The sequence below is a fragment of the Populus trichocarpa genome, chromosome 6, assembly GCF_000002775.5.
Source record: "Populus trichocarpa isolate Nisqually-1 chromosome 6, P.trichocarpa_v4.1, whole genome shotgun sequence".
NCBI lineage: Eukaryota > Viridiplantae > Streptophyta > Magnoliopsida > Malpighiales > Salicaceae > Populus > Populus trichocarpa.
The window spans coordinates 11,139,835-11,201,616 of NC_037290.2; the positions used below are offsets into that span (position 1 = coordinate 11,139,835).

The following is a 61,782-nucleotide window of genomic DNA, read 5'->3' on the forward strand; positions in this document are numbered from 1 at the left end:
TGAATGATGAAATTGAAAACAAATAAAACTTCTATAAAAAGACTAAGAACAAAAATTAGAAATCAAAATAATAAGGGCTAAAGTTGAAATACCAACAACAAAAAGGGTCAAGCTGTAATTTTCAAGGGTGGAGAGAGAGAAAAATAAAAATATAAAAAACAGCCCACCGAAAACAAATCGGACCACCAACATCGACATGCGCCACTCCACATGAAAGAGAACACAGTGATGCTTTCAATGACATGATGAAAAGGTATTTTTTGGTGATAGGAGACGCAACACGTGCCGCCCGAATCTACCAATAAATCTTGTTTCTTTTCATTTTAAATAAAATAATTAGAAAAATCAATATGTTTTTACTAGATTGGGTTAATTGAATCAACTGGGTTAATTAAATTTTGATTGGATTAATGACTTGTCTGGTTTAATTACAAACTCAAGCCATCCTAATATTCGAGTTATCAAGTTTTTTCAATCAATTGGCCAACCATGTTGAATTTGACAATTATGGTTACAAATAGCAAACTACAAAAATGGCGCTGATTAATAAAAAAGTCCATCATTATGTACACATGGTAGAATTTATGCATAAAGATGTACTATGATGGGGGCAGTGGCAATTTAGGGTATCACCTGTTCCATCACTGACTCCATATTATTATTATTATTACTTTTCCACAATACGTATATAAATTTTATGTATGGATTTGAATTTTAAACTTCATTTTATGATTTTTAGGGTTTTATGTGGGGATTTTATGAAAATTATAAATTTTAATAATAATTGTTTTTAAAAAAAACACCCAGTGAGTGAAAAAAACCCTTCCCCTAAGTCAAATTTAATTGAATATGTGTTGACGATGATAGATGTGAGTATTTTACTGCCCTCCAAGATAAACATAAATGGAAAGTTACGTAGTGTTTAATATTATAGTAATGATTATTTTTTATAGTGTTTTTTTGTTTAAAAATATATAAAAATAATTTTATTTTTTTAAAATTTATTTTTAATATTAACACATCAAACAATCCAAAAATATCTAAAACAATTAATTTCAAGCAAAAATTCCCTCAATCAAGTCATTAGATATTCTACTGCATTCCTAGATAAGCACAGATGAAAAGTTAGATAGTGTTTAATATTGTGATATCAATTATTTTTTATAATATTTTTCACTTAAAAATACATGAAAATAATATTTTTATTTTTAAAAAAAAATTATTTTTGATATTAACACACTAAACAATCCAAAAATAACTAAAACAAATAATTTCATGCAAAAATACTTTTGTAAAATATGGTTTTTATCACAAAAACAAACACTAAAACACTAAGCTTATGGTAATTGTAGAGACCCAAAAGAAGCTTGATCCAATCTATATGGGCTTCGTTCGTTGTGAAGTCTGTTTACTTCTCTTCTACTATAAACTAGAAAAAGAGGACCAAGTTGTAAGCCCAATAGATCACAGGGGAAGCTCAAGACTTCCAACACAAGCTTTGTCTCCATCTTTTATTTTGGCGCCCCCTGTGCTCTTTTGAACTTAACATTTTCCCTCCCATCAAACTTTCTTCTTTCCCTCTCCTCTCTCTCTAAATTCTCTCCCTCTGAGCTCAGTAGATCTCTGGAAATGGAGCAACAAAGAAACCAAAAGGCTGTTAATCAACAACAACATGAGGATCATGAAGAGGTGCAACATGGGCCTTTCCCTGTTGAACAGCTTCAGGTAACTAAATGTCTCCAAGACTCAATCTTTTCTTTCACTATCAATCATCTCTTCAATTCTACTAATGGATTAGGAAAAATTAAGGGGTTTAACCAAATGGGTTCCTTCCTTTTTAAAAAAAATTGCATAAAAATGGTTTATTTTTCGCTTTTCTTAATAACCTTGCCAAGGTTCCATTGTGTGCCAAATGGGGTCTTATTGCCCAAGATTCTGTAGTTTAGTTGAGTTTAGCATCTTAGTTTGCTTTTAGCTTCTGTACATTGTTGCTCCAGCGTGGGTTATCTTGATTATGGGTATTTCAATCTTGAGTTGGTTCTTGACCTAAATTAGACAAAACTAGGGGTTTGCCCATATGGGTTTCCCTTAAATTTTCTCAAGGAGGGTTCTTTGTCAGTTTTCTTGATTTGATTGGTTTGTTTTCATTGTATATCGAAATTGGTTTGTTTGGTTTTATGCATAAATTTAACAGGCAATAATGTATTTTCATCCTTTCAAAATGTGGACTCTTGTATGATGTCCAACTTTGGGTTTTCAGATGTTGATTGTTGATTTTGTAACTGAACTTGGTTTCACTTCTAAGCATGGCTTTCAAGTGTGGGCCTTTTCTTTTTCTGATGGCAATAAATTCTAGAGGAGTAATGTTGTTTTGAATCAAATTTCCTATTCTTAAAGGTGGTTTTGTCTTGGATTTTTTTTTTTACTTCAATTCCAAGAATACTGCATTTTTTCAGATGATAGTCTTGAGATGTTATGTTAATCATTTACAGTATGAAGGTTAAGTTTTAGTTGTATTCTGACATATATAACCCTTAACTCAAGGCGTCAGGCATAGCTTCCCTTGACGTAAAGAAGCTTAAAGATGCGGGTCTCTGCACAGTTGAATCTGTTGCCTTTTCTCCCAGGAAAGAGCTTCTGCAAATTAAAGGAATCAGTGAAGCTAAAGTTGACAAAATCATCGAAGCAGGCATGTCATTGCTTAGCTTGTTTTTGTTTCTTCAAGATTTTTTGTCGTTGTATTTTTCTTAGTTTAGATAGAGACTCGTATCTTTACTTTGGCTTATATGTACAGCTTCCAAACTGGTGCCCCTGGGTTTTACTAGTGCTAGCCAACTCCATGCTCAGAGGCAAGAGATAATTCAGATAACATCTGGGTCAAGAGAGCTTGACAAAATTTTGGAAGGCAAGTATCAAAGATTTCTTTCAACTCTTAACAATGATCCTATCACATTAGACTCTGTGTTTTTGTAGCCATACTTCTTAAGAACATTAGCACTTTCCATGTCCTGTAGTGTTGTAACCTCACACAGCTAACTTTTGACAGGAGGGGTTGAGACAGGATCTATTACTGAAATGTATGGTGAGTTCCGCTCTGGAAAAACTCAGCTGTGCCACACGCTTTGCGTCACTTGCCAAGTAAGAGCATTTTTTTATTCCTGAATAGCTTTGCAATAAGTAGAGACTAGTTTAATTCCATTATGTAGTTTTGCATGTTCTGTTGCTTTAAAAGTCACTTGTGATCTCTAATGGACAATCGGACAAGAATATCAAGAAAGAGAATGAAAAACTGGCTGGCTCTGGCTACCTTGTGGAGCAAGCAAAAGAGAATATATACAGACTGAATAAAAATAACCATACAAATCAGCGCGTAGCAATATGCCTTTTAAAGGTGCCTTGCCTACTTGTCTCGTTTCACGTTCATCTAACGGGGTCCCTTATCTTGCCATGCACGCCAGCTTACTATATAGGCAATGCTTTCAATCTTTATATTAACAATATTGTCAACCTAGTGATGCAATCTATCGAAGCCCTGCATCTAATTCACTCTTTTATTTCAGCTTCCATTAGATCAAGGAGGAGGTGAGGGAAAAGCAATGTACATAGATGCAGAGGGCACATTCAGGCCACAAAGACTCTTACAGATAGCTGATAGGTGTCATACAGCTACCTAGAGAAGAACCTCTGCTCTAGCCTTCTTGTTGTCAAATGGGTAATGGTTTTAAACCTTGCAGGTTTGGGCTGAATGGCGCTGATGTTTTGGAGAATGTGGCTTATGCTCGGGCATATAACACCGATCATCAATCAAGGCTTTTGCTCGAAGCAGCTTCAATGATGGTGGAAACAAGGTACACATTGTCGTCGTTGTCTAATGTATGGATGACTCTACATAGCCACTGTTACTCAGGATCAAGAAATCTTGGTGGGCCCTGAGATTATGCGCACAATTGGCTCTTCTACTGCTGATATGAATTCCTGAGAAGTTTTATCAGGAGGGTTGATTAAAATTAAGTAATGGAACCTATTTCACATACATGTATATGAATAACGTTTTGTAGCTTTGAAAATCCGTATAGCAGGGATTCCATAGAAAGTAAAAGTTCTTACAGTGTGACTTTAATAATCAAAGAACCTCTACTTTGCATTTTTTTTATTTTTATTCTTTGTTCTTGATTTGCAGTTAAATCTAATTATGTCAATGGATTGTGGTTCTATAGGTTTGCTCTTATGATAGTAGACAGTGCTACTGCTCTATACAGAACAGATTTTTCTGGAAGGGGAGAGCTTTCAGCTCGGCAGATGCATCTAGCAAAGTTCCTTAGGAGCCTTCAGAAGTTAGCAGATGAGGTAGACTGCCACCTTTATCTTTATTAACATTCTGCCTTCTTTACTAGCATTCATCATTTATACCTGTTTACATAATTGAATAATTGGACGCACAATTCTTTTAGGCCACATGACTTCCTGGATTTACCCTCTCTTGTTATGCCAGCATTTGTGAATGCTATGCACATGCTCCAAATAGACTTTTCAATTAGAAATGTAAATTTTCCTGCTCATTTTGTTGGTGTAGTTCGGTGTGGCTGTTGTCATTACAAACCAAGTAGTTGCACAAGTTGATGGTTCTGCTATTTTTGCTGGACCTCAAATCAAGCCTATTGGTGGTAACATCATGGCTCATGCTTCTACAACAAGGTTGGTAATTCCCTGCAATTCTCCTCTCGAGTGTGAAGGTTTCTTACTTGAAAATTCTGAACTAGTTATTGTACACTTGCCACAGGCTTGCTCTTCGGAAGGGAAGAGGGGAGGAGCGCATCTGTAAAGTAATAAGTTCTCCTTGTTTAGCTGAAGCTGAAGCACGGTTCCAGATCTCTGCTGAAGGCGTCACTGATGTCAAGGACTGATCTATTTTAGTTATCATCTCCTGGGAACTTTTTGAGGGGCTGGTTGACAGGACGGTTTTGTACTTCACATATCGGTAGAACTGCAAGAAGGAATGTCATGTCACGTCAAAGTAATTTTTTGGTTTCCAATAGGAACGTTCAAATTTTAAGAGCTGTAATGAAGACATGCAGGTCTTTTGATGTTTGCTAACCGTTCTCTTTCACTGGTCTCATGTTTTCTGTAATTGTAGTGTATTCTATTGTATCACATCAATTTCTTCAACATTTCAAGTGATATTTACATTCAATCAGAGTGCTTTTCATTGTAATGTTGAGTCTGCCTTCTTGCTCAACTTCTGTGTGGAGGAATGTGTAAAAAAAATGTTGTTTGTGGGAGAGATAGTATGTAGTTGTCAATTTGGGAAGAGAGAACGTAGCAAAATTAGCCAAGGATTGAGTTTTCATTTCCTCCATTTGCTTCGTTGGCAGTAAACGAGAACAAGGTCGAACACAATCACTTCACAGTTCATATCTACCCGAGTTTGTCATCAACGTTTGCCGTAGCCAAGGAGACTTCGAAAACAAAGAAAGCCCTTCGCCTGAGAGAAAAAGGAAAGATTTCAAGATAAGAAGGCACAGGATTTTATTTATTTATTTATTTAGTAATAAATAGCGACTCCCATGTGTGATGGCAAATATCAAAACTTAAAGAGGAAAAACACCCCAACCTGCCCCCCTTGGCCTGCATCAATTTGGCAACGTAAGCCCATATGAAAAAGATGTGGTCGAGTTTTACCCATCAATTTAACCCAAGACTAAGTTTCATTAAATTGAAGATAAATAACACATTATGAGTAAAATCAAAAAATAATTTTTTATTGAAAATGTTTAAGGAATAAAAAATTAATTATTTTATACTAATACAAAGATTTTTAAAATCAGTTTATTTTCTTACAATAACCAATCATTAATTGTTCTAGAAAATTAAGAAGTATAATTTTTAAAAACAATTTAATAAATAAAAAATAATTTATCAGCCAAAAGATTTTCAAGACACAAGAAAATGTTTTTCTTATTTCTTAAACATTTTCAAAAAAATTATTGGCTGAGCATTTTGAAAAACTTTTATATGAAAGTTTTATATTTTTATTTGCTTAAATATCTTCAAGTTTTTATTTTTTTAATATATTTATTTTATATTCGGATTTTTTTTATTTCTTACACATTCTTAAAACGTTTTTTTTTTTTGTTGCTTAAGATTTTCTAAAAAAAATTATATTAGCTATCCATTTATTTAGGTCAATTTAGTTAATTTCCTAAGTTTTGTAAAGATAAAATAAAAAACATATTTTTCGGATTTTCTAAAAACATTATATTAGCTATCCATTTATTTAGTTCAATTGACTAAGTTTTGCAAAGATAAAATTAAAAACATATTTTTCGGATTGATATGAACACATTAAAAATTTTGGAGATTTTTTTTTAAAAGGGGGTGTCGATTACATGTTTGATATTAATTAATAATACCCTTCATGCACTCCTTCAACTACCTTTATATATAAAAATAAAAATAATCCACTGAAATTTAAGTTGCTAAAGAATTTGAAATTATTTATTTTCTTAGATCATAGCTAGATCAATGTAGGCACTTAAAAATTGAGAAGTATCAAATTTAATTATGTAATTTGAAACGAACACTGCTCTGCACCGTTCCAAACCTGACAGATAGAGCCCAAATCAAGCCCAATCACAAATGCAAACCACCACGCCCAAAACGCCATTGGAACCGAGCCAGAGCTTTAATGGCGGTTTATTCAGTGGGCGACATTCTCTGTCCCCTTTCTTTTCCGAACAACAACACCCAACACTGCAATGCCATTGACACATCACAGTCATGACAGCGCTTTATGATCAAAGGGCGTCGTGGTTTGAGCAATTTCAATTAAAAATTAATCATCAGTCTTAAGTAAGTGCTTGAGCAAACACTCCATACTTGTACTCAATCAACTTGGCCGGTGAAATCAATGGGCGTGATAATGCCTCTCTCTCTCTCTCTCTCTCTCTCTCTCTATATATATATATATATATATATATATATATATATAGACTCAGCCCGGTGCAGAATTGTCAATGCTAGCAATCCCTCCCACCTTTGCGAATGCGCTTCCTAAAATAGTTGCCTCTGCACCAACATCCTATGTTGAAACCAGGGGTATTGATACATTTCTTTCTCAGGATGGCTAATTGAAGAAGGTGTTGGTTAGAGTAGTAGATTAAACACTGGTTTTCTGATACAATAATTCTTCAGAAAAATCATTCCTTAGGAATATCTATTGAGTATCTTTAAATCTATGCTCACTATATAATGCAATCAGGATCATAGTTAGCTGAGAAACCCGTGACCCGGAATTAATCCACACTAGATTTCTCAACTTGAACTAGAAAACACATTAATATGTTAAAACTTACTTAATCTAGCCAGGTTAGTTGACCTATCCAAACTCATGTAGGTCAATTCTAAAAATAAAATCATTCAAAACAAACAATACCATTTCATTAAAAACTTTGGAACTCTTTGAAATCGTTCATCGTCCTCGTAGCTACTTGAGGAACCTTTCTTGAGCTATTGTGAGGATACAGCATGGTACAAAGATATTTTCCCCAACACAATAGTGTCCTGCCAGGGGGAAATTTCAACATCTCGTTGAGAAATTACGATGGATGAAAGCAGCAATTCATCACTAGGGAATGCTGATTGTAACCCTTATCCATCATTCTTTGTGCTGCACTTAACACCAAGTAGGATTTACAAGAGCCAAGTCGTTGCAACAAATATTGTGGAACAAAAATCCAAGTAATTGAATAAATAATGTGGAGCAAGACCCTCAAATGCAGGAACAATAAAATGAAAAATAAGCAAAAATCTGCTACACTATGTTGCAAGAATTCATATTCTGTCATTTATTTCTTGTGATTACTCTGAGTAAACGCCCTCCGTGATTTTCTTACTTCTACGCTATGTTGCAAGAATTCATATTCTGTCATTTATTTCTTGTGATTACTCTTTGAGTAAGATCAACTAGCGCCCTCCGTGATTTTCTTACTTCTTCGTCATCAGTTTCAGGTAAAGAATCAATAGCTGCTGCAGCAAGATTAGCATGCTTTGCAGCTAGCTCCCTTGTTCTCTGTATTCCACGGCTCTTCCCAAGGTACTCAAGGGCCTGAATCCAAAGACAGAGCAGCTCGGATAAATTAACATTAATTTCTACAGGGGAAAAAAAAAACAAACAGATGATACAAACAGTAGAAACGATCAGGGCATCATCATTTTACCTATGCTTTAAATGAAAATCAGTTTTACAGATGGGTTGGAATCAACACTCCATGTAAAACATGAACAAAGGAGTGAAAGGAATCGGGATTAGATGGAAGCAAGTTCCGCGGTTCAAAGTAAAGAAAACATCAGAAAGCAAAGAATGGGGATTAGATGGAATGAAAGGAATGCGGAGTGAGCATATCGTGCTCTGTAGAAAAGCAGAATTCCAATAGCAAACACCTCCCAAAGGGCCAAATCATACATCTGGTACTTCACCTCTTGCGTATAGAAAACTACTGTCCATTTTTTTCAAATTTGTCATGCCAAGAGGAGTTCCAAATCATTTAAAATATTTTGAATAGGTGAAAATACTAAGCATTCTCCAACATTCCATATTGGAATGCCAGAGCTAAAGTCCACAAAAATTCATAGCCCCCACGTCAGAATCATTAAGTCTCAGCATCAATCACTGATTGACGGCAGAAATGCAAGTAATATATGCTTTTTTGTTGCTGGATGACATTAAGCATGAATGTTAGGCACATCATAGAATTGATGAATGTTAGGCACCATCAGAGAATTGATGCACATAAAAACCAGAAAAAAATGTAGTGTTTTGCAATTCTCTGAGGTAGCTTCAGCTTTATGGTAGATTATTATCGTCACACATCAGCATTTTTTGAGATCAGTAAATGAAGATGAACTTACTGCATCAATGTTTTCAGGCTTGTCAAAGCCCCGGTCAATAACTGAACACAACTGAGGGAACTCCTCCATGGCAAACAATATTGGAGCTGTTACAATTCCCTACAATAAAATTTCACATTGTTGAACCGGAAATTATGAAAATGAGCTCTGATGTGCAACTGAAAATGTAACAGAATCAGAAAGAATGTTGAGAGTTGTCGTCATGTCACAAATGAAATGACACTGACCAATGTAGGGACTTTAAAATGTAAAAGCAGTTCACTGAGATCAAATACTATACACTATTCTACATCATGCCAGTGAAAAAACCCCAAATCAATCCAGTGCAAGATACAACTAAGCATGCCTTTCGTGTCATAGCTAATAAAGACAGCTAAGAATTTTTGAACCAAGTGACAACCAAAATTTTTGGCCACCATTATGTCATATTGTCCCAAGGACAGTGCCATAAGCCAAGAAGTTGGCAGGTGGAACATTTGGAGCCCTGATTATGAACTTTCCAAAAGAGTCAACATTTAGCCAACTTCATGATAGTTAAGACTGAATGATATCAAACAAAATGCTTCAGCTTTTACATTTTCCTGTTGTTATAGAATGAGGATTGCGACAAAAAAGAGAAATTAGTCATTTCTTGTTTGCAGTTACATAAGAAGATAATTGAATCAAGATTGCCTGTTCTCAATCTTATTTGAGAACAAAGTCTAACCTAATTCAAATTTTGACCTAAACCATAAAACATTGTTGCAAAAGAAAAAATATACTATGATTGATTAAGAAGCAAAGCTCCCTGTAAGACAATTGGCAAAATATATATTTCTTTCAGGTGACATATCAACATAACAAATGAATATATATATATATATAATAAAACCTTGTTAACTATTTAATGTGGTTGTGCAATCACAACCAGTTCAAGCTTACAACCATTATCATCTCCAGCCAGTAGATATCATAACAAGGATAGAAGAATTACATGGCGAATGTCAGATAATGAACCCTTTCCAAGGGAAGCAGAAGTTCCCGTGAAATCAAGAACATCATCAATCAATTGATATGCCAATCCCTGGAAAAGAAATCGGTTAGAATATAGGAAAAGGAACAACCATAGACAGAAGGGTATCAGCCAGGAAAATGATAGCCAGAAACTGAAGATTTAACCAGAAATCATGAAATCCATCAATCTGTCCACACCAGCAAAAACACAACTTGGAACAAATAAAAGAGTTCCCCAAAAAAAAACAAAAAAGAAAAGAAAAGAAAGAAAGAAAGAATGAAATCACAAACCAGATTTTTGCCATACTCAAAAGCCAACATTGCAACTTCTGTTGTTTGCCCAGCAAGAAGGGCAATTGCCTTGCAGCTATTTGAAATCAAAGATGCAGTCTTGTAGTACGTCTTTTGCATATAATACTCCATGCTGCAATAGCAACACCTTTTAAGTCAAATAAACCGAAAAATGGAACATCATTGAGGTGTTATTGCAAATCTTTTGCACGCCATCGCTTAGATAGGTGTAATCATATACAGACAAGGAAAAAGAAGTGGCTCATAGCCTCCCAGTCATCCAGCTGATTCACATGCATAACCTTATGCAAGTGCATCTTTTTAGACCATTTTATGCCAATTAAATAAAAGCATTCATGGTCATTAGACTACACGGGACCATTCCATTTTGTCTAACGCCATAAAGGGTGTCCAGGTTGAATAGGCCAAAACAAGAACTTCTATCTGGTGATACTATGTAGGACATTGCATAATGAGGTGCTTCAACACACAATAGGTTTCATATAGTTTGCAATTCCAGGTAGAATCCAAACCACTTATAGTGAAAGGGAGATGCATGGAGAAAGCACTAGATTATAATAAACTATCAGAAACAACTGATATTAGAAATTGAAACTACTTCGTGAAAAGAACTGATTCAAGGGGGAACAAAAAAAATCTATCAAGCTGCTGTGGCCTGCCTTACCCCTTCCATTAAAAAGTAATTGAGAGCAATAAACAGTCAGTATGTACAAGCGCTTGGATCATTGTTTTCAAAGGAAAATTACCGCCACCCGTCCATGATTAGGCAAGCCAGATAAAAGTTTTCTACAGACACCCAGAAAAGTGAAAGCAAAGCAGCATACCTACAACGTTGCTCAGATGTCGAAGTCATCTGCATAGTTTCACCATTAACAAGATGCTCTACAGCTGTCGCTAGTAATGTAACAACCTACAGGCACATAGCAGTAGTCAGAGAAAATATGAAGTCTCCCCGACCCCCCAATACACACACACACCAAAAAAGAAATACCATTGTCCTTAACATGGCGCTTACTAATACTAACTCATCTCATTAATCATGGGAAATGGAAATGCACCGACCAATGAACTGATGTATGATAAATTTGACACCAAATAAGTTATTCAGTTAAATCTATATGCAAAAGCAGTAAAAGTAAGGGATTGGAAGACAGGCTAAAACTTGACAATCCATTATGCTACTCAACCCCAAGGTTTTTTCACCACCATTTTTTACCACTAGGAACAAGTTTGAAGAATAAAGGATTACTTTTGAGGTGCTTATGAGCCTGCGACTAAAGTTGAAAGATACCAAGCATTATAGAAAGACTCGGTATCATTGCTTAAATAGAGAAGAGATTATTGCTAAATATTAGGTTTTCATGCTTAGATGAACAACATTAATGTATTCTTACTTCTGTGTTTTTCAAAGAAGCAAGGGCTACACAAGCTCGTGAAAGTAGAAAATCTCCAGCAAGTACTGCCACCTGCAATACAAATGAAATGGAGTAAATTAAAAACAAGAAAACCTTAGGCTACAGTCCTCTACAATTTTATTAGTCTAAGCAATGCATAAAAGTGACGTAGAACTCAATTTCAAAGTACAAATTGAAATGATAAAAAAAAAACCTGCCCAATAATATATGGGAAAGTTTTGTGATGCTATTGTTCATTAGCAGATTCACTACCAGTAGGGTACCACCTGCATGGGGAATTACATAACTTATGATTTGATAGGATATACTATGAAAACCAGGAAAAGTCAATGTTATCACCATAATCAGTATCTTCGAGAAGGTTTCGAATATTACTAAAGACAAATATAAATACAGCCAGAGCACGCAAACAGTTCAATGTGTAAGTAAACCACTTGAGCATCCCCAAAACATATAGCTATGGGAACTCATAAGCACAAAATTTTATAACCCTCCAAAAACATATAGCTAGAGATTTATTTGTGTTTTCCTTGATACAATTTACCTTAACAATTCAAGCAATTAGTGATTCTCTATATTTACCATTAATACCCTACATTATTAAAACCAAACTTCTGCACCTAGAGTAATGTCCCATCAATATCTCTATAGTATGGGAACTCACTGCAATGCTCAATATCAACATTTTATTCCAGAATCAAATTTCACCAACAACCTGCAACCTCTTAAGTTCCTAAAATTGCACAGGAAAATGGCCTCCAAGGACTTGTGAACACACAAATCTAAATGCAAAGCCCTCTAAATGAGAGAGGCGGCAATGCGATCATCACAGTGGATAGAGATCTACTATGGATGTGTTTATTACGAGGGAATGAAACTTACAAGGGTAATTTAATTTTTCACCTCCTTGTGTTTGGTACAGTTTTGGAGAGGGGTGAAATCTCAAGGAGGTTAAAAATATAGTTATAAGAAAAAGGAGGTTAAGAATATAGAAGGCAGGTTAGGCTTCACCCTGATGAGGGGGGAGGTAAAAATATTCAGGGGGGTGTCGTCTTATATGCATGTTCTCTTTCTTGAATTTTGTATCCATTTTTTTCTCTTTTCCTTCCACCACACATTTGAGAAACAAATATATATTATTGAATGTTTTTATACTTGCATTCAACTTCAAATTTGATTTGACTAGCATGGGGACCACAAATACCCATGATCTTTTACAATCCTACCAAAAACCATTAACTCTTCCACATAATTTTTAACACCCTTAACACTTCACTCTTAAATGTTACATCCTTTACATTTCACCTCCAAATTTTTAACCCCATAACAAACATAACCCAAGTACCAAGCAGGGATCAACTATTTATTCACAACACCATTACATATAATGTTCCAAAATAATGTTGCCTCTCCTTGCAACAAATGTTTCTGCTTTTTATATGGAGACTGAAGCCTGCCAGTGCTGGAAGGTCAGACAGAATTAACAATTTGGATAATATATTGAATTCCTCCTACAGTGCTGAACACGAACAATTGAAATTCCAAATACGACAATAATGAAACTCATAACTGCTAAGAAACCTAGATTGAGAAAGCACAGATTGAAAAGCAACTCCACATTTCAAAAGAAAATCAGGATAAGGTTCAAAAAAAAAAAAACTAGAGCAGAAATTATAGAAAATTAAAATGACGAGTGGAACTTAAATAAAAAAGAACAATATATTGCAGCACCTTATTGCCCATAACAAGATTTAATGAACCAATACCACGTCTCGTATCTGCATCATCCAATACATCATCATGCAGAAGACTTGCCACCTAACACGTGGAACAACTGCATTAGTACTGAAGCAATAACAAACATGTTTCTTTACTTGATACAAAAGCATGAGTGAATGAAGTTAGAGCAAAAGGGCATTTGGCAAAAGAAAAATACTGAACTATGAGAAACTGACATGGATCATCTCGGTAATTTCAGCTATAGATTGCTGTCTTTTACGTAGTTCTGTTGTCAAAGCATCTCCTTCACTGCCAGTTTCCGTTTCAAGTATACGCACATTCAAAGCTGTCGCCATCAGCAACAAAACCTACACAAAACTTAAAGAGATATATGATGTATCTGAAACATGAAAAAAACATAATTTTATTTGATAACAGTAATAACATTAAGAGTTTAGAAAACTTCAACAAGAAATAATCAAGAGCTTGTAGCTTCAGACTAAAGTTCAAATGATCTAGGCTAGGCATGATACCTTACAAAACATTTCATAAGCAATGTTAGTTGATCATGTGTTCTTCCTAAGCATTTTTTTACAAATTATTTATTCATATATTTTCAGAGTTTCAGAGACAGAAATTAGTAAAAGTAATACCATTGGATATTGGATTAAAATTGACTAGCTAACGAGCAGATTTTCCGGATGTGAGTCGAGTTTCAAGTGTACAACAAGGTGAATCAATAATAGACTTCGCAGACCTTAATGTGAGCTTAAGTCACAAAGCCTCAAGTTTGAACTTTGAGACATTTTCCTAGTCCCAAAGCACAAGTAATAATGTCTTTGGTCATTGCTGCAATAATATTATTGCATACTTATTACTACCAAAAAGTAAAAGTATGCACAACACACTTAAATGTTTCAAACAAGCAATGAAGTATATGGACAACTTCCTTCCCGGAAAATAGCCACCAAAATCACACTCAACATAGATTAGATAAACTCATTAGACACTAGCTGAACACAATCTTGAAGCAAACCCAAATAATGAGCACATAAGCATCATTGTAGTTACCGTGGGACGGAACCTCTTTCCTTGTACTCCCATTTTAAAAAAGTACTCGGCAGCTGAGGCAAGCTTAGGAACCTGTGAATGAAATTTGAATCCAATTTTTATCACATCATATCAAATCAGCACAATTAAAACAGAAAAGAAAAGTCATATCTATTATTTCTACCAACCATATTTGACATATGCAAAAAGACATAATAAATACCTCAGCAATTACCATTGACCGCAATCTATTAGCGAGAAGTGATAGCTCATCAGCAACAAGTGAAAATGGGTCAAGCTGTTCCTGGAAAACAAAGTATCGAATCATAGGAGTGAGCAACGTAGCACACAAGAAAATGTGTGATGGATCAGATGCAGTATCAAGTAACAGAAAACCAAGTGTTTGACAATCAAGGCACCAATAACATGGCCTCTCATACACTGGAAGTATACCAAGGAAGTCAAGAACTATAAAGCTACCTAGTTCAAAGGATTGAGTATCTCAAAACCCCATAAAACCTTTGTTTATTCAATGAATAAATAGATAAAAGGGAATGGACCTTGTGTTATATCTACCCTAATTCCCTACGCCATAAAACCTTAAGAGATCTCTAAATTCAAAACTTGCAGTTTCAACTTTAAAGAGGAAAGGATTTAAAATCTGTAAATGAATTTGAAATACGACTATATCAAGGTACAACCTAGCTCAACTACCCACATGCTATTCCATTCCAAACAAATGGTCCACAATCAAATTTATCACTAAGCTTACAATACTGTATAGTACCTTTTTTTAATGAAACTTCTCACCAAGTCTACAACACATCATTAAAGAGTATTGGATAATAATTGAAGTGTTCTTTTTGCTTCTTTGGATACATATCACACACTAAAAGGTTCCAACAGGAGAAGGGACAAGAGGTGAACCCTAATATCCTTTAAGAATGGCAAATATCCCACAATCATGAACTCCCACATTCCCATGCCTCATTTACATGTTATAAGTGAATAAATTTTTACATACCCAAAATATATAGTGGAATATATATGTATACATATGTATAAATACATTATGAAAAACAGAACATGGAGAGAAATGAAAAGAGAGTGCTACATCTAACCTCCACTAAGGAACTGCTCTGGTGATGAATCTGATGTTTGAAAACATGAAAGGAAGGTACAGTCCAAGAATAAGTTTCTCTGCAATTGAAAACCTACTAATAACCAGAAACAAAAACAAGTGGAATATAAATGGTTACAGCATATGTAAGACAACTGTAAGTCAATCAATTGTAGAAAACTTAAAAAGAGATAAAAGATTGAGCTCCTAAAGCATCACGTATAAAGCTTAATGCAAACATTAAATTGTAATCCAAGTATAAGACTTTCTAATTAAAACACAGATCTAAACCTTGTTGATCCTTTAAAGAAATTGATACCAAACAAAATTATAAATAACATCCAATCTTCTCAAATCTAACCATGTATAATGAGACTAAAACCTTTTGGGAAAAAATTCTTATCACAGATGTTTACTTTTAGACTTTAAATATCCTGTTGTTATCTCTTCCCTCAACTCCATTATATTAGCTTACTCCCGATCATTTCATTCCAAATCATAAAGCAGGCCTATGCATCACTAGCAAATGATCATTTATAAGTCCTTTGCAGTTGAATCACTCCATCACAATTTAGAAGCTTTTCAGATATTTAAGTCATTTTCCCTGTCATCTATTGAATATGATTGGGTTAGCACACCCTGATCCTCATCAAGAAAGCTCTATTTGGCACAAATTACTAGGAAAATCTTGCACTCAAAACATACCAACAATTCAAACAAAGATTAAAAAAAACTTAGTATTTTAATTAAGTTCATTCCAAGCCTGAAAGGCCCTCTAAACACTGGCTTTGATTGCAGCAAAAACATGTCACTGAATTGGCAGTTTATTACCCCCGACATTGACAATGATCTAAACTAAATCTATCATTTCATTTCCTCATTTTTAAGCTCACCCAACAGCTCATTTTTGTTTCCTTTCCAATTCCACACCCCACACACTTGAAAAACCAATGAAACAAACCAAGATGAGAAGGGATAAAAGAATGAAGAGCCCCATTTGAGAATGAGCTTGCTAATGTCATAGAATATACGAAATCAATAAAGGAGATTTGTTAGTATTACCTTTCGAGTAGAAGAGTGGGAATTGTTGGAGAGCAAGAGTCCATAAGATGAGGGTCGATGAGAGACAAACCAATGGCTGCCATTTCTTGTGATCCTCAAAATCCAAGACAATGACATCTTTCTTATTGTCTGTCTTGCTGCCTATTAAAGAGAAGCAAAGCTATGAAAAACAGCTTGGTATGTTTTCTTTTTTCTTTCATAATTAAGTGTGCTAGCCAGAGGCATCTAACCCCAGTGAGCAAGGACCTAGCAAGCCAGGCCCAAGCAATGGCTAGCCCAGGCTTGCCTTTTCCTTTTTTCAAAGAAAATTATTTCTCTATTTACTCATTTAATTTACATTTTTTTTCGAGTTAATCTTGTCTCTTCTTTTGATGATAGATCATATAAAATTATGCATGACATTTCAGCCATTTGACTAAAGCATGTCATGTAACTTATGAAAAAGAACGAAAAAAAAAAGTGATTAATGTTGCAACCTAAAATTATGGAGAGGACATGGGAAAAATTAACACTGGCAAGGAACAAAAACAAAAGTAAAAGCTCAGTAGGTTCAACTTCACCATTTACTGTAACAGTTTGATCAAAGAGTGCAAACTCTTATTGTTTGATCACTTTATAGTAACACAAAAGAAAAATACATATCAATGATCAAGCTTTTATGCACAAATGTTGTTTCTCTAAAATAAAAAAATACTTGCACAAATGAAACCAGCACACAAGACCTCCATTCAACCAATCAAACAACAAAGTACAGACAAATGGAATGAAAGCAAATATATATATATATATGTATATAAGACTAAGCAAACCACCACATTCATGTATTGGGTATTTGTTTACGCATATAATCAAACAATTATTGATAGAAATAGTCAAAAGACCTGAGAGAGGGAGGGGATTTAGGGGCCGCTACAGTGGTCAAGAAAGAGAAAGTTGCTGGATTTAGGGGTAGCTGCTCTATATTCCTCCAGGAGAGATTTGGTTAGTACTAAGAAATAGATCTATGAAAATCCTTTTGCAATATAACTTCTAAAGTGAAGGCAATAGCCCTGCCAAATTTATGGCTACCTAGTCGTGCTATTGCCGTTGCCACTAGCTTGAGTGAGAGAGTCAGCTTGTTAAGTTTAGAGAAAAGAGTAGCGGGTAGGATATGATATGCGGATGATTGTTGAGTTTTTTTTTTAATAGGGCTTTGTAAATTGTTATTATAACAATGAAAATAAACCAATTGGTTAGTTTGGTTTCTTACCAAAGTGACTACACACCCTATCAATTTGGTTTAAATCGAAAGTTGCTCGCCACTTCATATAAAACCAGCATCCTTTTAGTTTGTCTATCTATTATACCCATCTTCTACATGGAGCTTTAAGTTTCGTTCCTTATCAGGGACTCTCACTTGTCCATCAAACCGTTGGTGAGTCCAGTCAGTTACACGGACGATAATAGACCTCTCTCCCTAAAGTTTCGTAAACTGAATTGAGAAACATGGCAAACAAGCAAGTCCTCCAAATCTCCACAAATCAATTGCCATCTCTAAAGGACACAACTTCACTTCTACTTCTTCTTTCAATCTTTTGCACTTAAATCATTGGAACTGGTGTTACTAATCTCACTAACTCACTCTCTCATATCTACAACTCGGTCTTTGACTTGATTCACATTCCTATGCTAGTTAGCAGCTGATATCTATTCTTTTATTTGACAATTGCTGCTTCATTTTTGTTATAAATAGAATGTGCCTTTAACGGAACAACAAGAAGCATAAATTGTGTCATCTCTCATGACCTAACCCTAACAAATGGTGAGATTTCTATTTATTTTTCTTTTTTAGTTTTAGAAATGTAAGTTTTGTGGTTTTTTAGGTGCAAGATCATGCTTCTGTGAAGGAGAATGGTGGCTTGACAATTTCTACCAAGGACAGCAGTTTTGGTGAATCTCAAGGCATTGATGCAGTTTTAGTCAATACAAATCAAGTAAATCACGCGCACTTTTGCTTATATTCGCGTGATAGGTGACTTTGATTAATGGTATAAGTCAATGCTTATAGTGCAGCTTGATAATGATTTGAAATTTATATGATGCAGTTTTATAAATGGCTTCCTGATCCTAAATCGGCAACAAAATCACAGGTTAGTTGTCATGATGATTATTCTTCTGCAAATGTGTTCTGTCGTGAATATTATTATCATTATTATTCATTTCTTAGGGTATTTATATTGTTAATAAATTCATAATTCTTTGGAATTATTATTTTTATTTAAGATTATCTGAATGCAGGCGGATGAAACTCTTGACTACTTTAGTGAGCTGCAGCTGCAGCACCAAGCGTTTCTACAAAGACTAATACTCGTCATATAAAAGATTACTAAAAAACATATTTAATTTTATTTCCTCAACAAGAAAAAAAAAAAAAAAAGAGGCCTCTTTCAACTATTAAAAAAAAAACAATAGCAAAAAATGAGCTTTTCCAATAAAAACGAAAAAAATATCAAAATCCAATAATGGCAGAAAGTACAAGCAATAGAAATTGAGAATCTCCATTTCAATCGATTTTTTGCAACCAAAAAGATCAATTGAAATACCTGATCGTCAATGAATCGTAGAGTAAAGCTAAAAAACGTTGCAAAATCAAAGCTTAGAAAAAGAACTCACCGGTGATTTGAAAGCCGTAGAATTCTCCGGCGATTTTTGTCACTGTTGTATTCCTCTCCGTCTTCCTTGATTTATCTTGCAGAGAAGATGATGGAAAAGTCAATAGAGGAGCAGTAGGGGAATTGCAGAGGAGAAATAAAAGAAAAGATGGCCCATATGGTTTGGGCCCCTTTTTTGGCGATTAAAGGGGTTTAACTATAATGGGCCGTCTTTCCTGGTCCATTAGGCCCGCTCTATCATTATACTATAATGTTAATGCTGAGTCTGTTTGTTTACGCATGCCTCGTCCCGTAGGTTTCTTCTCCAGTGCAAACTGCATGGCAGAAAGAGAGGCTTTGTACTTTAGTTTAGGCACTTAATTTGTGGGTACAGACTACCCGTAGGCCCGAATATTTTTTTTATTGGATAAAAAAAGAAACTAGGACAATACAAGCGTGTTTTTAAAAAGTAAATAAAAAAATAATCCAATGTATTACCCGATTGAACAGAAGAAAAAAAAAAAGAGTCGGTAAAATTTAATTAGATAAAAAAAAAATAACAACGTAAATAGACAAATTTAAACAAAAATGAAATAAGGGAATTTGAAAATAAAAGATTATCGAAATGAAAAAAGTGACCAACTTAGGATCTTAGTCAATAAAAAAAAATAACCTAAAAAGGAAATTAAAAAAATAATTTGACTCAACCTAAATGAGCATGTCAAATATACAAGAAAGGTGATAAGATTGAGATAAGCCTAAAAACAAATTGTTGAAGTCAAATTCTAAATAAATCCACTATAGCATGATAAAGTTGAAAAAAAAATAAAAAAAAAACCTAAAAAACAAACAACAAACTAGGCAACTAAACCAAACTTTATGACCCAGATCATATGAATGAGATAACTCAATAGAAAACACACGAGAAAATATTACGAAGCTCAATTCTAAAACAATCCAATAATAAAGAACACGTCGTAAAAAATATTAAATTTTAAAAAAAATCATCTTAAAAAAGCTTGATCCAACTTAGGCTAATCCGTCAAACTAGCAATATAGGTGATGTGACTGAGATAAATGAATATAAAGGAAATCGAAGAAAATCACGAAGCTCGATATAAAAAAAAAACTTCAACCTTGAAGAATGGAACTGAAAAGGAAAATTAATTTCGAACTAATTTAATGTTGAAGGATAAAATCGAGAAAAAATATCAATTTAAAAAAAATTGTCAAAGTAAAAAAAAAAAGAAGCAATAAAAAGAACGGAGATCAAATTTGATAGGAAAAAAACCTTAAGGATGATGAAATTGTAAATAAAAAAAACTTAAAAATGATAAAATTATAAGAAGAATCAATTTAAAAGGTATCACAAATAAAACAAATAACAATAAAAAAAAGGATCAAATTTGAAAGAAGAAAAATTAAAATGAGATTGATTGAAAAAAATACCCTAATTTTATAAATTATCCCAAATAAAATAGATATTAATAAAAAGAATATAAACCAAATCCGAAGGGAAAAAAATTGAATAACTACTTTGAAATTTTAAAGGGGCGGGTGTTGAAATCGATGAGAAGAGAAAAAAGAAAAAAAAGTTTGTTGAGCTTAACCGAAGGGCCATTTATCACATGCGTCGCCTCACTATGAAGAGGACGCCAAGACTATTCAAATGTCATCATAAAAAGTGATGTTTGATTACCAGACAACCTTGCATGCATTGCCCTAAAGGATCAAATGTCGAGCTATCTAGGTGTGTGTGTGATACATGCGCCAACAAGTTTTTTTTAATAATATTCAATATTTATTAAAATACAAAAATACTCCCGAGTCAACCTAATATTAACAAAAAAAAAAAACAAGATGAATGGACAAACAAACCCATCAAAAATAATATAATAGATTTTTCTTTTAAAGGCAATCAAGTCATTTTATTGTGCTAAAAAATTTAAAAAGACTAAAAAGCTCATAAATGTAAGTTTAGATTTTTTTTTAATTAAATGGAAATTAAGTAATTTTACTGTGTAAAAAATAGTAAAAAGACAATTTTATCCTCATATAATTTGAAAATGACAATTGTATCCTAATAAAAATATCTAATTACCTGAATGCATAGTTCAATAGTTTAAGAAATGAATAGTAAATTTATCATTACAGTATTCTAATAAATTGTATTTTGTGTCTAGGTGTACATTAATTTCCTAAGCAATTTTTACTTTCTTATAATGGATTTGAAGGAAATTTATGAATTTATTAAGGTTTTCCTTAATAAAACAATTGATTGAAAGCTACTTTAGAGAGAGAAAGAGAAAATACAAAAACTATAAAAATGTCTTTTTTTAATTTCTTGACTTCCATGTTTTTGTACTATGGCTTTATATACAAATATTTGAAGCTAACTAACTTGATTAACTTATTTTCTAACTAACAACTAACTGTGATAACTAACTCTTAATTGATTCAACTGACTTCTTTCATGTGCAATTTTCTTGTCCTTTTTGTTATGATAGTTGTGAGAAATTGTTACTACAATAACTTCTTCTTCTTCTTTTTATGTTGTGATATATAGCTAAACTTTCCTCATATGCTACTCATCTTTTTTCTTACTTGATTAACAATCAATCAATTAATTTTATATTTAAACATGTAATATAGCTCCCTTTTAAAAGAATTTTGTCCTCGAGAATCAATGTAGAAATCAGAAAATTGTCTTAAAAGTTTTTTTAAGTCTTTCTATATGGCATCCTCTTTGGGATCATTGGATGAGTCCCGTTACAATTATTTGGTTATTCTTCTTCATGAATTTTATATCCAAAATGACTATTAGACTAATTTTGAATTTTCTAAATTAATCCATCATTAGTAGTGAAGAAGAAGTAACTACATTGTTTCCTACCTTTTTCTTAAGTAATGACACATGAAAAACTTAATGAATGGTAACTCTCTCTGGTGACTGTAATTTATAAGCCACATATCCTACCTTTTGAATGATTTTGTAAGGGCCATAAAATATAGGATTCAACTTCATGCTCTTTATAGATGTCACATTAATTTATAGGTGCCACACTTACCTGCTTGGAAGGTTAGAGCTTTAGATATACTAAATCACCAACTTGAATATTTTTTTGTTATACCTTTATTAGCAATTTGCTTTATTAAGTGCCTAGTTTTTTCCAACTTTAGTAGAAACAAATGATTGATGTTCACTTTTTTTAATAACATTTTTGACTATTACTATTGATGTAGTTTTATGTGTTACAACTTTTCTATTATGAGGAGAATATCCATATAAAAACATGAAAATAACTCATTGTTATGGCAGAAAGGTAACTAGAATTATACCACCACTGAGCCAAATATAACCCATAATGTCATTTTTTGTATTGTGTATAATTATACATCACAAATAAGTTTTTAAACATTCATTTCCTCAAGAATATAGTATTGACATCTTACTTTTTATAGTTAATTAATGTTTGTTTGTTTTTTCTCACTTTTTTTACTATCAATGTCTTTTTTAAATCGTATTGTTAAAGTAATCAAGCTTGTTGAATCAAATTAGGTCAATAACCTAGGTTTTAGATGTTTCTTACTTCTTTAAAAACGCTAGTATCACCAAAATATATTTTTTTAACATTAGGAAAAAAAATAACTCTGTCCATAGCGTTGCAATGGCCATCTATCTAATTTATATTAAAGGCTAGTATCTCATTTTATTTTCTTTTTGTTTGGTTGTTTTTTTGTTTTTTTTTTATAATAAGTAAGAGTTTTGAATTAAAAATCTCTAGAGAAAAGGGATTGATTTCTTATTAATTATTCAACCTTTAAATTTTCAAAATTCATAACAAAATAGGGGTGAATGAAGAGTATCTAACTTAATTTTTTTCAATTGTTTTCACTCTTTCTCGCCTCATTTTTGTTTGTTATATTTAAGTAAGTTAGAGAGGCAAATTGGTATTTAAAGGATAATGAATATTATTAAAAACAAAGGTGGCTAATGCGACATGTTAGAGTATGGGCTAACCCATGCTTTTCAAGAGGCGCATGAAGTGTCGCCCGGTGGCAGACGCAAGCTTCTAGGGCGGTGTTTTAGTTATCTCGGTAGCGCCTCCATCCCAATATGACGCGTATGGCTAACAAACCTCTGATTTGACTTTCCCAATCTTTTTTCCCATTTTTCTTTCTCTCATACCCAGTTTTTGTGTATGACCTTTTAAATTTTCAAAACAACCATTCAATTTGGTTTTTCTTCGGATTTGATCATTGTTTTTTTTATTTATCTTATCTGAAATTATTTATAAAATTAGAATTTTGTTTCAATTTCATCCCCCTTTATGTTTTTTCACATGTTAGATTTGATTCTTATTCTTTTTATTACTATTTTTTTTGAATAATTTTCTGAATTATATTTATTTTTAATTTCATCCCTTAACATTCAATTTAGTTTTATTTTTATATCAAATTAGATTCTTATTTTTTTTTTATTGTTGTTCGTATTACTTTGAAAAAAAATAGATTTTTTTTTTTGGTTTCATACTTCAACATTAAACTGGTTAAGAAATGATCTTTTTGGTTAAACCCGAGTTTGACATTTTTTGAGTTGCGAGTTTGGGAGATTAACTTAGGTTTAAGAGATTCATCTGAAGTTGCTTTGCTTTTTTTCCTTTTTTTTTAAGCTCATGTTTTTTTCAGTTTAATCATTCAACATTGAGCTCCATTATTATTTTTATTTGGTTTTTATAGGATTCTTAATCAATTTTGAAAATGACATGGGTTATCTTCAAATCTTTTTTATTGTTCCTTTTCTTTTTGTTAAATTTAGCTTTTTTTAAAATATTTTTTATTTTTAAATTAAATTAAATTAATTGATTAAATATAAGTATGAAATTCTCACTTCATGATATTTTATTTGATTTACTTTTCATTTTATTCCTCTAACGGTGCATGCGGTTTTCTTGTGTTATTATGCAGCCTTTTGCTATGGTGTTAAAACCATATTGGTGAGCTTTTTTTGGTGGTAGGTTGGTGTTAACGATATAATGACAATGTATCTTTAACAATTTTTTTTTCTCCTCTGGAGTATGACATTGTGAGCTCGTTTTTTATTGTTAATTATTGCTAAATTTTCCCCCTTATTTATTATCAATGTTTTTTAATTATATTATTAAATTAATTAAATTTACTAGACTAGTAGGAGAATGTGTCTCGGTTCCTTTTCCTTATTTAAAAACACGTATCATCTTTTTTTTTTTTCAAGAAAAATTTAACTTGATCAACAATATATCAAGCAAACTAATCTAGTTTGAGCTATATTTCGATATCAGCTAGATAATTATTATTATTATTATTATTATTATTTTGCAACAACTCCCATGTAAACGAAGATTACCAAATATATAGCGAAATTAATTCCCTCCCTTTACAAAATAAAAATAAAATAAAAAGAGACCATCCAGGCAACCGGGACCCAGACAAGCCCAGATTTAAGTCAAGACCAAGTTCTATAATCTATATTTATCCATTCAAATCAAGACATGATCCATAGTTTTAACCATCTATGTGTTTTCCTCAAGTTTTTTACCCCAACATAATGATTCGTCATTGCCATGACTGGAACGAGAGTCTAGTTGAATTACGAGATCATCTCCAAATCCAAGACAAAATGAGAAAAAAGAGGAAATCCAACCCAACACAAAAAAAAAAAAAAAAAAAAACAAAAGCAAATTTCATTTAACACACTTGAAGGAATCTTTTCTTCCCAGGACAGATAAGCAAAAGCAACACTACATGCAAGTGAAAAAAAAAAAAGTTGAGCATAAATTTGTAATGATGATTATATTATTATTCCTGTAGGAGCAGTAATATACATCTTTTAGAAAACGTTAACATGGGTATTTGCTTGTTGGTTCTTTTAATATCCGAGAATCTTGTGGGCAAAAAGTCATACACACATTTATTTTTGTTTTTCTTGATGATTTTGAAAAGTTATCCAATCAAATGTGAGACGAAATAAACACACCCCCTTTTATTTATTTCTTTCTAGACATTTTCTTTTGTGAGTTTTGGTTTTTGACTTGATTTGGTTTAGGAAAACAGTAGTTTATAAACTGACACTTTGTTTTTTTGAAAAAAAGAAAGAAAATGGTGATTTTGTTTGAATTTTAATGAAAGCATTGATTTAATGATTTCCTATTCTGATTTACTTATTGGGATTTATTTTTTATTTTTATTTTGTTGTTTCGGTACGTGAGGCAGTCAAAGAGAAGATTTTTATTAGAGATAGGGAAAAAAAGATGTCCTTTCAGGTTTTCGGGAGAGATTATTTCTTTAATATTACCATCTAGGGTTTCTTAACTTTACTCTCTCTTTGGTTTATGTTGTTTTCGATTCTCTTCCACTGCTGGGTTTTTTTACTCTTCTAATTCCTCAATTTTGTTCATTTGGGTTGCTTGATTTCTTGTTTTTCTCATCCGAGTCATTGAGTTTTCTTCAATTTGGAGTGTTTTTAGGTCTGGTCTTGAGCGCTTCGCACCAAAGTTTGGCTTTTGGTGATGTGTGTTAAGGTGGGATCCATAGATTTTTAGCAAAATTTAGGTTTTTGTTATTTGATTTGATTGTGTAGAAGTTTTCTAGGTTAAAGGAAGCATTGGTGTAATTGCTCCTGCTACTGGGGAAAGTGAGTTAGTTGTCAATTTTTTCAAACATATATTGAGGGATCTTGGCATGTATGCATGATGTTTCATGCTCAAGGTCCTTTAAGGAATCATTGTACTCTCCTTGCTGTTCTTTGTGGTAAAAGTGGTGATAATAAGCAGAAGCAACCTCTCTCTGATGATAAACCTAGATTTCCTTTTCCGGAACTTGCTTCAGCTGGGCGGCTGGAGGCATGTTTTTGAATTTTTTTGGCTATAAATTTGAATTCATGGTTTTAATGGGTTTTCTGAGTTTTAGTTTAAATTGATGTTTGTTATCGTTTATGTTTGAGTGCAGGTTCAGGTACTGACTAATCCGAGCACTGATGAGTTCCAGCGTGTGCTTCATTCATTGGAGCCCAGTATCGTGTATTTTCAAGGTGAGCAGATTGAAGATAGTGAAGAAATTGGACCTTTAAGATGGGGAGATATTGACTTGTCCACCCCAGAATCCTTATGTGGACTATTTGGTTCCACATTGCCTCCCACGGTGAGTGATGGTCCTCAAGATTGAATAATACTCGTTGCTCCTTGTTTATCATTTCAGTGACATGGAACTCATTGTTTGTCTTAAATTCTTGTCAGATTGTTCTTGTGTAGTTTGCAACGCTAATCATAGCATTTCACTGAATCTACCTTCAAATGTTTGTACAGGTTTATTTAGAGATCCCCAATGGTGAAAAGTTGGCAGAGGCACTTCACTCCAAGGTTATATTAATCCTTAATAGTTCTGTAATTTTTTAAGTTATTGATTTTATTTTTAGGTTGGGGAAAGAGGTATGAGGATTATGATTATTTGATGGAGTTACTGGTTAAGCTAATCATAAATGTTTAAAGAGATGGTGCATGCAAGTTGGAGACCTGTATATATATATATATATGCATGCTTTATCTAACTTCTTCTCATGAATCATTGTCGAACCCGTGTTTTCATGTGGCAGGGAGTTCCATATGTTATATATTGGAAAAGCATGTTTTCATGTTATGCTGTTTCTCACTTTCGTCAAGCATTGTTGTCAGTGGTTCAAAGGTATGATTTTCTACTTTTACATCAAGATTAACAATTTGCAGTAACCTTTTCTATTATGTGTGGTTCTATTAGTTCCATCTTAACCTCCTTGTTTTGATAGTTCTATATAATATGCAGTCTAGTAGTTATTGTTCATGGATCCATGTTTTGAATCAATGACTAAATTTGTAACTGTGGAAGTATTTGTTTGGGTGCGGATTATTTTCCTGTGATGAGATTGTGGACCAGATGTTGAGCTTTACATATAGATAATTTATTGGGCTGAATTATTTTTCTTTGGCAGTGTAGCGCAACATGCTCTTTTTTTTGTGAAATTAAATAAATAAATGGATGTCATATCCTCTGTTGTGCTCTCTTGTGCATTGCAGTTCTTGCAGCCATACATGTGATGCTTTCCAACTCGCTTATGCATCTTTTAGGCTCTACTGTGGACGAAACAACAATACCCTAGCTTCCAATGGCCAGAAAGTTGGTGGTAAACCTGGACCACAGTTACTCGGTGATCCACCAAAGTTTGATATTACTCTGCCCGAGGCAGATGATCAGGGTGAAGAAAGCTCTTCTGGGGCTCTTCCTGCTATAAAAATATATGATGATGATGTGACCATGAGGTTTCTTGTTTGTGGACTTTCATGCACATTGGTATGTCTGACTGACATAATTCTGAATATATTTTCGATTGTTGCTTGGTTGAATATATTAATGGTAGCATTCAATGGGCATGGATTGATTACAATCTTTACTCTCTTCAGGATGCATGTTTGTTGGAATCATTGGAGGATGGGCTTAATGCTCTCTTGAACATCGAAGTGAGTTCATTGCCAGCTTTACCACTTATTTCTGGAGTTCCTCAACTCCTAATCATTAAGCATCCCTTGGGTAAATTTTGTGAAATCACGAAGATGGCAAGGATATTATCTTTGATATCACTACTTCCATTTTTATTTTGCTCTCCATAAGCTCACCTTTTAGTCCTCAGCTGAACAATCCTTGGCATTCATGGAATTTTCATGTTTAAATATATGAGGTGCAGTAGATCCAATACTTCTTCACTCAGTCCACATAGAATTGAAAAGTCAACGTCACTAAATTAGAAGTGCTAAATGTTTTAGGCTTTAGCCAGTATGTTTATGTCTCCTGCACTAGGGATGAGATAAAAAAAATATTCTTGACGGAAGAGTACAAGTACGTTGGTTGGGTAGCCATTCTATTGTTGAGTAAGAAATTGTAACAAGGTTTGTTGTAATTTATGTTCCAGCAATTGTCATAATGAAAATATGCTTTTATGCGTTCTAACTATACTAAGCTGTGTTTGGTAATGTGTTTGCATTTTGTTTGAAAGTGCCTCTTAAAGTATGTTTGGTCTGAAAAAGCATCAAATTTGATGCCTTTTCAGTTGCTTTTGAATGGTTTTAATATGCCGATGTCAAAAACATTAACAAGTACGTATTTAAGTATCAAATTAATGCCTTTCCAGTCTAAACACACTTTTGCAGAAGCACCTGCATGGCATTACCAAATGCATACTTAAATGCTATCACCACTTCACATTTCTTCATTTGAATCTATCATCTTTTTTTTATTCAGCAGATTGTTATTTATTTATTATTTTGCAATGGTTTGCATGCAGATTCGTGGGAGTAAACTTCATAACCGGACAAGGTACTTAATGAATCTGAGCCCTGTTTCTTGCTTCCTGCTCCTTTATTTATAGTGCTGCAGACACATTTTGTTTATGTACATACATAAATGTGTGGACGTGCAGACGCACAGTTTAAAGCTTAGTGCAACTTTAGTTGTGCTTTCTTCGAAATAGTTATTATGATCATCATAATTAAATGCCTTTTGGTCTCACAGCATTCTGTTTTTATTAGCTCACAAATCTCACCATTATTTGCAGTGCTCCTCCACCTCCTCTTCAGGCAGGGACATTTTCTCGTGGTGTGGTGACAATGCGATGTGATTTATCAACCTGCAGTTCCGCTCACATATCACTTTTAGTGTCTGGCAGTGCACAAACTTGTTTTAATGATCAGGCAAGGATAAAATTTCTCTGCAAGGGTTGATTTTGTGCTTGCTTGCTTGCCACTTTTTTCTTACATGCATCTGACAATTTCTGGTCTCTTCTTTTTGGTTGGGGGGGGGGGGGGGGGTGTTGTCTCAGCTTTTGGAGAATCATATTAAAAATGAGCTTATTGAGAACAGTCAGCTAGTCCATGCATTGACTAGCTTTGAGGAAAGCAAATCACCTTCATCTGAGCCACGAAAGTCTGCTTCCATAGCCTGTGGGGCAAGTGTTTTTGAAGTTTCCATGAAGGTTCCTACATGGGCATCACAGGTAATGTTGTCTCACATCCTTCCTATATATTCATATTCTAAAAAAAAAAAAAAAAAAAAGTCAAATTTCTTTTGTAGATATTTCAATTGATGGATGGGGGGAAGAAGTTGCATTAATTCATGGATGAGTGCTTGTAAGATAACTGATTATATATATGTATGTATGTGTTATCTCCTCTTTCTTCTCTAATAGCTGTTTGGAGTAAAGATTAGAAATAAAGTTGTCATATAGTTTTGTAACAATAAGCTGTTGGTTAGAGCAACTAATGAATATTTAAATGAAAGTCTAATGATTATAATTTGTTATACAAATTTTTGTAGAAGTCTTTTTTCTTAGATACACTTAATAAATATGGAAGTATTACCCCACGCCCATTCTATATTTTCTTCTTGGTTGATAATATTAGGCCCAAATCAACCAATGTGAGTTCTGTGAGTTCTCATAGCCATGTCTTGTGGAATGCCATCACAGGTTTTGCGGCAGCTGGCCCCAGATGTATCCTACCGCAGCTTAGTAATGCTAGGAATTGCCAGCATTCAAGGACTATCAGTTGCTTCTTTTGAAAAAGATGATGCTGATCGCCTCCTTTTCTTCTGTTCAGAGCAGGGCAAAGAGTCCCATCCACTCAACACTTTTCTCACTAGGCCTCCTACCTGGTTGATTCCTCCTGCACCTTGTCGAAAAAGATCCGAGCCAACCCGAGAAACTAAACCCTTAACTTCTGGTCGTGGAGGTGAAAATGGAGGAAATGTTAAACACAAGTTTCATGTCGCTGCAATGAGACCAATTCCCCACACTCATCGTCATAAAATGCTACCATTTTCTGGATTTTTTGATGCTGAAAGATATGATGGAGAACAAGCAAAGCCTAGCTTGCCACCTCCGCCACCAAAGCATAGTGTTGTCGGACCTGCTCCTGTCACACATCGAAAATCATTGTCAAGCTCTTATCAGGCGCAGCAGATTATTTCTCTAAATCCACTGCCTTTGAAGAAACATGGATGTGGTAGATCTCCAATACAAGTTTGCTCTGAGGTAGAATTCATTTTTTTAATTCACGAATTGTGTTCTTTCTTTTCATGTACAATGCTTCTATGCATTTATATTCTTAGGAATGATTAAATTTTTATTTTCAGTTGTGGGTTGAGGGTTACTTATCTAGTCCTATGTTTCTTGAGTTTTATAACTTAGCCATCTATGAAAGTTTTGATGTGTAATAAGTTTGAGGTTATTTGTTTCTGAGTTTTATGCCTCAAGACATGTACGAGTCCTGGGGATTTCAATGGGTGGTTAGTTCAAGTACTGTCTTACACTGTTTTGTAATTTCTCTACTTTTCTTTTTCTTCCTTTTTCAAAAAATAAAAATAAAAATACTTCTATGATGTTTGGTGACTATGGGATTTGAGGTCTTGTTTGAAGTATATGATTACTTAGCTAGGTTTTTTAGATTCAACATTTGGGTATATGGAACCAAACAGGCACCTGACCATCATTCTGTGCTATTACATTTACACCATAGCCATTCCGATAATCTCATGCAATCATGTAATACGACCACAATTGATGCTAACGTGTTTATCCCCTTGGATCCAAGAGTTGGATATTGTATAACCCTGTTATATTAAATGGTTTATATACAAAATTTTGATATTATCAGGTTTTTTTTTTATATATTTTTCCCCAATGGTTTATTTTCTGGCAGGAGGAATTCTTGAGGGATGTAATGCAGTTTTTGATTCTTCGTGGTCATTCTCGTCTAGTTCCTCAAGGTGGACTGGCAGAGTTTCCTGATGCCATTCTTAATGCAAAACGCCTTGACCTTTTTAACTTGTATAGAGAGGTGAGTTTTTGTAATATGCTTAGTATGATTCAAATCTTCAAAGGTTTTAGCACTGAAAACTGAGAAATATTGGGTACTCAGGTGGTTTCAAGAGGAGGTTTTCATGTTGGGAATGGCATCAACTGGAAAGGACAAGTATTCTCAAAGATGCGCAATCATACTTTGACTAATAGAATGACTGTAAGTTACGAACCTCTAATTCTTCTTATTTTTGTTTGTGGTTTTTGAGATGTCCTATGGTGGCTGAGAGCTTTACAGTTGGTCACAATATTGGAGAGCTGGACCTGAATTGCATATACCGACTATGCTAACTTTCTTACAGCCAAGGAGTGCAGAATCACATTCTTTTCCTGTTGAAATTTGGAACCTTTGGGATGCATAAAATATGATCCATCTCAAATATATGGTGCCTTTTGCTGTTATTTGCAGTAGATTTTAACATAATTTAACTGCTCATTCAATGTTTTCTGTCTGATGTTTCAAGTTTTTGTTACATTTTCTTGCTCTTTAGGCTAAACTTCTTGATTTTGTTCTGGCAACATGCTTTGTTGCTTCCCCCAGCCTTCTTACCACTGTCTTATAATTTATTTTCCTTGATAACTAAAATAACTTAAAATAGTACTAAACAATCAGTATCAGTGAGTTCGACTGGTATGGTTCTTTTCTCTATTCTTAAATAAAAGTATTTCATTCACAATAAATAAATAAAAGTGTTTCTGATCTTATCTATTGACCCACATTTTCCACACTGCAGGTTTTTTATTCAGCCCTGTTTTAAAATTTTCTGGATATTCTTGTCTGATATATTCTTATCAGCTCCCTTTTCATTATCATCTACTTTTCCATCGGTTGTAAAAGTTTGCCTTGATCAATTTTTTTCCCCTAGACTTGTGCTCCAATAAATTGAAATCATCTTAATGAATGATTTCATCATAATTGGTATACTAGTTAGAATAGTAATTTGAGTTAGATGACTAGCGAGTAAACAAGCTGAGTTTATGAAATGGAGGGTCAACAATGCTGTGCCATGCAGACCGCATTATTTTTGGTACCTGCTGAGTCAGCTTTTATTATAAAATCTCTTCATGTTTATAATTTTTAGGGGTCAAAATAACATGTGCATGCTTCACATCATGTTATTTTGTGGATGGCCAAATCAGAATGTCTATAATACTGATGGGAGTGGGCTTTTGCCGCATAATTTCTAGCAAATAATAGACTTCAGCTGAAAGTTTCTCTGGTGGATCCATAAATTTATTCTGTGCATGGCGATTTCTTCTTGCTTTCCACGAATCATGACTCCTGCTTGGCAAGATATTGAACTGCTTATTGTGTGTACAAGTTTGGAGTAACTTACTGTTTTTGCTCCACGCATATTAGGGTGTTGGCAATACACTAAAAAGGCACTATGAAACTTACCTTTTGGAATATGAATTGGCCCATGACGATGTAGATGGAGAATGCTGCCTGTTGTGTCACAGGTCTCTCTCTCTCCCCGCCTCTCCTTCTCCCTCTCCCTTTTTGTTTGTGTGCGCGCACTAGAAAATACACTGTACTGACACTTGGGTTATCATATTCACAGTAGCGCAGCTGGTGATTGGGTTAACTGTGGAATATGTGGCGAGTGGGCTCACTTTGGCTGTGACAGGAGGCAGGGACTTGGTGCCTTTAAGGTGTGCTTTTGATCAAGCTTCTTTAATGATTAGACATCTCTAAAGATAAAACACTTGTTTCAAATCTTTTACCTCAAGCAGATAAAAAATGGTTGCTTGAAACTAAGGCTATGATTGATCTTTTCTTTTAGTTAGTACTTTTAAGTTACTATTGGTCCATTGTGACTTAGGTTGTGCTGAACTTAGTCTTGTTGTAGAGTGCAAGGGATAACTAACGTTATATATGGATATATCTTTACCTGTTGAGCATATGGTCATCAGTCGAGAATGAACCAGTGGTGTTAAAAAAACAAAAAAAAACCCAGTTTTCTTCCTTTAGATTGGTCAAATAGCTGTGAGGATTTGCTACTTCTGACTTCAATCTCTTGTTACGTTGTCAACTCTCTTTTTTCTGTCTGCATGAACTGCAAATTGTCAAGGCATGAGTGGGATCTTATTCGTTGCTTGAATTTTTTCTGGTGAATGACAGGACTATGCTAAAACAGACGGGCTGGAGTATATTTGCCCCAACTGCAGCATTGCAAATTTCAAGAAAAAATCACAGAAAACTACAAATGGATATTAGCAAGCTGGTCTCAAGGGGTCCATTTCCTTTCTTCCCCAACATAAATGCATAAGATAAAGAGTAGTAGGAATGTAATTATTGTATCGTATCTCGCTTCATATAGATTAAGCAATTAAGAAGCCCCCCACCCGTCACGTGCTGTGGAAAGCCAATTTCGACATGGTAATTGTAGAATATACTATATTTCATGAAATCTAATTTAATCAGGTAGTTTTGTCAAGTATTTAACAGAATGTACGAAAATAGGTGAGTTAGAGATCTTCTCTTTGGGTCGTTCTTTCCCAGCAATGGTTTAATCCTCATTATGCAAATCATTTGTGATTGTGTCCCCCCAGCTATCAACCTGCGGAGTCTTGAGTGCTCGGCATGTTTTGGAATTCTGATCAACGCTTGAATGATGGATCAGCAGACAGCTAGAATAGCTGTTTGGTTTCTTAGACCTTTCTTGGGCACGGGGCTTTGATATTGTAGTGAATGTTCTTGTTTTTTTTTAGCTGCTACTCATTCAATGACTAGCATGATTAGGTCTCAAATCACTAGTGTGATCCGAGTAATTAACCAGCTACATCCCCTGCTAATTGGATTTCGTAGAATCTTCTTCTTTTTGGTCAAGCCATGCAAGTTCAGGGACCGAAGAAACTCATGATAAGCTGATTCTCGAGTCTTGACAGGTCTGGTGGCGAATGCAGTCACTCCTGTATCCTAGACATGGCACGTGCACATAGAATATTTGAATTACGCATAGATGGTAACTCCCAGAATCACTCTTCAGATCTTAACCTGGTCCATATATATGGTCAGCAAGTTGAAACAAATTACTTAATCAAAGTAAATCTGCATGTTCTAAATATTCTCGACGGATAAAAACAGTATCGGCCTATATGCATGCTTGTATATGTACATTCTCATAAAAACGTACAGTCGATCTTCAAACAAGAAAGGACGATGAAAGAGAGACAAGTTCTAAAAGTTTAAAAGTTTAAGTAGCTCTAGATTCCAAGATTATCTGCCTCAGCTTGAAAAATGAAACCCCATCTAAAATAATGAAATTACATCTTTACTTTCCGTGCTCTAGAAATGCATCAAGTGTTCTTCAGCACTTCTTGCTTGACAACCTCATTGCAGCCATTGACAATCATGCCTTTGCTGCTAAGTGTACCGGTTGCAATATTGTTATCATTGGACATTGGATGGGTGTCAATGCCAGTTATGCTGCTGCTGCTGCTAACAAGACCACTGGTGTAGCCATTGTTCTTCCTCTCCTCAGAAGTTGTACCTGATAACGATGCCTTAACACTGGATATGGCAGCAGCAAGAGCAATGGGCATGAGGCAGAGACCTTTGCTTTGAAGATATTGCATGGCCATGGTCACATCGGATTCCAGTAGCTTAAGTACTTCTTGCTCAAAGGCAATCTGATCAGCAGATGGAGAAATATCAATTCCTAGACCAGCTGATGGAGAGAGCGACAAACTATTATGACCCTGAAGAAGACAAACGACAAACTGTCAGAATCCTTGTAAAATAATGCATCAACATGCTCCCTAAAATGATCAGATTCATCCTCATTATAGAAGATATTATTGTTCAAATATTGAGGTGTCAGCTATGATGTCCCTTGTTACAATCCCCCCCCCCCCCCCCCCGCGCGGTGATAAACACAGATTACTAAGAATATTCCATGAACTGATAACCTATCATAATCCTATGATTACACAATGCAGGGCCAGAACATATTCAATGATGTCGTTAATAACACCGGTCAATGCCCTCGAGTAGGTTTACCTACTAGAGAATCATGTAAAAGAGATACTTTAAGAATCATAATCTTAGATGTCTTCCTCACATTCTGTCTCCATCCATTGTAGTGACTTCAACTTGGTAACAATTAGGTGGTTTGATGATTTTTTCAGCTAGGCTGACTATTTTCATGCTCATGTCCATGGACACAGGGACACCGATAGCTAATTTCAAAATCATAAAAAGAAGAGAACATGTAAGTTGCATGTTTATCATAAAAGTCGAAGGGCATAGAACCTCAGGTTGACCATCTGTGAGGAGAGGAATGACTGCTCCGGCTGCCCCTAACCTGCTCATGCTTAGCACCTGGATATTCATGCAACAATGAGAAATAGCACTTCAATCAGTAATTGGTATAATGGCTTATCCAGAGTTTCTCACTTCCTCTAATTTCATGACAACTGTTGACCAATACAAAGAAAATGGAAATTACTGACCAATACAACAAAAAATGAAGGCAACTTGATATGGTGAAACAAGTAATATTTGAAAACAGAAAATCAAATTCAAACAAGTCTGATTAGAAGTGTTTCTACAGGATATTTGCAACAACTAGACATTATCATACCTTGACTTGGAGCTGAAGAAATTTGACATACTCTATGATCTCATCAAGCATAGATGCCTTGTCAACCTACAAATCATAAATGAATTCAGTCCATTGTTAGAGCTGGCCTGCAATTCACTATTGCACAATTAGCTGGTATGAAAGTTATGTGTGTTTGTGAGTGTGGGACTAGAAAGTAATGTAAAGGTGAAGTCCAGGTCAGTTACTTTTGCCTTCCCATCTCCATTAATGACAGGCAGAACTATTAAAAACTACAAATTTCTTGTGAAGAAAAACCACTTCAGTTCCTGGGAAAAGCATGTCATATTGTCTCAACTAAGAAAAGGCTCCATGGTCGGGATGTTAAATCTGATGTCAAGTATTAATAACAAGTGCAAGCACAACTGTGATCCTAGGGGTGCTAGTTGCAGGCACAATTGACTCTACATCATTTGAAAAGGCAAGTTGTAGTCCCATTTCCTTCTTTCAGGCAGAATTAATTAGAAAACCATCAACTATAACTGTGCTAACAGAGGTGCTTCCTTTACCAGTACCAGACTGATTTGAAGCTGACTCTTCAGAAAAGGCGACTATCTAAAGTTTCAATTCGAGAACATGATGTTAATTGAGCTTGTTAGAGCTGCATTTACTGGCTGCATCTATCAAATTCTTTTTTCCAACTTTATCTTTTTATGCATACAAATATATACTGGAATCATAAACATCTACCCATATAATTTGTTGTTAAAAGCACCTGGTTATGTACTAATTAAAAAACTAACACAAACCATTTGTCACAGAATATTTAATGACAATAGCAGAACCAAAAGAAGCTGACCTTATTGGAATTAGGTACAAGTTCTTGCAGATTCTTCATCCTTTCAGCAATTTTCTCTCTTCGAAGCTGCAGTTAGACATTTTAGAAAAACTAAGGAATAATTATGTTCACAAAACTTCCTGAAAAATTCAAAATCTTTTAGCACCATCAACTTGAAAGTCTACTCATGAAGAAATTTAGCTTGCAATAGTTATATGATAATTATAACTAACCCTTTCAGCTATACTATGTGGGTCAGTGGCATGGCCACGTCGTGCTCTTACACGAGTTTTTCCAGTTCCATTGCAGCCTTCTACTGGAGCAGCTGATGTAGTCTGCAATTCAAAATCCAGGTGGTTTGTACACATAACACTCAATATGTTACTTCAGTCATTTCTGGCAGTTGATGAGAGCTCTCTGACCAATCATATAAATTGAGAAGTGCAAAAATCTTGAATAAACACGAAAGAAATCTGAAACTATGGCAAGAACCTGAGGCATAGATGATAATTGATTCATTGACATGTTTACATTGGGCTCAGCTATGCCAGATGAGAAAGGACAACTTTGCAAATCTTCTTTCCCCTACAATTACGAGTAAGAACAATCAATCAAAAGGAACCTTTTGACTTATACAGAACAATCAACTAGTAAATCCCCCCTAAACTCGAAGAATCAATTTAAATGAGGTTGCAACTAGACAAGGAGAGTCCACCATCTTTTGCAGCCAATTTTTTATAATTCTATAATCTGAAATGTAATCAGCAATGATCAAGATAGTTATACCTCTGTAGTAGGTGATGCAGATAACTTATCAAGTCGGAGAATTTCATCCATGCCCATGTATCCCTTCCCCATAATATGCATATCATCATCCAAGTTCCCTCCTCGAAGACCAGATCCCTCTATTCTGTCTTGTCCCATCAAAGGAGGGAGAGAAGAAACACCCTCATAAGATTGTGAAGGCCACAATTGTGGGATTGATGATAAGTTTTGCAGATTTTTTAAGGATCTCAGGTACTCAGATTGTTCCCTTCCATTGCATCCAGCATTGCTTGCCTCAGAAAAAGAGAGATACGATGTCAAATCACCAACTATTGGAAGCTGATTTGGATAGTTCAGAGAACTCAGGGTAGGAAGAATTCCATTGCATTGCAGGCCTGTGTTTCCAAATTTTAAGTTTCCACGTGCCATTCCATCAGGGGAGGGGTTTCCATTGCAATTCTGGCAATCATTTTGCAATCGAGCTTGTTCAGAAATTAAGACTTTATCAACAGCATAATCTGACTCACTGCCAAGAACTACAGATGAAGTGTCTTGAGTGGCCAAGGACTCCACACTTTGATTTGAACTTATCATGCTTACAGGTGAATTTTTTTTGTCGTCTTGATATAATTCAAGAGAAGTAGGGAGGAAGGGATTAGGGAGGAGGCATTTGGTTGATTTGGTTCACTACAGACCCAAGATGAACTTTCCTTTACATCTCCATCCACCAATGATGAGGAAGAGATCAAATGATTGAGATACTCATCCATCATCAATCGCTATACAGTGATTAGTATATTTTGACAGCACTCATATGTGGCAGATGCTAGGCAGGTTTACGTATCAGTTCCTGTGAATATAAGAACTCTTGTTATATTCTTACATTGGTGACGAGTATGCACAAGAAACAACTATTGCATGGACAGACATATCATATAGGCAGTTAGTTTCAATGTGACGTACAAATGCAGACAAGCATGCATCCATATGATATACACCAGCTATTCTGTATCCTAGGCATAACATGTAAAATACTGTGCCCTTTGTGGCATAGAAAAAGAAGTCAGAACATTGTCAAGCAGCAGGTACAAATGCAGGTTCAAAACCCAGGGCATGTCCATTTCCTTGAAGAAGCTATTAATGGTTATGAAATTCTAGTTAGATTAAAAATAAAAAGTGAATTCCCTTTTTTTTAATCAAGGGCTATCAGCTTATCAAATGGGCAAACAATGTCTTGGCAATACCGCACCTAAACCAGTACACTACGTTGACCACCCTGCTATCTGGCCCACAAAGATCTAGAAGTGGCAACCACAAAAGGAACCAAGAGCTTGCTCACGGCTTGAAACTGGGCAATGCATTTGAAGTGCCCGTGCTAAGGTGTACAGGGAAGACACAACGTCCAGAACAAGAAATTGATGGAAGGATGTGGGTAATAGACATGTGAATAATAACTATTAGGCGATACAATTTCTAGAGCAATGGAGCGTTACGTAAGCTTAATACAGCATGGTTTTGCGGTAATTGTAACGTATCAACAATTTATAGAGCAATGAAAATGCTTCACACTGCTAAGAAATAGTATGCGCCTGAATAATGAAATACATCATTCAAATAACAACGAGTTTCATCCTTTAAGTGCTATAACAACTACAATCAGGGTATCTAGAAAAGAAAGCAAATAAACTCGACTTGTTTTAAAAGTTGAGGAATCACAGTTGATATTTACGAGATTGAGCATTATAAATGCAAAACTAGAAAGAAGAGAAAAATCTTGAAATAATTGGTCCGGAACATACTCGAGCAACTCACAAACAAGATTGAACCACTCTTTTGAACTGCAAATTCTAATTGTGCTTTGACAAGTAGTACATTTCAAGATCATTAAGAAGGTAAGATTTCTAAAGAATCAACAAAAATAACTCCACTTTGACAAGTAGTGCATTCCATCCCGGAAATTACATAGAAGTAAGAATTTATCATCGTATTTTGTTTCAACTAAATTCTTCAAAACTTGATCCTTTTTCCCCTAAACCAAAAGACAAAACTCAGATCAATTACCCCGCAAAAGAATTTCAATAGAAAGCATCAAATCACCATAATCCATTCCAGCTTAGCCACAATTAAAAACTATATAAAATAAAATCCAAAACCGTGATTGACCCTTTGTATAAAACATCACAGAGCTCCAAATCAGCTAGATTATTCTTCAACAGACCAAAAAAAAAAAAAAAACATTTCCATGGACCCAGTTCATGCAAAAAGAAACCCATGATTAATCAAACCTCAAAAAGTAGGTCTACTACAAATACTTTATATGACACTCGTAAGTAACCATGATCAACATGCTTGCACAAAATCAACTGCCACATTGAAGTTACAAAATCAAACAAATTTAGAAAGATAGAGAAGCTTAAAATCTTACAAGGAAAATCCACCAGTAATGTTTTAGTGTGTCTTTCTCTCACCATCAGCATCCACAGAGAAAGAGAGAGAAATAAGAGAGCTTAGAACAACAAAAGTAGTTTAGCTTTTGACACAGAAACCGCTCTTTTTTCTTTTCCTTGGGGAAAAAAAAACAGAGTCCATATCAATCTCATTATTTTATTATTTTCCTGAGGATTTTGTCAACGTGGCTGTTTCTCACTTCGACAGGTCAGCTAATTCTGTTTCTTGTGGGGCCCACGTATGTTTTTGATCCTCATTTTTAACCATTTTTGCTCGTTTAAGCTAAACTTTTCAAATGCCGCGTTTTTCAAAATGCCGTCACTGACCTTGACAGCGGGATGCGTTTTCCCGTTTATGGCCTTGAGAGTGGATGTTAGCGGGCCCCATGCAGTGTGGGTATTGTTGTCATTATGTTCGAGAAGTTTTTGTCACACCGGATAAAGCGGAGACGTTCCGGTTCCTCTGAAATTAGGGGCACTAACTAATTTTATAATGACGAAAACAACCTTTCCCATACTAAACATTTGATCTTATTACATGGGTATTTTAGTGATGAAACGTATATAAAATCTAAACATCGCAGCAAGGAATTGATTCAGGCGTTTGGACTTTTGAGGCGTTTGATTCATGGAATTGACAGGTTTTGTTTTTTGGAAAATTCTGATTTTATAACCCTAATAAAGAGAATTACCCAAATGTCCTCTCTCCCATAGGAATACAAAACGATTCCCAACATGAATCAAAATTCAAAAGACAGATTCCTTTTTGTACAAAGAGAGAAACGCAAGATTTAAGGCCAAACAACAAAACAAGCATGATTGTCGTGTGAAATGAACCACTTTTATTTCCAACGTAATCAGTGTCTGTTTAGGAGTGTAGTTATAATTATTTTTTAAAGTATTTTTTTTGTTGAATTATATCAAAATGATATCTTTTTTATTTTTTAAAAATTATTTTTAAATTAACATATAAAAACGATCCAAAATATTCAAAATAATTCCAACATGAACCGAAAGTTCAAAAGACAGATTCCTTTTTGTACAAAGAGAGAAACTCAAGATTTATGGCCAAACAAAGACAAAACAAGCATGATTGTCGTCTGAAATGAACCACTTTTATTTCCAACCTAGTAAATCCAAAAGAAAGTTCTCTTCCTTTTTTAATATGCTATTGCTAACCCAAAACTTGTTTTCAAAACTCTTTTACATTTGTTATTAATTTGAGTATCTTAACATTTAGATGCATTTCTTATTTTTAATTTTTTTAAATATGTTAGCCTTACCAATTGGATTTATTGGTTCACGGTAGTTATGGCATGATTTTAGTCTGAATAGCTAAAACCCGACTCGATTTGGTTGTTTAGGCTACATGCAAAGTTGGATGAAGAGTTTGTTATCTCGTTACTTGCGGCAACCTTATCTTATTTTCTATTTTTTTTGTATTTTATGAAGTTGTATTTTTTTTAATAGGATGTACAAATTTTTTTTTTATTGTTTATAAATGATTTCTTATGGTTTTAGTTATGGATTTGAAATTTAATTTGTATTTTAACCTTGATTTTATTTTTGTAATATTAATTAGGAAAACAACCTCGGAGCTGATCGAGTACTTGAGTTTATATGTTGGATGGAGAAAGTCCTCCACCTAACTTGATCGGTCAAGAGTATAGACAAATACCAAATTTAAATATTTCCAATTGGAAGCAAGTGAATAAAAAACCTACCACAATTTAATTTAATCGAATATCATCCTTGCTCAAAAGATATGTCGTTTAAACCTTTTAGTTCTCTAATTCTCTGCGTATTTCTTTCATTCTAAACAATAAGACTAAAATTCTATATTTTTTTTTATATAAAAGGTTAGTAAAGGTATTGATTATAGTTTTAAAATCCGGCCCAGCTCGGCGGGTCAACCCGGGACCGACCAATCCAGGGCTGGAACCGGGCCGGATTGAAAAAAAAATAGGAGAAGAAAAAACCAGTGTGACCCGGCTGACCCGGCAAGACCTAGTCAAAAACTTTACTAAAACGACGTTGTTTTGATTTTTTTATATAAAAAATATTGATCCGGGCGACCCGGTCAAAACCCGGAACACGAACCTTGGACCGAGCCGGGTCTAAAAACTATGGTATTAACTTTGTGTTTTCAATTGTCAAAGAAATTAAGGAAAATGGCTTGATATATTCGTGTCCAATCTATTTTTATATATTTAATTATATTTGATCTATCCTTAAAATATTATTGTGTCTTTAATCTATTTTTCATTAGATCTAACAAAAAAATATATATATATAACATGACTCACAACATAACCAAATTCATATTGTATATATCTCAAATACTCCTCCTTAAAACAAATTTGAAACAAAGGAAATGCTAGAAATTCTTCAAAACTTGTCACGTGTGGAATAGCTTAAATGTTTAATTTATCAAAACTAAGTATTAAACCTCTGTTTATCAAATTCTAACTAGAATGTCGAATCTTCTTTTCTTCCTATTCATCTCTTAATAAAGGTTTGGATATATAACATATGAAATTAGTCATGTGCAAGTCAAATAATGTATTTCCTTTAGTTTTGATGGTACAAGTTTGACAAAATGATTGATTATAAATATACAACTTTTTAAAAATAAATTAGATGTAATTAATTGTATAAAGATAGATTGAATACTTTTTTTATGTATGAATTCATTTCGGAATAAATATATCTTAAAATTTGAACATAATATAATAAACAAAAAACTTAATTCACTTAATATAGAGGAAGCAAATACCACAATTATGAGGTGAAATCAATAGAAAAAAAAAAGCAAGAAAGATAATTAAATGAGTGAAGTTATTGTTATGTGTCAACTTTGAAAAAACTAAAAGGGTATTTTAGAGTATGGTAGCGGTTGTTTTTTAAAATGTTTTTCGCTCGGAAATGCATCAAAATAATATTTTATTATTATTTTTAAAAAATTATTTTTGATATCAGCACATCAAAATGATCTAAAAAAAAAGTTAATTTAAAGCAAAAACAAACGTATATACATATCGCTTTTTCAATGAGAATACCCTTTACCTATTATTAACTTATTCACAATGTAACCCTTAACCAATTTGAAGAATCAGTTTTGTCCTTAATATTACTAATTGTTTTCAATATTATCCTTTCATCTAGTTTATTAAAGATAATTAACAAAATAATTGAAGGAGCTGTTATTTTACTGTTTTACACATGTATAATGCCATTCTACTTTTTTTTTATCTCTTATTATGCAAATATAATAAAATAGATAATAAAAAAGGGAACACATCAATAACATAAAATGATATTGAAAATTTTATCCTTACATAATAAACTATAATAATAATGATAATATAAAAAAGACATAAGATCTAGTTGATGAAAAAAGTAATAATTAAACAAGTAATTTGTATCCTTACAAAAAATGAAAAAAGACATAAGATCCTAGTTGACGAAAATTTGATGTGCTAATTCATAAGAATATTGAAAAGTAACAATGATAATGATAGTATAAAAAAGACATATGATCCTAGTCTATGAAAATTTAATAGTTTCTTGATTTTTATTTTATTTTAGTCCTATATCTTTAAATCTTGCCCTCAATAAATTAGAAGCAATTGGCTATTAATTTCGTTAAAAAAGATCAAATAAAAAAATAGCACTACTTCAATAAAATAAAAAAGTGAAATGTAAATGGATGAAGAAAAAAAGAAAGAGAAGAAGCTATAGTGAACACACCATATTTTTTAGTTTCTTTTAATTTAATGCTACATGTTCAATGCATAATCACGCAACGAGAATAATGACATTGATTGGCAAGCCAATAACCCATATAAAAACAAAACCAAAAAAAAAAAAAATTCCAACCTAAAGAGAAGTAAGAAAATGCAATAATCAAGTGATAATACGGAGAATTTTCGAGACCCTTTTGAGTATTGAAGGAGGAACAGAAAACAAACACACTTGCACTTCATATAGAAGAAACCAAATGATTCTTCAACACAGTTCTTGCACAATGGACACCTCCTCCACATTTTCCTCTTGGCAAGATCCTTCAACATAACATTTTCCCCTTTCCTTTTCAGTTTCTGAAATTTTCTGCAAATATGTGAATGCCAAGGAACCATACACTCGACACAAAAGGCTCTTTTACAGAATGGACAATAAGATTTCTCAACCTCCCCTCCTGCATCATTAACCATCAAGGTTGAGCAGTCCATACAAGGGCAGTACAATTTCTTAGAACCAAGAATCACAGACTCGCATAGAGCAATACCCCAGATATCAAAAACCTCCTTTGGTAAGGATCACACGGCAGTATTCTGGCTCTAAAACTCCTCGGCAATCTGACACCGTATAAGATATTATTGCAAGAATGTCGTCAAGCTTGGAAGCTACATATCTAATAATGCATTCAGTGCAATAAAAGTGTTCGCCACCTTTCAGACTGAATGAGTCACACAAATCCCTTCGCTCTACACCGATTTCGAAAACAGACTATCAGTTGCAGAATCAGAACATTCTCCAACCCTCAAGAAATTCCCCATCATCATATTTGTTTTCTTCATCTTCAGAGTCAACAACATAGTTGTTGTCAGCAAGCTAGAGAATCCCCTTTAATCCCCCTATTTCTGTTTTCTCTTGCTTTTTCTACGCTTGGACGACAACAGAACACCCATCTTGTTTCCCCTGTTTTCCTTTCTTCTAGTCTTCAATTCTCAAACTTCATTTTCACCCTTTGTTTCTTCTTTTTCGATATCTGTGGTTAACAAAAGTAAAAATCTGTGGGCAGCATGGTGATCTGCTGCTACCGAGTAGAAGCCATGACAGCCATCTTGGTAACTTGCTACCGAAGTTTAAGAGATACAAAGAATCCATCTTCTTTTGGTTTATGTTTTTTTTTTTTTTTTCAGTCCTAATATAACCTTGCCCACTTTTGCAACTAATAACCTGAAATTAGGGTATTTATTTTAGGCACTAGAGTCCATCCTGACCGTCAAATAAAAACAAAATCACATGGCAATGTCATAGATCAATGAAGAAGAAACAATAGAGAAGGCAGGAGAATCGATCCTAGGTGGTTTCCATTCTCCCTTCCACGAATTCAAAACCGAGGAAAGCTTTCTAAACTCATCAACCGCTTTTCTCTTATTCCACCCAGTATTTTTGTGAAATAGTCTTGCTGACTTTCATACTTTTGGCCTCAAAAGTAACTGATTAAAACGCCGACTTCTTTTTATGTCATTAGCAGTCGCTCACGTGAAAAGGGGATTCTTGGCCCTCGAATTGGAGATGACTTGCGCTCCAGAAGCCGGACGCATAGGATCATAGGCCTGTCTTCTACGCAAATTAACCATAGGCAGCCAAACCAGTGCTGAAAATTAAATTGGCTAAAGGTTATTCTATTTCATCACCCACAAGTAACCAACCAACCAAGATAAAATATGAGGGGGTTTAATAGAGTCAAGAGCAAGGAAAAAATTACTTTAGGGTGAGGGAAATTCCTCAGAGCAAGCATTGTAACTGATTTAAAATGTCTATACACAAACAATCAGTACGTATACAAGATTCTATACAAGCAAACCATCTGATAGTTTCCAGACAACTGAATAAAAAATTATAACTACAACATTAAAACTTATTGTCTGTCACATGAAACGGTCCTGTACACTTGAAACAATTTTGCAATTCAAAGATGGTGGATTAAGCTTAGGGACCAATGCACGTCTCTCAGCAGAGAATCCTATCATGCAGCAACGAGGATTCACATGCAGGAAGATTCTACATGAAAGGAGGGCTGGCACCAGTACTAATGCCGTAGACTTGAGTACAGCTCTCCAAGAGCAGTATATAGTGGTTCTGCAGCTTTAGGTCTGTCCACAGTTCCAAGAAGAATATCAGCAGTAGAGAGATAAGGATCACCATAGAACTTTAGATTGGTTTCCGTCCTCGTTGCTAAAATATTTCCTTCAAGTGATACTCCCACAAATGCCCCTGATACATGCCAAACAATTAAAAGATCAATTATCCTAACTTTTCAAATCGCAGCATAGTTTTAGGAGCAAAGACCAAAATAACTGACACCGTGAAGAATAGGAGAGCAACCAAATGCTAGGACATCTCCCAAAACCAATTTCAATGGTCTGGACATAGTATATAATTTCCATAATGGAGTCACCGAAGAAGGTTTTATTTAAAACAATGGGCAACTACGGATAAAGCATAATTCTAGGTAGCTATACATCCAGGGGTTCAGGGCATCAGAAGTGAAATTTTCCCATTCCCCACACGAAGATCATTGATTATATTTAGCTTCATCCTAAAAAATGAATTCAGTCCCCTTGGGACTTCAACCCGAGATTTTCCCTAAAGATCACTGTCACATCCAAAACAACATTCATCAATCTGAAAATGCAAACTGGAAATTCGTAGATTTATCAACATTTCTAACATTCATCAGCTATGGGCAAACAGTATGTTAAAAGTTAAGATCTTCTCCTCACAACAAAAGCTAAATAATATCTCATTTCAATCCTTAGTTTTAGTGCTACCAAAAGGCTTCTTGTCATAAGATAGAATTTAAAGATACAAAAATCTCAAGGTCAGATCACAAAAACTTATCTCAAAAATACCTTTGCTACAGCTGTAAGTATAGCACATGCCAGATCCTCTATCCCCAGCATGAAGATCTGCTTCCAGCACCCTCCCAACAGGGCCTGCTGCAGCACTGCAACCAGCCCCAAGAGAAAAATGCATGCGACTACAAAATGTCTTCACAGCTTTGTAATCATGGAGGACAATTATATAGTCCATGAGCTCACCCCCAATCTGGGAAACAAGGAGAGGAGTGACAAGAATAAAATTTCAGCATCGTTCAAATTGAATTAATTGATTTTATCTTAGAAAAAAATGATAACCAACTTTATCGTAGAAGAGGTAAGAGACTTTTCTTGCTCCAAACACAAGCATATCTTGGAGTTCTTTATGCTTCTGTTGCATTTTCAAAGATAAACCTAATTTGTTGAAAAGTTTACCTGAGCACCCCATCCTAAGCCAACCGAACATATTGCAGATGGGGCAGACCATGATCCATCAGATCTCCGAGCAATGACTAAACCAGTGCCAAGTTTGTAAGCAACTATTGCACCAGCTTTGACAACTGTTAAGATTGCCAAGCCTTTGGCTCCTTTCAGAATTGCTAAGGGGATGGACTTCTCAGGATTCAGCCTAGAAACCTGACCATTTCAGAAAGCATAAGCCCAACTGGTTCCTTAATGAAGAAGAATAATGAACAACTATAATTGAATAACCAACTTTTTTGGCTAGTTGACAATAACATGATGGGATAATGTCAACGGGAAAACATAAATAATATGCTGAATCTTCCTCCACTAGTCTAGAATTGCATAATAAGACACTGTCAACAGAGAAATGTAACTCTACCACCAAATCTAGGGTTGACATGCAATTAGTGATTAAAATGTAAGGCCTGAGACCAAGAATCAGGAAATTGAACATCTTTCAAACATAAAGAAGAACGAAAACAAGCAGAAAACACACCTGCCAATAGCTTCTCAACGTATTGGATGCTTTGTATACCTCATGTTCCATGGAGAAACCAACTGGCAGGTTTAACCATCCTCTCGTGCAAGTCCAATCCACGACATCATGTTTCGCCACTTGCATAGCATTGCTAATGGTATTAATAAGAACACCTTGCAAAGGATCAAGCCTATCATAGCAGGTATCACAAACCCTTTGTGGATTCCTCTCCCTAAACTTAACAGGTAACAAACACCGTCCTTTAGTACATGTTCTGCAAAAAACCCCACCACAAAAACGACAATGATGCCTTCCACGAGAAATTGCTGTAAAGGGAGCAGTACACTGCATACAAACTGTAGTAGAACTATCTGGCAACCACTCAGGCGGTTCAGCTTCCAAGACATCTTTGTACACGGTGGTATAATTTGGCTCCAGAAGTGGCGGGGCACTCGGAATATAAACAGAGGAGTGCAAATACGTGTCCCCATTCTTCTCCGATTCCAGAAAGGAAACATTTGAACTGGGCATTCGACCACCACCACCACCACCACCACCACCACCATCTTTATTCTGGCCAGTTAAAATGGCAACTATCCCACTTAATACATTTTTCAAGTTGACCTCTGGAAGCCTATTGAAATTTGCAGGAAAACGAGGATCGTCATCGTCATCAGTTGAACCATCAAGGTAATCCCGTTTCGGCACCGGCCATAAGGGATCATCGATATAGTCCTCAACATTAGGGTATGCATTCTTCTCCTTTTCTACCTTACAGAATTGAACTTTCCCTTCAAAACTCGCCATTCGCAGCAGCTAAACCACGTAAAAACTGATTTCACAACCAAGAAAAAAATATATTAATAATAATTCGAAGGAGCTGAATCCGTTAACACGAAGAATAATTTAGTTTTACGAAAACGAACAGCATAAGATTTGATTCTAAATCATTAGGGTTTTTCGTTACCTTTATTCAATATTGGGAGAATTGAAACGCAAGCGTACCTTGCGATAAGTCTGATCCAAGCTTTGAGATTTTCACCTTCTCTTTTTTCAATCGTCGACGGAAGACAACCACAAGCAAAAGGAAGGAACGGAGGAAGGGATGATTGGATTTGATAGAGAAGAACCATACGACACTCGGTATTGATATTTATTATTACATATATTAGTTATTGTTTGGGCTTTGGGACTCGTCAATGACCGTTCCCTATGGGCTGAAACTTTTCTATTTGCTGGCTTCGATTTTATTGATTAAGATACTGTTGGAAAATATGAATAATTCAGTTGTTTTTTTTAAGTATTTAAAAATATATTAAAATAATATTTTTTTATTTTTTAAAAATAATTTTTAATATTAGTACATTAAAATAATTTAAAAATACTAAAAAAATATTAATTTGAAGTAAAGAAAAAATAAAAAAATTTCAAATTTTCTCAAAAGCATTTTTAAAACAAAAAAATAATCACAGTTATAAGTTTTGAATATGAACATTTTGCTATTGAATAATTAGAAGTGTGTTAGTAATTGTTTTTAAAAATTTTTTAGTTTAAAATATATTAAAATAATATTTTTTTTATTTTAAAAAAATTATTTTTGACATCAATATATCAAAACGATGTGAAAATAATAAAAAAATAATTTAAAATAAAAAAATAAAATAAATAATTTTTTCAAAAACACTTTTAAAATATAAAAATAAATAAATTTATAATTAATAATAATAAACTTGTAATTAATGAGAATCATAATACTAACAAATATTCTTACAAAGTTTATTTATTAGAATATCTTATTCATTGAAAGAAAGGATCTCAATCATCCAATAACTTATTTTTTTCTTAAAAATAATAATTTTAAACCATAAAACTTCTAAACAAAGGCAAAAGGTAGGATAAAGATCAATCGAACAAATTGAAGAAAGAAATGTGTGGGAATAGTCATCTTTTTTATAATATTTTAGTTTCATCAAAACATTTAATTATAATCTTATACATTTAACCAATATCAGATATTAATACAAACTAAACGTATTCTTTTCATATAATTATGTAAATCATAACCAAGTTATACCACTAAATCAGTTTAGCTTATCAAGAACTTCTGCTTTAAATAAAATTAAAATCATTTTATTTTAATAGATCATAACTCCTAGCTATTTGGTTTTTTCTAGTCTTGTTGGTTGATTACATTGTTTATCATTAATTTCAATTTTTTTTCCTTTTGAACATGAATAATTATTATTTGTATTTGGTTGATAATTGAATGTTTATTTATTTTTTTGTATGTAAACATACACAGAAACATATAAAAGAATCCTTTCACGCTTGGAAAGTTATCAATCAAGAAAAAAATAATCTTTCACCCATGCTCTGATTTCATTCAACAAAAATAGGGGATAATAGATGTACAGACAGCCCACTTTAATGGATTTTGAGGGACGGTGTAGGAAAAAAAATATGTTCAAATCCACTTGAATGAATTTGAAGGTTAGGAATGATGACGATGATTTTTTAGTGTTTGGATTGGTGTGGTTTGATAAAATCTAAAATTGAAAAATAATTTTAATTTTTATAAATATTTTGATTGGTATTGTGGTTGCTTTTGTGGTTGTAGTTAAAAAAAACAGTTTAATAAAAAGTATTTTTTGTGATGTTTATTTTAAAAAGTGAGGTGTTTGGTTAAAACTGTGGTTAAAAAAAAATAATAATTTCTTATGTTTGGTTAATATGTTTTTTGTTTGATGTTTGATTATAAAATTACTTAAAAGGACACACACACACACACACACACACACACACACACACACACACACACACACACACACACACATATATATATATATATATATATATATATATATATATATATATATATATATATATAATATTGCAAAACTACAAAATTCATACGTGAAGGCCTCTATGATCCTTGAACGACCGAGCGAGGTACAATATCAGGTAAAAAGTCATCTGAAATTAAATTGGGATTGCGATCATACTCAGAAAAAACCGCATTATCTTGCGATTTCCTTCTAATATAGTTATGTAATGCCATTGATGCAACTACAATCTCAACTTGCGTTTTGTATGGATAAGCAGACATGCTTTGCAAAATTCTCCACCTGTTTCCATACTCCAAAAAAACGCTTTATCACGTTACATAGTGATAAGTGTGCACGATTAAACACTTCTTCCCGACCACTTGGTTGTCCACGACGCCTAAATTCTTGTAAGTGATACATCTCGCCTTTGTAGGGACCCAAATACTCATACTCATTGGGATATCCAGCATCAACCAAATAAGAACAACATGGTAATTTTTAACAAAACTAAAAAAACAAATTATATGCCTTCAATTACCAAGTCTTTAATTTATTTAAAATCACAACCTTTTGGTGATTTTGAAAATTTTATACTGCTATTATCAATAACCTCAAGAAAAATACATGTATCGTGTGCCCTGTCTTCCCATCCTGCCTACATAAACATGAATTGCATGTCGAAACTACAAGCGGCCATGACATTTTGTGTTGGTGTACACCTTTTCTTCAAATAAATGGAATTTGATTATCAGATGATATACATGCACAAACATGTGTGTCATCAATTGCACCGACACAATTCTACAGGCCATAAAAAAATTAAGTAATCATAAACATTTATAAAATATTTCATACTCATTTAAACAACTTAATTAAACAAAAATTCATCTTACGTTGAAATGTGGCATATATCTTGGATTCATTGCAATTTCTCTTGATGTGCTCGTAAATTGTGGATCTATTGGTTTTATGACTTCTACAGTAAACAAACATAATGATTTAAGCACTTCTTTGAAACATCTACTAATAGTTTCATCTGAATGTTGAAATCTCTCATGCACTTCTCTATTTGACGCCCCAACTGCTATCGTAAATAGAAACATTGCCATCTTTTCAATAACGCTAATTCTTCTTGAAGGTTTTAAGTCATGGTGTGTTTCTAAATCATTGCACAGACTCAACAAAGTGGTTGAGTTCATCCTGAACATGTTAACACACCGTTCTCAATGACCTCTTAAAACTTCATTCAACCAACGCATCCTTGTGTTGTACGAAACAATACATGGTTCTTTATGCATATAATTAATATAATACATGTTTATAGCTCCAGTCGTGCATATAATTAATTTATTCATATCAAATTGCCTCCTTAAATTAAGAGTTAATTTAATTAAATTTGAAGACAAAGAAAAGGCAAGAACTTACTGTTCTCTCTCTCCTATGAGTTTTCCCAGTTGGTGTTTGTCTGCTGTTTTTTTCTGCAAACCAAAACAATGAAGACCTCTCGGCACAATTTATGAGTGTGAAGGTGATAGATCTTCATTTGAAAGAAGAAGGGAATATAGGGGAACATGGCAAATGATCTGCTGTGGTTTTAGGAAATTTTTTTCCAGATATGAACAATGAAGCCTCTCGGATTGTTTTGGGAAATATTTTTGCAATAGTTTCGATGTCTTTTGACAGGAGACGAGAGAAGGGAACAGAGGGGAAAAGGATGAAAATTTTAGGAAATAAAGATAGGATTTTTCAAGATCTAAAAATGGAGCCTTTGGATAATTTTTGTTGTGGTTGTCTTTTGGCAACAAACGAGAGAAGGGAACAGAGGAAAACAAGGATGAAATTTTTTGAAAATAAAGGCAGGATTTTTCAAGATCTAACAATGTAGACTCTCGGATTGTTTTGGATAATTTTTGTTGTGGTTGTCTTTTGGCATCAGATGAGAGAAGCGAAGAGAGGGGAACAAGAACGAAAATTTAGAAAATGACAGGATTTTTCCAGATCGATCTCAATGGAGACGAGAGCTGATCGATGAAGATGGGTTGAGGGGTTGTTTTGGGAAATTATTTGCAATGGTAATATGCTATCGGTGAGAGAGAAAAGACGAGAAAAAAAGCAATTGGAAATTGCTTATCGCAAACTGAGGTTGGTTGGACCTCAGTTTGTGGTGACATCCTTGAAAATTAAAAGTGTGGTTAATATTAACCAAACGGGTGTAACTCACGTTTGCTTGCAACCGCAATGCCAAACACATGTTTGGAAATGCGGTTGAATTTGTGTTTTTAAAAAAATTTAATTTTTTTTTTGCTAAAATTTAATATGGTTTAAATGTTTTAGATCGTTTTGATGTGTTGATGTTAAAAATAATTTTTAAAAAATGAAAAAACATTATTGACATGCATTTTGGCACGAAAAGTTATTTGAAAAACACCCGCAATCATACTGTCAAACAAGCACATAGTCTCTAAACTAATCGTATTTTGATTTGTTTTCTCTCTTCTAAAAAATACATCATAACAAATTTAGTCTATTCAAAGGAAATTCTGGAGAATTTCTTAACAATATTCTTAAAGGATAGGATTATCAATGTTAATTAATGGATTCTGTAATTGGTTCAAGTCCTTATTTTATAAAATAGTTTGTGTTCAGTTTTTCATTTTAAATTCTCAGTTCATATTAAGGATTGAACAGAGAATAAAGGATGGCTGCAAACCTCCCTCTTGATATCATCTTCCACATTCTCACAAGACTACGTGCGAAGTCTCCATTGCGATTCAGATGTGTAAGCAACAGCCTGCTGTTCTCCAGTTCCTGATCCACAATGGACCTCTGTCCAGCAGTAGCAGACAATCATCCTTCTCCTCTCCCAGTTTACACTGCTGACCATGAAGCAAAGAATGATGCCAAAGCAGCAGAGGTTGATTATCCATTGAAGAACAGGGGCTTTGACCAAGTCCCTTTCATTGGATCTTGTAATGGCTTGATGTGTGTTCGTCCTGATCCATACACCGTGTTGCTATTCAATCCTTCTATCAAAGATGTGCTCCGCTCCCTCCTGTTTGTCAAAAAAATTTATGCACACAATGTTAACAATTGCGGTAATTATCTCCAAGTTGGATTTGCAGCATTCAAGTCCTACATTGTCTCTGATATTAGCTGGAAAGATATATTCCAGCATCCCGGTAAATACGTGATTGTATCCTAGTAGAAATAGGTTTCCATGTAATTAGCAAATCAGTCCTAAACTATAGGATCTGAAACGTAGGGATTCTTATGTAGAGTAGCTATATATATTCTGCTTGTAACAGAGGAAGTTACTAAGTGAAAATAAACAATTGAATCCCTTTGAAAACTCTGCGTACGTTTTGACTTGGTATCAGAGCAGGTTTATTATCTGCTCTTTATATCACCACACAAACCTTATAAATCTTACGAATCCTCCTTCTCGTACCATGGCCAGTGACAAAACCGAATCATCATCTGTTCCAGTTATCCAGGTTCAATCAGAGAATTCCAGTTTCTCAACCAATGTCACCCTTACTGAAAGCAACTATGATGTCTGGTCTCAAATCATGGAGATGCAAATTGCAGGACGAGAGAAACTTGAATATCTTGTAAGCAACACAATCCCAGAAAAAACTGATCCATCCTATGCTAAATGGTATGCTGAGAATCAAAAGATTAAAGGATGGTTGTTGACCTCCATGTCACCAGAAATTATGAAACGCTATCTTAGACTGCCTACTGCACATGAAATCTGGAATGCTCTAGCCAAAGCATTCTATGATGGGGCAGATGAATCACAGCTATTTACCTTGAACCAACGTGCGTTCTCCACCAAACAGGTTGGTCGTCCTATCTCTACCTATTATGGTGATTTGGTAGAAATATTTCAAGAACTAGATCATCGTGACAAGATTGTTATGAAAGATCCCGATGATGTCATTGCCTACAAAAAATCAGTTGAGAGACTGCGGGTGCATATTTTTCTGAATGGCCTTGATGAAGAATTTGAGCAAATTCATGGTGAGATCCTAAGGAGAGATTCTGCACTAGACCTTGAAGAAACATATGCTTATGTTCGTCGTGACTCTATCCGTCGAAACACACTGAATAGGGAACCTGGACACTCAGAGCCATCTGCTATGATAGCTCGCCGAAGTAAGTATCAACGACCACAGAACCTGAAACCAGATCGAGCTTCTGGTTCACTGAATCATAATCATTCAATTGGATCGCAAAATCGCAGCTATGAAATAGGAGCTGCACGACCAGAACGCATGTGCACTCACTGTGGTGAAACTGGGCACACTAAGCTACGCTGCTATGAATTAATTGGATATCCAGAATGGTGGGATTTTTCCAAAGCACCCCGTAAGAGAAACTTAAAGGCAAATCCTCATGTGTCTGTTGCTGTGGCAGAACCAAATCATATGTTTGGCAAGAAATCTGGGAAAGACTCCTCTTCTGGTGCTATTACTGGGAATGCACGCGACACTGCTGAGAACACAGGTGCTGATGCTGTAAATGCAGGTAAGGCTCTTCATACCTCCACTTCTGTTAGAAATAGTGAATGGATAATTGATTCAGGTGCCACAAATCATATGACGTTTAACAATAATATTCAGACCATACAACCCTCAAACCACCATGAAATTTTCACAGCCAATGGAACTCCTTCTTCTGTGTCAGGAGAAGGCACGGTTACTCTTACAAAAAATCTGAGTTTAGAGTCAGTTCTTATTGTTCCGAGTCTCAATCATAATTTATTATCTGTTGCTCAAATAACTTGTGCCTTGATGTGTGTTGTAATTTTTTGGCCGAACCTTTGCATATTCAAGGACATTCAAACTCGGAAGACAATTGGTTATGGTACTAGGAGAGGGAAGCTCTACTACCTGGATCTGATTCCGGCAAGCTCAAATCAGTTGGCACAAGTCTTCTCAACTAATACAGCTAATGAACACCAGAAGTCTGAAATTTGGCTATGGCATAGGCGTTTAGGCCATGCATCCTTTGGATATTTACAGAAATTATTCCCACAATTATTTTCACAATTGATTGTTTCAGATTTTAAGTGTGATGTATGTGAACGTGCTAAAAGTCATCGTGTTTCATTTCCTATTAGTATGAATAAAAGCCCTGCACCTTTTATGGTTGTTCACTCAGATGTATGGGGACCAACAAACACTCATTCTCTAAATGGATCACGTTGGTTTGTTTCATTCATTGATGATCACACCCGCATGACTTGGATTTGCTTAATGAAATCAAAGAGTGAAGTGAGTTCTTTATTCCAGCAATTCCACAAAATGATAGCAACACAGTATCAGACCAATATTCAGGTGATCAGGACTGATAATGGGGGAGAGTTTATCAATCACAGCTTGAAAGATTACTTGAACACACATGGCATTATTCATCAAACAACTTGCCCTTACACCCCTCAACAGAATGGGGTGGCTGAACGGAAAAATCGTCATCTCCTTGAGGTCGTTCGTGCCTTCTTATTTGAAGCTCACATGCCTACTAGTTACTGGGGAGAAGCTGTTACTGCCGGAGCATACATTATCAACAGGGTACCTTCTAGTTCTCTGCAATTCCAAACCCCCTTCGAGGTTCTCCATCGCCTTGTAAGTGCTCCTACAATGCCAAACTTACCTCCTAAAGTTTTTGGATGTGTAGCTTATGTACATCTTCATAAAGGTTTGAGAACTAAGTTGGAACCTCGGGGACTTCGATGTGTGTTCGTTGGCTATGCTCTGCACCAAAAAGGCTATCGATGTTATCACCCTCCTTCTCGCCAACTTTATGTTATTCTGGATGTGGTCTTCCATGAAACTACTATGTATTATTCATCTCAAACTAAGGAGAACGATGAAGTGCAGATAGCAACTAAGCCTACAGACAATGTGGATATCATTGCACATGGTAACCAACTGATTGATACTTTAGATAGCTTGGAGACTAATGAAGAATGTCCAGTTAATGAGAACACAGAGGAACACCAGGACAGGGAAGAGTATACCAGTGAAAATGGTCCAGAAATCGTTGATGGTAACCAGGATACCTTGGAGGGGCCGACAGCTTCCCACAGTGTACCAGTTAACCAATTGTCTTCCCCGGTTGATTCCAGACTTGAGTCTCATGATATTCATCCAGTTGAGTCCCTAAAAGAACTACCTAATCGAGTCACAAGAGGTAAACCCAAGGTGAACTATGAACCAACCCTTCACTCAAAACTCAAATACCCTATGAATAACTATGTATCCTATCATAGATTGTCAAACGAAAAAATGGCATTTGTACATCAATTATCCGTTGTATCTATTCCTAACAATGTGCAGGAAGCCTTGGTTGATCCTAGATGGAGGGAGGCAATGAATGAAGAAATGAAAGCCCTTCAAAAAAACTCAACATGGGACATTGTTGACTTGCCGAAAGGAAAGAAACCTGTTGGGTGTAGGTGGGTCTTCACCATTAAATACAAAGCTGATGGAACTATTGAACGGTGCAAAGCAAGGCTGGTAGCCAAGGGATATACTCAAACATATGGAATTGATTATATGGAGACTTTTTCACTGGTGGCCAAACTTAATACTGTTCGTATTATACTATCTCTAGCAGTTAATCTTGACTGGCCGCTACATCAATTTGATGTAAAGAATGCATTTCTACATGGAACTCTCCAAGAAGAAGTATATATGGAATTACCTCCTAGCTGTAAACAGCAAACGGAAGGTAATAAACAGGTCTGCAGGTTGAGAAAATCCCTATATGGTTTAAAGCAGTCTCCCAGAGCGTGGTTCGGAAGGTTCACAAATTTTATGAAGACAGTTGGTTACACACAGAGTAACTCGGATCACACTTTATTCTTGAAGCATAATGAAAAACACATTACAATTCTCATTGTGTATGTTGATGATATAATAGTAACCGGAGATGATTCAGGAGAGAGGAAAAGATTACACGAGCACCTTGCCCGTGAGTTTGAGATGAAAGACCTTGGAGAGTTGAAGTATTTCTTGGGCATTGAAGTGTCACGGTCAGATAAAGGTATTTTTCTTTCACAAAGAAAATATGTCTTAGACTTACTAAGTGAAACAGGTATGACAGCATGCAGTCCAGCTAGCACTCCTATGGAAGAGAACTTGAAACTACATGGTGATTCCAATCAAGTTCCGACTAACAAAGAACGCTATTAGAGGTTGGTTGGAAGGTTAATGTATCTTGCACATACTCGACCTGATTTAGCTTATTCATTGAGTGTGGTCAGTCAATTTATGCACTCTCCAAGCGAAGAACACATGAATGTTGTCACCCGTATCTTACGCTACTTGAAGTCGTCTCCAGGAAAAGGAATTTTGTTCACAAAAGGACACAATTTGGATGTTAATGGTTATACAGATGCTGATTGGGCTGGTTCTATTCAAGATCGACGTTCTACTTCTGGTTATTTCACGTTTGTAGGAGGAAACTTGGTTACATGGCGAAGTAAAAAACAGGAGGTAGTTGCTAGATCAAGTGCTGAGGCTGAATATAGAGGGATGGCTAAAGCTATATGCGAATTGTTGTGGATTAGAAATCTGATGATAGATTTACATATTAAGCAAGTCAATCCTATGAAGTTGTATTGTGACAACAAGGCAGCATGTGATATTGCTCATAATCCTGTTCAACATGATCGTACTAAACATGTTGAAGTTGATAGGCATTTTATCAAGGAAAAGCTAGAAGAAAAGCTAATTGAAGTTCCTCATGTTCGATCTCAAGATCAGCTCGCTGATATACTAACCAAGGCACTGTCAAACCACGCGTTTAGTACAATTCTCAGCGAAATTGGAATGAGTGACATCTACGCACCAACTTGAGGGGGAGTGTTAACAATTGCGGTAATTATCTCCAAGTTGGATTTGCAGCATTCAAGTCCTACATTGTCTCTGATATTAGCTGGAAAGATATATTCCAGCATCCCGGTAAATACGTGATTGTATCCTAGTAGAAATAGGTTTCCATGTAATTAGCAAATCAGTCCTAAACTATAGGATCTGAAACGTAGGGATTCTTATGTAGAGTAGCTATATATATTCTGCTTGTAACAGAGGAAGTTACTAAGTGAAAATAAACAATTGAATCCCTTTGAAAACTCTGCGTACGTTTTGACTCACAAGCTTTTCGGAGAATATCCTTGTATACTATTATGAAGGCACATAATGATTTCTGGGTAATGGAGTGTGGAAAGAGAGGATCTTGAACCAAAACATCTCATATTTCTACGTGAATCCATTGAGTTTCTTGATGAATAAAGCAACTCTGTTTGAGATTGTCTACAAAGTTATTTGTGTTCAATCCAAGAGAACAAATTTTTAGGAACCTTGCAATTCCTTGAGATTCTAGTAGAGACCTGCGTGGAAAGCCTCTTTTTTTTCCCATCATTATGTCTAATACTAACTTTAATCATCAAATTTCCTCCATCACAACCAATACCTCCATTGAAATTAAAGATAAAATGTTCATGTTTTCAGCTGCCAATTTTTCCAGTTAAGGGCTTCGAAAGGAACTGCAAATATACTCGTTTCTGACCTTATTTATAGTTTCAACTTGTACGAATATGTTTGAAGACAATCTGCAGAGTGGTGCAATTCATGTTTTCTGTGTTGATTTTACTTTGAAAATGCTTAGAACTGCTGCAATACAAGGGTCATATTAGATAAATATTTATATAATTTAATTTTTTTATTAAAATATATATTAACAATACTTGAATTTTTTTACGTTAAAAATTCCATCCTCTGTATACACAATTGAACCATATTAATATATATAAAAAAATACAAATTAAATAGATAACGAATATGAGCATTACAAATTAGTAATTACAGTAATCCAATTGTATTGCTTTACCCTTGCATTATCATATTAATTGTGCATGAACTGAATAAAAAATAGACCCTTAATTAATGAATAGTTTTATATTAATTAAATTCAATAATTCAGCTTAATTGGATTAAATTATATTATATTTTACAGAGGCTAATTTTGATCAGATCTTTTTTACAGGGGGTAATTTGCGGAATTGATAAAAGTACAGGGGCAATTGTGACCTGTGAGGGTTCATCCAAATCTATAACCCTAAAATCGAAACCCAGCCGCCGCCTCCTGTTTCTATATTTACACTGATGAAACAAAAACACAATCCAAGTTCAGGCAGTCGTTCAGGCAGTCTCTCTCTCCTGCCAATCCACGGCCGCAGCTTCCATACACCAGGGCTTGTTGCCAACTCTATTCTACCCTATTTACCGCGTCAGTGACCATTCTACTTCCATCTCTTTTATCGGCCTACAGTTTCTCTTTATCTTTTGTTTGCTATACGAATTGCTCCATCTCCCTTTTCAGGTTCGTAATGCCACCAGTTTTCTTGTTTTCATTTTCTCGGCAACCATGGATTCATGCAATTAAGTTTTAAAAACAAAAAAAAAATCTAGGTTTAATTAAAGTAAAAAATTTGTGCGATTGATTTTTACAGTCTTCACGCCATCGAGTTCGGAGGTCACCGTATTCATTAGGACGAGATTTATTTTCTTACATTGTTCATTATTCATCTTTTTAATCCAAAAATCAACCCAGGGATAGTAAGATCTATGTTAGGGTCCTATCTCTATGTTAAATGTAGGGTAATAGAATTGATTGATGCATGATTCTTAAGGATGTCCATGCGACATTCTTCTTAAGGATGGGATATTTATCATGGATTTTGTCTTGAAATTTGAATGATATTTGAGGTTGAAATATGATTTTTGAGTGCGTATGGTGAAGGAATGCATACTTGTATGAATACTTTCAGGTTAACTGGAAAACCAAACCTGAGCCTACAAGTTCATTGATTGCCAGTTTTAGGTTCAGATTTGCAGAAATGCCTAACCTGATTTCCAGGTTCAGGGTATTGTCAGGGTACCAAACTCTGAACACATCTACAGGCAGCAAAATACTATAAAACTAGTTAGTGAAGCCAATAAACCCTAATCTGATTATTAATTAGATTGTGAATTTTGGATTGAGTGTAGATCCGATAAAAAAAAGATGCCAGATGATGTTTGGGAAAATTGCGCAAGGGCTATGAGTTCCCCACTTTCACGTTGGGACTTTGATATAAACCAAAATCATATCTCCTTCCTGATGGCAAAAGTCTGATCTAATATTTAGTTTAATATCTTGTCTGTGTCTACTTCCAAAGACTCCTTTTTTTATTTACGTGAAAGCTTTGTTTTTTTTTTTTTTTGGAGGATAGTGGAGGTCGTAGCCTCTTAGGTGATGGCCATGGTCGCAGCTGCTAAAATGATGATTGGGATATTGTGCAAGGGCTTTGAGTTCCATTTTAATGGAATTGATGAGATAATTCATATTATACCCTCTGATTACCAGCAGCCAGCAGTTTGATGGGTCTTTACAGTGTATCCAATTAACCTGTACTAACTTGGCTCTTGTGCCACTTCTTTGATCTATAATCTTATACATGCTCTTATTAACTCCTGGAATTTGCATCTTAGGATTGAAGATGACCCATTTGCCAGATTAACATTCTTATAACTATAAGAAACTAAAACAATTAACTCGTGGAGTAAAAAACTTAGGTCTTATTGTTCAACTATCTATTTAGATTTGTTAAAAGAAAAGAGTTTTTCTTTCGTTATCTTCCTCAGACACAGGAGTTTATGCTCGATACCCATCTAATGAAAGCATCTTGTGAAGATTGTGGCGCTGCTTGTGGCCATTTCCGCCTGCTGGATTGGGCTCTTGCAAACCAGCTTATTTTGGATTTGGGCATATTGTGAAGATTATTCTTTTGCTTCCAATTTAATTAACCTCAATTCTTTTTTCATGTTTTTTTTTATTGGGTTCTTTTATTTTCTATTTGATAATAGTAGAAATGCAAAATGAAAGAAATATTAAAAAGATGAAAATATAATATAATAGAACAATTCATCGTGGGTTCATGTTTTGTTTTGTTTCCATTGGTTTTATACAAGCTTTTGCGATGTTGAGTTAATGTATAATTTATTTCAGCTTTGGGATTTAATTTTAAACTCAAATAAATATATATATATTTTTTAAATATATTTATCTTCTTAATTTTTAGTTGTTTTATTTTATTGAAAGCATGTATAAAAATTTTAGTTGGCAATAATGTATTTTATGGCATTAATAATGCCATTTTATTTTTTTCTGCGCTGGAAAAAAAAATCTATTCCACAGCTTGGCGCCGAATCAAACTACCATCCATCAATATGTTAAGGTCGATGCTTTCTGGCTCATCTCTCCACTAAAAACAACAAGACCTCCACTCTGCATACTATTGCCGAAACCAATCTCATCTCTCCATTAAAACTCGATGAGAACATCCCTGTGCATACCGTTCTCCAAATCAATCTTGGGTATTCCCATTAGATATTTATTAGATTAACAAGTTACAATAGGGGTCAATTTATCTAGCTCATTTCTCTAATTTCTGAAGGAAAAAAAAAAAAAACAAGAGCAAGCGTCAAATTATTATTATTATTATTTCAAATTACAATTACATTAAATAAAAAAACTAAGTGTGGCTATATCACTGTAACAGTAAAGATAAATCATTAAATTATAATTGAGGTTTGGGGAATCGAATTTTTTTTTTTCTTGATAGATTAGGG

General features: G+C 34.5%; 5 protein-coding genes and 1 long non-coding RNA gene across 11 annotated transcripts; 3 read left to right on the forward strand and 3 right to left on the reverse strand.

Annotated features, from left to right (window-relative positions):
* The first annotated feature begins 1,485 nt into the window (after positions 1-1,485).
* Positions 1,486-5,212, forward strand: LOC18100270 (DNA repair protein RAD51 homolog). 2 transcript variants are annotated; one of them, XM_052453579.1, is made up of 10 exons: positions 1,486-1,725; positions 2,545-2,689; positions 2,795-2,905; positions 3,047-3,138; positions 3,561-3,655; positions 3,735-3,848; positions 4,218-4,347; positions 4,574-4,695; positions 4,781-4,903; positions 4,975-5,212. In XM_052453579.1, coding segments are annotated over exons 1-10 (1,029 nt in total). In that variant the 5' UTR covers positions 1,486-1,629; the 3' UTR covers positions 4,976-5,212. The 2 variants fall into 2 exon arrangements, with proteins under 2 accessions (XP_052309539.1, XP_024459211.1); XM_024603443.2 differs by having other exon boundaries at positions 1,489-1,725; positions 4,781-5,212.
* Positions 5,213-7,718: 2,506 nt separating this feature from the next.
* On the reverse strand, positions 7,719-19,376 carry LOC7479520 (solanesyl diphosphate synthase 3, chloroplastic/mitochondrial). Of its 4 annotated transcripts, none has more exons than XM_024604606.2 (13): positions 19,231-19,376; positions 16,579-16,719; positions 15,518-15,547; positions 14,620-14,700; positions 14,418-14,489; positions 13,583-13,714; positions 13,359-13,445; positions 11,607-11,678; positions 11,037-11,122; positions 10,192-10,324; positions 9,881-9,970; positions 8,908-9,006; positions 7,719-8,104 (listed from the first exon to the last, which is right to left on the reverse strand). In XM_024604606.2, the coding sequence occupies exons 2-13, from the start codon at positions 16,693-16,695 to the stop codon at positions 7,925-7,927; spliced, it is 1,179 nt and encodes a 392-aa protein (XP_024460374.1). In that variant the 5' UTR covers positions 16,696-16,719; positions 19,231-19,376; the 3' UTR covers positions 7,719-7,924. The 4 variants fall into 4 exon arrangements, with proteins under 4 accessions (XP_024460374.1, XP_024460373.1, XP_002308360.2 ...); XM_024604605.2 differs by having other exon boundaries at positions 15,518-15,610; XM_002308324.4 differs by having other exon boundaries at positions 15,518-15,610; positions 19,161-19,341.
* A 5,604-nt stretch (positions 19,377-24,980) lies between these two features.
* Positions 24,981-33,566, forward strand: LOC18100272 (AT-rich interactive domain-containing protein 4). The gene is made up of 15 exons (XM_052453580.1): positions 24,981-26,089; positions 26,196-26,387; positions 26,552-26,605; positions 26,839-26,927; positions 27,296-27,569; positions 27,680-27,736; positions 28,558-28,589; positions 28,828-28,963; positions 29,092-29,265; positions 29,737-30,300; positions 30,968-31,105; positions 31,187-31,285; positions 32,486-32,586; positions 32,688-32,778; positions 33,248-33,566. The coding sequence occupies exons 1-15, from the start codon at positions 25,937-25,939 to the stop codon at positions 33,341-33,343; spliced, it is 2,250 nt and encodes a 749-aa protein (XP_052309540.1). The 5' UTR covers positions 24,981-25,936; the 3' UTR covers positions 33,344-33,566.
* Positions 33,567-34,162: 596 nt separating this feature from the next.
* LOC18100273 (uncharacterized) lies at positions 34,163-39,785 on the reverse strand. Its single transcript, XM_006381490.3, has 8 exons — positions 39,698-39,785; positions 37,294-38,122; positions 37,000-37,092; positions 36,741-36,842; positions 36,529-36,594; positions 35,712-35,777; positions 35,381-35,449; positions 34,163-34,827 (listed from the first exon to the last, which is right to left on the reverse strand). The coding sequence occupies exons 2-8, from the start codon at positions 37,864-37,866 to the stop codon at positions 34,426-34,428; spliced, it is 1,371 nt and encodes a 456-aa protein (XP_006381552.2). The 5' UTR covers positions 37,867-38,122; positions 39,698-39,785; the 3' UTR covers positions 34,163-34,425.
* Positions 39,786-45,216: 5,431 nt separating this feature from the next.
* Positions 45,217-48,442, reverse strand: LOC18100275 (uncharacterized). 2 transcript variants are annotated; one of them, XM_006381492.3, is made up of 5 exons: positions 48,279-48,442; positions 47,292-48,105; positions 46,766-46,966; positions 46,364-46,559; positions 45,217-45,725 (listed from the first exon to the last, which is right to left on the reverse strand). In XM_006381492.3, exons 2-5 carry the CDS (start codon positions 48,078-48,080, stop codon positions 45,541-45,543), a joined length of 1,371 nt encoding a protein of 456 aa, XP_006381554.1. In that variant the 5' UTR covers positions 48,081-48,105; positions 48,279-48,442; the 3' UTR covers positions 45,217-45,540. The 2 variants fall into 2 exon arrangements, with proteins under 2 accessions (XP_006381554.1, XP_024460212.1); XM_024604444.2 differs by having other exon boundaries at positions 48,241-48,418.
* Positions 48,443-59,218: 10,776 nt separating this feature from the next.
* LOC112327858 (uncharacterized) lies at positions 59,219-61,089 on the forward strand. The gene is made up of 2 exons (XR_002982272.2): positions 59,219-59,491; positions 60,384-61,089. It is a non-coding gene; the product is annotated as an uncharacterized LOC112327858 (long non-coding RNA).
* Positions 61,090-61,782: the final 693 nt, after the last annotated feature.

Excerpts from the sequence above, each read along its gene's own strand:
- LOC18100270 (XM_052453579.1), top strand. The coding sequence starts at position 1,630 with ATGGAGCAACAAAGAAACCAAAAGGCTGTTAATCAACAACAACATGAG. Across the intron at positions 3,139-3,560 it reads CGCTTTGCGTCACTTGCCAA|CTTCCATTAGATCAAGGAGG; the intron begins GTAAGAGCATTT and ends CTTTTATTTCAG. Across the intron at positions 3,849-4,217 it reads TCAATGATGGTGGAAACAAG|GTTTGCTCTTATGATAGTAG; the intron begins GTACACATTGTC and ends GTGGTTCTATAG.
- LOC7479520 (XM_024604605.2), bottom strand. The coding sequence starts at position 16,695 with ATGTCATTGTCTTGGATTTTGAGGATCACAAGAAATGGCAGCCATTGG. Across the intron at positions 14,490-14,619 it reads GGTCAATGGTAATTGCTGAG|GTTCCTAAGCTTGCCTCAGC; the intron begins GTATTTATTATG and ends TTTCATTCACAG. Across the intron at positions 9,007-9,880 it reads CATTATCTGACATTCGCCAT|GGAATTGTAACAGCTCCAAT; the intron begins GTAATTCTTCTA and ends ATTTTATTGTAG.
- LOC18100272 (XM_052453580.1), top strand. The coding sequence starts at position 25,937 with ATGATGTTTCATGCTCAAGGTCCTTTAAGGAATCATTGTACTCTCCTT. Across the intron at positions 26,606-26,838 it reads CAGAGGCACTTCACTCCAAG|GGAGTTCCATATGTTATATA; the intron begins GTTATATTAATC and ends TTCATGTGGCAG. Across the intron at positions 27,737-28,557 it reads ATGCTCTCTTGAACATCGAA|ATTCGTGGGAGTAAACTTCA; the intron begins GTGAGTTCATTG and ends GTTTGCATGCAG.
- LOC18100273 (XM_006381490.3), bottom strand. The coding sequence starts at position 37,866 with ATGATAAGTTCAAATCAAAGTGTGGAGTCCTTGGCCACTCAAGACACT. Across the intron at positions 35,778-36,528 it reads TTGTACCTAATTCCAATAAG|GTTGACAAGGCATCTATGCT; the intron begins GTCAGCTTCTTT and ends TATGATTTGTAG. Across the intron at positions 34,828-35,380 it reads TCACAGATGGTCAACCTGAG|GGTCATAATAGTTTGTCGCT; the intron begins GTTCTATGCCCT and ends TGTCTTCTTCAG.
- LOC18100275 (XM_006381492.3), bottom strand. The coding sequence starts at position 48,080 with ATGGCGAGTTTTGAAGGGAAAGTTCAATTCTGTAAGGTAGAAAAGGAG. Across the intron at positions 46,560-46,765 it reads GCTTAGGATGGGGTGCTCAG|ATTGGGGGTGAGCTCATGGA; the intron begins GTAAACTTTTCA and ends CTTGTTTCCCAG. Across the intron at positions 45,726-46,363 it reads TACTTACAGCTGTAGCAAAG|GGGCATTTGTGGGAGTATCA; the intron begins GTATTTTTGAGA and ends GGCATGTATCAG.